The sequence below is a fragment of the Pongo pygmaeus genome, chromosome 4 (assembly GCF_028885625.2).
Source record: "Pongo pygmaeus isolate AG05252 chromosome 4, NHGRI_mPonPyg2-v2.0_pri, whole genome shotgun sequence".
Classification (NCBI taxonomy): domain Eukaryota; kingdom Metazoa; phylum Chordata; class Mammalia; order Primates; family Hominidae; genus Pongo; species Pongo pygmaeus.
This window is the reverse complement of record NC_072377.2, coordinates 55,785,680-55,853,302: the sequence shown is the minus strand read 5'-3', so window position 1 is coordinate 55,853,302 and position 67,623 is coordinate 55,785,680. Positions and strand designations below refer to the sequence as shown.

At 37.2% G+C, this 67,623-nt stretch overlaps 1 protein-coding gene across 1 annotated transcript; it reads right to left on the bottom strand.

The window, feature by feature from the left end:
• Nucleotides 1–26,125: 26,125 nt before the first annotated feature.
• LOC129036904 (peptidyl-prolyl cis-trans isomerase A-like 4C) lies at nt 26,126–26,659 on the bottom strand. Its single transcript, XM_054488598.1, has one exon. The coding sequence runs from the start codon at nt 26,618–26,620 to the stop codon at nt 26,126–26,128; it is 495 nt and encodes a 164-aa protein (XP_054344573.1). The 5' UTR covers nt 26,621–26,659.
• Nucleotides 26,660–67,623: the final 40,964 nt, after the last annotated feature.

Sequence of the window (67,623 nt, the reverse complement as noted above, 5' to 3'; positions counted from 1 at the left end):
GCCCAATCTAAGCTTGATTCCATCAGGGCCATGTGTGACCACAACAGCAGCACCACTTTAAATCTGTGCCAGTAGCTCATATATTTTATATAGTACAAGTCTATTTCCTCATACCACCTGGCACACCAGCCTCTGTAATGTTGACATTAGCAAGCTTCCAACAAAAAGGTTGGCAGCCCTAGCCATATTTTTTCTTTTCTGTCTGGGTTATTTTAGGTGTGGTCCTGCTTAATACCAGAGGCATGAACTAAATAGGTTTTCACATTGCTTCCAAATCTATGAATATATATAGAGAAAAGTTTATTCGTGAAAGAGAGAAGGGAGGAAGGAGAGAAGGAAGGGAGGGAGGGAAGGAAGGAAGGGAAAGAAAGGAAAGAAAAAGAAAAAGGAAGGAACGAAGGAGAAAGAAAGTAAAGTAAGTCCAGGGAGGGAGGGAGGGAAGGAAGGAAAAGAAAGAGAAAGACAGAAAGAAAAAAAGAAAGAGAGAGAAAGAAAGGAAGGAAAGAGAAAGAAAGAAAAAAAAGAAACAGAAAAGAAAGAGAGAAAGAAAGAAAGTCAAGTCAGTCCAGGGAGGGAGGGAGGGAAGAAGGAGGGAGGGAGGGAAGGAGAAAGAGAGAGAGAAAGAAAGAAATGAAGGGAAGGGAAGGGAGGGGAGGGGAGGAGAGGGAAGGGAAAGGGAAGGGAAGGGAAAAGGAAAGAAAAGAAGCAAGGAGAGAGAGAGAAAGAAAGAAAGAAAGTTATAATGCTTTTGAATAGGATGTGCCTCACCTGTTCGCAAAAGGAGCAGTGTTCTTCCCAGGATTGTTGAGACGGTAACTCATAAAATAGTAAAAGCAACAGCAGCACATGCAAGTTGGATGAATTGAGGAACTGCATTGGAGCACTCTTTTCAAAGTCACTTTGTTGTTTTCCATTTAGAGTTTTGCTTTTATGAAAGCCTGAAGTGTTATCAGTATACGGGCTCTTGAAAACTTCTTACTTGACATTACAGCAGTTAAAATGCCTTCTCTTTCCCCAGTTGCTAATCTCAGTTGCCTTGAATCTGGCTCTCTTCTCTTGGGGTCTTTGGCCTTTTGACTGCCCCACATAGGGAATCTGTGTTTAAAATGATTTCTCTATCTGTTTAAACTTCTTATAGATTACTAACAAAAAAAATGTAATAGAACCAGGAGTTAGAATGAATATTTCTATCGCTAGTTACTACCATGGAAAAACATTTGCAGGAAAACCTGGTGAATTTAAACCCATTAAAAATGTATTTTTCTTCTTCCTTCTTATGAAAGTGAGTGATCCATGAAAGAAACTGTCATAGGCAAATTTGTGCAAATCAAAATACTTCAAGAATTTACAAAACAGGCTGGGTGCGGTGGCTCACACCTGTAATCCCAGCACTTTGGGAGGCCGAGGCAGGCGGATCACATGAGGTCAGGAATTCAAGACCAGCCTGGCCAACATGGTGAAACCCCATCTCTACAAAAATACAAAAATTAGCCGGGCATGGTGGCGTGTGCCTGTAATCCCAGCTACTTGGGAGCCTGAGGTGGGAGAATCGCTTGAACCCAGGAGGCAGAGGTTGCAGTCAGCCGAGATCGCATCATTGCACCCCAACCTAAGCAACAAAGTGAAACTCTGCTTCAAAAAAAGAAAAAAAATTTATAAAACAACAAAACAAACTTACGATAATGTTTGTATTGAAATAGAATAGATTGTATTATTCTTTAAAAATCCTCTTTCCCACTAATCTGCATAGGAGAGGTGTACTTCTTATTGTTGTTGGATGTGAGACCATCTTTGACTTTGTGCCGGGTGGAGTGTGCATTGCTGCCCCTTACCTTTGAACTTACTCATTGACTTATTTTGATAAATAAGCTGTTTGCAGGTATGAAACAAGCAAAAGGTTGAAATGTGCTCATATGGTTGGACTTGCTTTCTTGTACTTCTGCTATCACTATGAAAAAAACAAACAAACAAACAAAATTTAGGTTATCTGGTTGTTTCCAGAAAAATGACAGACATGCAAGGCAGACCTGGATTCAACTTGCAACTTGGAGACAAGTCCATCTTATTCCAGCCTGGATCAGGCACTGACACATGAATGAGAAGAAATGATTGTTGATTTTAAGTCACCAAGTTTAGAGTAGATTTGTTACTCAGCATTATTGTGGTAATTGCTAACCAAAAGAAATCAATAAAAATGATGCAAAGAGTTCACTGAAAACTTGCTACTATAATTAGACAACTTTTTCTGGAAAAGAAGACCCTTGTACAAAAATTGCCAACTTTATGCCTGCGAAGATGCCTTCATGCTTTCATGGTGGTGCCTTTTGTCATGCTCAGCTCGTGCCTTGTAAGCTGAAGGTGGAATCTGCAAACGTTTGTAAAGTCAAATTCTTGAAATCTGAATGTATAGTTTGTCTAGAAATTATACCAAAATGTTAAGAGTGATTATCTCAGAATAATAGTATTAGAAATATTTTTATTTCCTTTTTTCTTATTTGTAATATTTCAATAATAACATAGATTACTGGCATAATTTTTAACATTTTAGTTTATTTTAAAAAGAACAAATTTAGCCTGATTTCCAAATTACAGATTTTAAAATTATCACCTATTTTTCCATGCTGGAAATTTCAAAACTCAAAACAATGACCAAGAAAGAGAGAGTTAATATTGTTATACTTTGGCCTGGTGTTGTGGCTCATGCCTGTAATCTCAGCACTTTGGGAGGCCAAGACAGGTGGATCACTTGAGGTCAGGAGTTCAGGAGAAGTCCAGCCAATGTGGTGAAACCCCGTCTCTACTAAAAATACAAAAAGTAGCCAGGCGTGGTGGCACATGCCTGTAGTCCCAGCTACTTGGGAGGCTGAGGTGGGAGAATTGCTTCAACCCGGGAGGCGGCGGTTGCAGTGAGCCGAGATTGCGCCATTGCACTCCAGCATGGGTGACACAGTGAGACTCCATCTCAAAAAAAAAAAAAAAAAATTGTTATACTTCAAGAAATACAGTATTTATTCTACTTTTACTCTATTTTTAATAAAATAAAATAAAATATATTTAAAAATAAACTTCTGTAAAATTCTATTTTGAGGGGCATATTTAGATATTACTTATCTGACGTTGGAGAAAAAGTATGTAAATCATAGGGTATGTTTTACCAGGGTTCGAGAGCAGGATTTTCTCTTCTTTAAAAACCTGCCCCCACCTCCTCGCTCACCACATACACACCCTTTTATCCAGTATCATTTTAGGGATGTCATTTTCCACCCCTATGGGCACAGACAGGGATCACTTGTGATCCTCAGGCACAATGCTGCCTGTGGTTCTGCACAGGGTAAATCTGCACAGGTCACAGAGGGGAAGTTTAGTGAGCACCACCCCTGGGGTTAGGCAACATACTCTGCTTATGCAAGAAAACAATGAGAGCGCTGATCAGGCTCAGCTCCCTTGGGCCCCCAGCAATACCTCTTGCTGCGGGTCTTTGATGCAACGCTCCTCCTTCCTATCAGAGTGACTCTTTAAAAGTGGCTCTCTCTTTCTAGGTCTTAAATTTCTTCCCACTTTGAATATCTTCCCTCTCTGTTCTTCATTTTGATCCCAGAGGATTTTGGATTTGGGTTTGTTTTGTTAATTTTTTTTAATAATAAGAAGATGAGGTGAAAGTCTACTCTGCTTCTAAATACCTTAAGTCTAGAATCCTCTTTATTTCCTCAGGACTTAGAACTTTAGAAACTACAACCAGAAAACATTTTTTCTCTGCTTTATCTTGTCACACCCCTCCCCAGAGGCAATGAGCACAGAGTGGTCTAGAAAGTACATGAAAGCATTGGATGAGAAAAAGAGAGAATAAAAAGTAAAATAAATTAGTAGCAATATACAGAGGTAAACAGAGATATATGTTTAATAAATTAATGGGCATATTATCCCCTCATAATTACTTTTCTGTACTAGTTTTTAGAAGACAGTATTTAGCTTTCCTCTTCTAGAAAGGATAACCTTCCATCCACTAGCCTGCTGTTTCCCTGGCTAAAGACTATGGGACTACTGGTATTAACTATTTTAGAAAATGTGCAGTCAATATTAAAGAAACTATTATCAAATGATACTTGTTAAAGCATGGTAAGTGCAGGCTGGGCACGGTGCTCAGACCCATAATCCCAACACTTTGGGAGGCCAAGGCAGGCAGATTGCCTGAGGTCAGGAGTTTGAGACCAGCCTGGCCAACATGGTGAAACCCCGTCTCTACTAAAAATGCAAAAATTGGCTGGGCATGGTGGCAGGTGCTTGTAATCCCAGCTACTCAGGAGGCCGAGGCAGGGGAATTGCTTGAACCCAAGAGACAGAGGTTGCAGTGAGCCAAGACCACGCCACTCCACTCCAGCCTGGGCAACAAAGCAAGACTGTTTCAAAAAAAAAAAAAAAAAAGTATGGTAAGTGCTGTAGTTTGGATGTTTGTCCCCTCCAAACCTCATGTTGAAATTTTATCCCTAATGTTGGAGGTGGGCCCCAGTGAGAGATGTTTGAGTCATGGGGGTGGATCCCTCATGAGTAGAGTAATGTACTCTCTGGACAGAGATGGAGAGTGAGTTCTCACTCTATTAGTTCCCACAATAGCAGGTTGTTAAAAGGAACCTGGCCCGTCCCCCTCTTTCTCTTTCTTGTTTCCTCTTTCACCATGTGATATCTGCACACTGCAGCTCCCCTTCACCTTCCACCATGAATGCAGCAGCACGTGAGGCTTTCACCAGAAGCAGATGCTTGGGCCATGCTTCCTGTGCAGCCTGCAGAAGTGTAAGCAAAATAAACCTCTTTTATTTATAAGTTACTCAGCATCATGTATTTATTTCTTTATAGCAACATGTAACAGACTAAGACAGTAAGGAAAACTTTATTCAGGACCATTGCCATAGGTATAGGGACCATGGCAATGGCGTCTTGCATTGAAGAGAGATATTGGGCTCAACTCCAAATATGGCATGGGCAAGTGGGAATTTATAATCAAGGAGCAGTGTAGGGGTCAATGGATAGAAAATTACCAAGAGAATCAGGAGCAAGAGGGAGATTCTGGCTAAACCAACCTAATAGGATTCTTGCTGAAGATAGGCCTGGGTCATCAGACATCACCTGGGGTATGATAAAGGATGAGAAGCCTGATCAGATATGGAGGATGATCAGATATTGGAAATGGGGGGTTCTTGCTAAACTGACTCAGAAAGGTTCTTTGTTAAAGTTGGATTTTGCAAGGAAGATAGACACCTGACTAAAGTCTGGCCAAGCAGGGAATCTTTGTTAGTACTACTTCTTGTTTAAGGACAGAAGAGACATTCATCTTTCCTTCAAACAATATAAGTCTCTTTTCTTGTTTGATCACCTTTTATTCACTAAGGACGAGTTGAACCATCTGTTGGGACTTGGTAGCAGAGGATATTTCCTGGATAGTGTGAGCTATCAGGCCTTTAATGTGGGAAGTTTAGTTTCCATAAAAATAAAATTTAAAAAAGATTAATAGTTGGAACGAACTATAAAGACAGTTTCTGAGTCCAGAGGGCAGCTGATCAATAAGATTTCTGGATGCTGGGCTTGTAGTATCTTCAGTTGGAGTGAGAAGAGGCATTGGATTAGTTTGCAGTTTGAATGCCATAAAGATGGGCCACACACAAGCTGTTGTGGTAATTTTTCTGAAGCTTATGTCAAGTCATCCAGTTTCAGTTTGAAGGACTTTAAGAAAAGAAAAATTTATAATTTTAGTGATTCCAAGCCAGAATAGCAGGAAAAAAATGAAATATTAATTTGAAGTGTTGTAGCTATTTACAATAGCTATTTAGCTATTGTAGTAAGCTAGAAATTGAGGATCTATTGCAGATTGCAGGTAGATAATAAAACCTCAGAAAAAAAAAAAACAGAGCTAGAATCTAATATTGGGTGCACTGCAGTTTTCTTCTGAAACGTAACTTTTCTCTATATTCACTGTCATTTCTGTCAAAGATAATCAAAGTCAGATTGATTTGTTTGCTAAATAAGTTTAATCTCGTTAAACTTGTACTGGTTATGTACACAAGTGCAGTAAGAGTAGTGATTGACCATTTAGGCTCTTTTAAAGGTTGGGTTTGTCAGATAAGAAATCTCAGATTAAACTCTTTGTTTTTGTTTTTTAGACAGAGTCTCCCTCTGTCTCTCAGGCTGGAGTGCAGTGGTGCGATCTTGACTCACTGCAACCTCCGCCTCCTGGGTTCAAGCGATTCTTCTGCTCAGCCTCCCGAGTAGCTGGGATTATAGGCGCGTGCCACTACGCCTGGCTCATTTTTTGTATTTTTAGTAGAGACAGGGTTTTCACCATATTGGTCAGGCTGGTCTTGAACTCCTGACCTCCTCATCCACCTGACTTGGCCTCCCAAAGTGCTGGGATTACAGGCGTGAGCCACTGTCTCCAGTCAGATTAAACTTTTAAAAGCCACTTGAGGCTGGGATACAAGCCCAAAACTTGTCATTAGTCTGCACCTGTTACATTTACAGATTTAGATAAATTTCTCTCTTCTTGAGGTCCCTAAAATATCCCAAGGTTTCCAGACCTGCCAAGAAGTGACATTCTTTACTTACCTGTAAGTCTGGGAACCCTAGAGCCAGTTTTTCCAAGATGGTACTTAACTGGTTCCATAAAGTCAACCTTAGTCCCATAAAGCCTTCTGGTCATATCTGAAAACATGATGTTTCAGTCAAAGCCTTGGTAATATAACCTGTGTTTCTAGTTTGTCATTTCACAAAGACAACAGATTCTTATTAAACTTGTGCAAATAAATACATTGCCATAAAAATAAGAATATTCACAAATAGTTTCCAGATTCTGGAGAGATAAGTTAGGGAGAAAAAGTAAATGTTTCCATTTTGTACAAAAGTATTCTTTACTGAATTGGTGTAAGCTAGAGAGAGCTTAAAAAAAGGTTTTCTCAAATCTGAAAAACAAAACATTTAAAGAACAGCAATGTTACAAACAAAAAGTCATTTTAAAAATTATTCTCATCAGTTCATTCAGTATCATGTAATTAAATCTTGTTTTGCTTGATGTTGGGTTAGTAGTTACATGAACCCATCAGTTTTATTAGAGTTCTGGAAATTCTTACCAGTCCAATGGTATGATGTTAAAGTTGTTCAGAAACCTGTATTCCAGAATACTCATAAGAGTATTTTCCATAAATCTCCTTGAAGAAGAAGACATTTTGGACTGTAGCTAATTTCAAATGCTTTTAGAGAACAATTAAATTAAAACAATAACTGTCTACAGATGACAAGGACTTAAAATGTCCATGGTTAAAAAAGCTAATGAGGGTTCATTACAATGATGCAATTTATAAGAAAATTTGTTTAGCATGGCATACAGCATTTTAACAGAATAACCAAAATTATGACTGATAACATACTAGATTTCTAGGAATCTCATACAATTTTTGTACACTTATCTCAATAATATATCCATAAATATACTTAAAGATGGCTTAGCATCACTTATTATTTGAATGCTACACATATAATTTAACATATTAAATAAATCTAATTAGTTTAATGTCTCTTTTATTTTTATATTTATTTATTTTTTATTATTATTAATGTCTCTTTCATAGAAAAAAATATTCTTTGTGGGTTTCTGAGGGTCCAATATGGAGAATCTTAAGTTAATTTGAGGTCAAAAAGACTTAATTTGGAATGTGATTTTGGGAAGATTGTCAAAAATGCCAAAAAGTTTAAAACATTTAAAACAATTAAATATAACCATAGTTATCTATTTAATAAAAGCTCCATTAAAAGATTTTAAAGGCAAATTCAGATTACATAGTTGTGAACAAGGACTTAGCTCCTTTAATATTGAGAAAAGTCACTTTTCTTAAGTAACTAAATACCTAATAAAACAACATGAAACTCAAGAAATTATCTTGATGAAACAGAGTCTGTGTTTCTGAGGCCAATTACTTAAAAGGAAAAAAATACCCTTTACATTCTCAGACCAACATTCCAAGAAAACTACCATTTTAATAGAGGAGATCAAATTCTACTTTTGAATCAATGTATTACTAAAACTAAGTTTTAATAAAACCTTATAAATAAATCTATCCAATCTCAGTCAGCTTAGACCATACAGGATAAGATTTTCACAATCCTTCTAGACATCTTTTCTTATTTACTTTTGCAACAGACATACACCAGGCAATTAAGCAATTTACTTTTACTATATATTCTGTTCTTAGGTTGAATTTATGGTTTTATGGCCTTAAACATCTAACAGTAACAACACAAACTTGTCTAATCAGCAAAGCCAGGTAAAATAAGTGTATGCTGACAATTCTGAAAATGTTTCTATTTTTATTTTACCAATATTTTTTAAACTAGCTTTTATTTACTAAGGAATATACCAGATTATGTGAACTTAAAAAAAATTGGGTCAGTTTCTACTTTTCTGAAAATTTTACACATTGTTATTTGTTTGAGTGCTTATTTATCTCTAGCCAATTTGGGTATTTTAGTTTGGTCATAACATTGGAGGTAGAAAAGTATCACATATACATAACATAATAACATAGATACACACATGTACACATACACAAACATATAGACTGATGTAACCAGATCTTATGACTTTTCATTTAAAAAATTTTAACCAGGCCAAGTGCAGTGGCTCATGCCTGTAATCCCAGCACTTTTGGAGGCTGAGGTGGGTGGATCACCTGAGGTCAGGAGTTCGAGACCAGCCTGGCCAACATGGCATAACCCCATCTCTACTAAAAATACAAAAATTAGCTGGGCGTGGGGCGTGGTGGCGCCCAGCTGAGGCACAAGAAACACTTGAACCCAGGAGGTGGAGGTTGCAGTGAGCCGAGATTGCCCCACTGCACTCCAGCCTGAGCAACAAAGTGAGACTCTGTCTCAAAAAAAAAAATTTTTAACCATGAGGCAGTAAAACAGAGTAATACAAAAATACAAACTCACTGGTTTATCTGCAGTTTATATTGTTATCCAAATTGTGCTTCTGATGAAAAAGGGATAAGTTGAGTTGACCTACATAACAAAGGCTAAAGCTTTTTATCAATATTTGTGGAGGAGGTTTTTTAAGATTTTTTTTTTTGCTTTCTCAGTTTCCAAATTGTTTCTTTTTTTCTCCTATTATCAGCCCCAGGTGCTTGTTTTTGAGGGGCCTCTGAGTCCCTTGAAAGCCCCCTCAAAGGAGGGTAGGATAGGAGTCCTGAAGTTCAGCAGAAAAGAAACGGGTCTGGCAAGAGTGGACAGAGAAATAGTCAGCAGAGACTTGAGAAGAGGGGTTTCAGGTGACAGAGTTCCCATGGGAGAAGCAGGATCCAATACAGAGAAGAGAAAGAGCAGAGAGGTTTTATAGAGAGCCAGGAAGAACAATTTGTAGGCCAGGGAATCAGGGAATAACCCCTCATTCAGAAAAAGAGAGCCAGAAAGAAGAGACTTCTAGTCTAGGGACTCAGAGAATAGCCCACTCAGAACAAGAAGCCCACACAAAGACCTTCCTGCCCAGAGGATTCCTTTCAAAAGAAGCCTGGGGCTCTACCCCAGCTTCAGAGAGAATACTCATCCCTTAAGATTCAAAATCTGTCCTTAGCCATCAAAGGGCTTTTGTCTGGAGCAATGGCTCAGGAATCTGATTCACCAATGGATCCCTAATCAGTCAGAAATGACAACAAAGGCTTCAAAGGCATGCATTTAGGGTCCTGAGTGAGAGGCCCAGGATCCAGTGATGAATCTGTCCTATTTGAGTTTCAACACCATAATTGTTAAAGAAAAAATTATTCAGTGATACTTTAAATGCACAGTAAAGAAGACTTTATTCAGGACCATCACCATAGATACAGGAACCACTGCAACACAGTCTTGGAGCTGGGGAGAGAGATGGGCTTAACTCTGAATACAGCATGGGCAAGTGGGAATTTTATAGCCCAGGAGCAACGCAGGGGTCAGTGAATGGAAAATCACTGAGAGGAAACATCAGGAGTAAGGGAGATTCTGTCTACACTGACCTAAAAGAATTCTTGCTGAAGACTGCCCAGGGTGATCAGACATCACCTGCAGAATGGTGAAGAATGAAGAACCTGATCAGATATTGAGAATGAGGGGTTCTTTGGTAAACTTGGCAGTGTTCTTTGCTAAAGCTGGATTTTGCGAGGAAGTGCACAGTTTAGCCTAGCTGAAGATTTAGAAGCCTGACTAAAGTTAGCCAAGCAAAGAATCTTTGTTATCAACATATTCCATCAAACCTCACATCCCTGCCTTAAATGATCAAACCATCCACATTCCTGTATGCTACTGTTCTCCATGAAAAATTACTTCTTCTTTGTCTTAACCAAAATCCAGCCATTCTAGAAAGACACCAGAAGGCTTTCTGCAGCATCTAAAATTTCCCCACATTCTAGGCCCAAATCCTTTTCCTTTCCCTGCTGCTTTTAGATCCACATTGTGTAACCCTCATCTAGAAACCTCAGTTTCTTGGAGTCATTCTGTCTTTTTTTTTTTTTTTTTTTTTTTTTGAGATGAAGTTTCCACTCTTGTTGCCTAGGCTGGAGTGCAGTGGCACGATCTCAGTTCACTGCAACCTCTGTCTCCCAGGTTCAATTGATTCTCCTGCCTCTGCCTCTTGAGTAGGTGGGATTACAGGTGCCTGCCACCACACCTGGCTAATTTTTTGTATTTTTAGTAGAGACAGGGTTTCATCATTTTGTCCAGGCTGGTCCCAAACTCCTGATCTCAGATGATCACCTGCCTCGGCCTCCCAAAGTGCTGGGATTATAGGCGTGAGCCACCAAGCCAGGCCATTCTGTCTTTTTATATAATGTAACTTGTACTTTTATGTAGTAAGTTATCACAATGGTGTGAGACACTCTGAGGAAGAGTATTTTACTGTATCATACCCATTACCCAATCAGGAAGTCTTAACAGGCAGATTTTAACAAAAATATAAGACAAAACTGTGCCCTAGCTTTTCTCACATACTTCCTTCCTCACACTTCACACATTTCTTTTTCTCAGCACCCACTCTTAAGTAATAATTTGTTTCCCCTGAATATTATTTACCTTCTTTGGGCTACCTTACATAACATCTGAAAGCATGATCAAAACAGTTATATTTGTGAATAATTTTATTTTGGTTTATTTCTTAGCAGAAGGAGGAGTTAATAGTAACATTTGTAGGCCGGGCATGGTGGCTCACGCCTGTAATCTTAGCACTTTGGGAGGCCGAGGCAGGCGGATCATGAGGTCAGGAGATCGAGACCATCCTGACTAACACGGTGAAACCCTGTCTCTACTAAAATACAAAAAAATTAGCCGGGCATGGTGGATGGTGCCTGTAGTCCCAGCTACTCGGGAGGCTGAGGCAGGAGAATGGCGTGAACCCAGAAGGCAGAGCTTGCAGTGAGCCGAGATCATGCCACTGGACTCCAGCCTGGGCGACAGAGAGAGACTCCATCCACCCCCCCAAAAAAAGTAACATTTGTAATCTCCCAGAGATTGCCAAGGAAAACATTCTCCTGGCTGAATTTATGTGGAGTTCATCATCTAAGCATAAAATATTTTATAAACGAATGGGCCAATCAAATAACTGCTATGCAGTTGACACCATAAACCAAGTTAACTTAGTACCACTCTAAATAGTTGCTGGGAATATAATGATTTTCAAAGACATGATCTCTAGAAATAAATAACTAAAAGAGAAGCATGGTGTCATGCATTTATGCATACACGTAAGCAGGGACTAGAGACCAGGAATAGAAATAAAGGAGGTTTTTACACTTGGGGTGGTAAGTTCGCAATGATTTATTTGGAGAGAAAGCAGAAGCCCTTCTTTAGTAAATGCAAAGCACCATGTGTTTAATGAAGATACATGACCTAAGCTTTGAAGATCGTTTAACTAATTCGATAACCTTACCAAGTGTCCATTACTACATCTCAAAAATCAAATTTACAGTGACATCTTTGAGTTAAATCTCTCCATAGATGTCCGGAAACAGCTTAATTCTGCTAACTGCTGCCCATTGAATTATGCTTTATTTGGTTGTAGAATTTCATGTCATCTGTTATTCTCCCTCAAAACTTGGGAGATGTTATTCCTGTATTGTCTGTTCTCATTGTTGATGAAGAGAAGTCTGTGATAATGTAATTCTCCTTCCTTTGCAGGTAATCTGCCTTCCATCTCTGGTTGATTCGAAAATATTGTATTAGTCTTTAGTGTCTTGCATTTTACTGCGGTATGTCTACATATGGATTTATACTTATTGAGTTTGCTCAGAGCTTGGAGTATTTCCTCAGTCTTAAAGGCCCTAGTTGTGAAAATGTTACTACAGAAAAACTTTATTTTTTAACTTCAAATCCTTTTTATTGGGAAATAAATTTAAGATTATAGATGTTTGAAAATAAAAGAATTGTTAGAACAAAAAATACTCATATGCCCATTACCCTAATTTGTCTATTATTATTTTATTAAATTTAGGTTACCATTTGTTCTCTCTCTCTCTCAATATATATCCCAATTTTCAGTCTTTAGATCTAAATCCTTCAGCAACCTGGACTATCATGGCCCCAGTGTAATGCTTGGCTTTGTACCTCATGAGGGAAGAAATTTTTTTTTTTTTTTTTTAATCTTAAGTTCCAGAGTACATGTGCACCACGTGCGGGTTTGTTACATAGGTGTACATGTGCCATGTTGGTTTGCTGCACCCATCAACTTGTCATTTACATTAGGTATTTCTCCTAATGCTATCTGTCCCCAAGCCCCCCACCCCCTGACAGGCCCCAGTGTGTGATGTTCCCCACCATGTGTCCATGCATTCTCATTGTTCAACTCCTACCTGTGAGTGAGAACATGTGGTGTTTGGTTTTCTGTCCTTGTGATAGTTTGCTGAGAATGATGGTTTCCAGCTTCATCCATGTCCCTGCAAAGGACATGAACTTATCCTTTTCTATGGCTTCATAGTATTCCATGGTATATATGTGCCACATTTTTTTAATCCAGTCTATCATTGATGGACATTTGGGTTGGTTCCAAGTCTTTGCTATTGTGAATAGCACCACAAGTAACATAAGTGTGCATGTGTACATCTTTATAGTAGCATGATTTATAATCCTTCAGGTATATACCCAGTAATGGGATGGCTGGGTCAAATGGTATTTCTAGCTCTAGATCCTTGAGGAATCACCACACTGTCTTCCACAATGGTTGAACTAATTTACGCTCCCACCAACAGTGTAAAAGCATTCCTATTTCTCCACATCCTCCCCAGTATCTGTTGTTTCCTGACTTTTTAATGATCATCATTCTAACTGGCATGCAATGGTATCTCATTGTGGTTTTGATTTGCATTTCTCTGATGACCAGCGATGATGAGCATTTTTTATGTGTCTATTGGCTACATAAATGTCTTCTTTTGAGGAATTGTCTGTTCATATTCTTTGCCCACTTTTTGATGGGGTTATTTGTTATTTTCTTGTAAATTTGTTTAAGTTCTTTGTAGGTTCTGGATATTAGCCCTTTGTCAGACGGGTATATTGCAAAAATTTTCTCCTATTCTGTAGGTTGCCTGTTCACTCTGATGAGAGTTTCTTTTGCTGTGCAGAAGCTCTTTAGTTTAATTAGATCCCATTTGTCTATTTTAGCTTTTGTTGCCATTGCTTTTGGTGTTCTAGTCATGAAGTCTTTGCCCATGCCTATGTCTTGAATGGTATTGCCTAGGTTTTCTTCTAGGGTTTTTATGGTTTTATGTCTTACATTTAAGTCTTTAATCCATCTTGAGTTAATTTTTGTGTATGGTGTAAGGAAGGGATCCAGTTTCAGCTTCCTACATATGGCTAGCCAGTTTTCCCAGCACCATTTATTAAATAGGGGATCCTTTGAGGGAAGAAAATTATTTCTAATATTTTAATCTAGCTATGTATGTAAAAAGAAGTATTTTTCATATTTTATCTACTATTTCTGTATGATTGGAGTATGAGTCAAACATCTCAATATAAATAAAAAGTTACATTTCAGTAATTTTTTTTCTAAAATTACAAAACACTAGTGGTCAAAAACACTACTATTTACAATTCTTTTCACTTTGTTAACATTACTTTTTGTACTTAAGAGAGAAGAGTTTGCAATCCAAAATAGCAGGAAGGAAGAAAGATTTGAGATTTTTTCTCCTGCTTGCTCTATACATATGAGATATTTATGTATCTATATATCAACAGTTGACCTTTGAATAACACAGGTTTAAACTATGTGAGTCCACTTATAGGTGGATTTTTTCAGCCAAATACAGATTGAAAATATTGTTATTTGTGGGATGTGAAACCCACATATGTGGAGGGCCAACTTTTCATATGCGAACTCTGCAAGCTTGACTGTGGGACCTGAGTACGCGCAGACTTTGGTATATGCAGGGCTCCTGAATCCAATACCCCACTAATACCGAGGGATGACTGTATAAGTCTCTATCTATCTACTCTATCATATATATTTATATATATATACACACACACAAATATGTGTATTATGTATATTTATATATATACTTCCTATATTACTTTGCTAGGGTTGTTATAACAATTACTGCAGACTGGGTGAGTTAAACAACAGAAATATATATATATATAATATATATATTATACATATATTATATACATTACATATATTATGTATAATATATATATTATATATATACTTCCTATATTACTTTGCTAGGGTTGTTATAACAATTACTGCAGACTGGATGAGTTAAACAACAGAAATTTATTTTCTGGAGGCTAGAAGTGTGAGGTCAAGGCATCAGATGTGTTAATTTTATTCTGAAATTTCTCTCCTTGGCTTTTAGATAGTCATTTTCTCATCTTGTCTTCTCGTGGTCTTTTTTCTGTGCACATGTATGTCTGTACCTAAACTTCCTCTTCAAATAAGGACACCAGTGATATTGGATTAGGACCCACACATGTGACCTCGTTTTACATTAGTTACCTCTTAAAAGTCTCTGTCTCCAAATATAGCCACCTTCTGATATACTGGGGTGGCAGGGGGCAGGGTACAGCATATGAATTTGGGGGAAAGGACACAATTCAGCCTATAACATATGCAATATATTCTTCCCTGATCTATATTATATAACTTTTACACATAATACATATATCATTTAATATACATTTTAACCCCTTGATTAATTTTCTCACTGCAGAGAAAACAAGACTTAAAGAAAAGCTTCAGGTGATATCGTTTTTGAATGAGTGAGAATTGAGCCTGCCCTTAACACAAGAATGAAGTAGAAATAATTGACTTAGGGAACAGTATAAAAAAGTTCTCTTATGAGTCAAGATTTCAGTGTGACGTCATCATTTTTTCCAGGGATTAAATGTTAGACTATATTGCATGCCCATATTGAAGTGGAATCATAAGCTTATTTCAGACTTATTATAATGGCTCATTTTCTCATGCCTTCACCACTGAACTTGTACTTAGCTGGGGATTGAGCTGAAAATTTGTCTTTTCTGTATCTGGCATAGTTGCACCAAATCTGACCTTAATCCTAAATTTTCGTCTCTGTAATATCTTGTTTCCAAATCTGAGGCTCGCATTGAATTTTCTCTTGTTAGAAATATAACTGGCAAGGCCAATCAAAACCATTCATTCCATTCAGTTGCCTGTGAACAAGCTTGATTTGCTTTGTTATTAATACAGCTTCTTGGGGGTTAAGTAGAAAGTTCTTTTGTAAATATCCCTCAGTTTAAGTATACATAGTTTACATTTCCAAGTAAACTATAAATTCTCTGAGAAAGGCCCGGCGCGGTGGCTCAAACCTGTAATCCCAGCACTTTGGGAGGCTGAGATGGGTGGATCACTGGAGGTCAGGAGTTTGAGACCAGCCTGGCCAATGTGGTGAAACCCCATCTCTACCAAAAATACAAAAATTAGCCAGGCATGGTGATCCATGCCTGTAATCTCAGCTACTCAGGAGGCCAAGGCAAGTGATTAAACCCAGGAGATGGAGGTTGCAGTGAGCTGAGATCGCACCACTGCACTCCAGCCTGGGTGACAGAGCTAGACTCTGTCTCAAAAAAAAAAAATTCTTTGAAAAGATCTGTGATTTCCATTCTCCTTTATAGTAATTGTTAAGCACTCACAATTAGATGGTTATAACAACTATCAAAGAAAAACAATTATTTTAGTAAACATTTTTCATCATTTTCTCCTTTCTAAGCCCTAGGATATGCACTACAAACTGCAGAGGAAATCAACACATTCTCTACCTCACAGCAGATTTCTTGGAAAGAGATGGGGTTGGGGAGGGGAATAAGGGTTGCTAAATGTTGTCAACATTGTAATACAACTCTCAAAGGGAGATAGTTATTAGGGAGGCAAAGTGCTCAGGCTCAGATTTCAGGTTGCCTAGATTTGAATTCTGTCTTCACTGCTTCTTTTATGATTTTCCCAAATTACTTAAGCTCTTTAAACCACAGTTTCCTCATCCTTAAGATAAGGATGATAAATAGAACTTATAAAATTGCTATGAGGATTGTAAGTGATTACGAAGTTGATTAAATTTCCCCAGTGCTTCATACAAAGAAAGGACTCAAAGGATATGCTAGTTCATAGTAGGGGCGTAGCAGAAGATACCCCTTCTCTCCTGGGATATAGGGTATACATAACTGTCTGCTACAAAATTGAAGATAGGCTAGAGAAAAGTTAAAAATGAAGAATCTAATAACTCTTTAGCCAAGAGAAAATGAAACATAAGGGAAAGGGAGAAGTTCCAAATGAGGTCCACATTTGTCGTGGATCACTGAATGGTGGTGCCGTTCAGGCAGAGGAAACCCAGAAGGAGGAGTCATTCTGTAGGTAGAGGGCACTGAATGAGATAATATTAGAAATAACTGAGGTTGAGTTGTTGGTACATATCTGCGTGCAAAGTCTCCATAGGTCCGGAATTTTGCATAGTTTTCTGGAGTCATCTGGTTATTGTTAAAGCCAAGAGAATTGGTGACATCACAGAATACAATAATGATCAGTGAGAGGGAAGGGAAGAGAGCCAAGAATGGGACACTGGGAAGCACACACATTTAATTAAGGTTTGGTAAGGTGAAAGGTGTCAGCAGAGAATGTAAAGGTGAAATAATGAGAGAAATAGGAGGGCATCAAGGAGAAAGTCATGTTTTGAAAAAAAAAGGACACATTTTCAAGAAAGACATTGTCAATAGTTTAAATGTCACAAAATATTAGAGTATAATGACAATTTAAAAAAACAAAATCTATTGCTTTTGTTAATTAAATAACTAGTAACCTCGGCTGCAGCAGTTTCAGTAAAGTGATAAGAGTTGACACCAAACTGCAGCAGTGGAGTGAAAATAAGTGGGAAGAAAGAGTGAGGAAGTGGAGGACTGTCTTTTTTTTTTTTTTTAATAAAAATATTTTCCCAAACTGTCTTTTTTGGAACTTCCAACATGTCTGCTTAAGTAAGAGCTTGTCTAAGTTGAATTCATTCAAACTTCTTGAACCTAATTAGTTTCTTTTCGCTGTTTTTTTTTTTTCTTTTTGAGATGGAGCCTTGCTCTGTCACCCAGGCTGGAGTTCAATGGCGCAATTTCGGCTCACTGCAACCTCCTCCTCCTGGGTTCAAGCAGTTCTCCTGCCTCAGCCTGATTAGTTTTAAAGAGGCTGCATATATTGGCAGGGAAAACCTAGAACACAAAGTCAAACTTCCAATTATCTCCCTTCAGTGCTCAAATCAAGAGTTCATTAGTTGCAAGGAATGGGGATCTGGACTCCAGGGAGAATAGAGTTTTAGGAGGAGAGTTCTCCTAAAACTAAATGGAAGGAGGGTTCTTTGAGATACCAAGGATTTGCAGGACTTTATTTACAATTAAATGTTAGTTTCAGACAGCCCAGGAGGAATAGGTCTATTAAGGGAAAGCAAGAGTAGTTGGCCTAAGGAAACAACTTGCATTGGAGCCTGAGAGTGAGTATAGTTGAGTATAGTAATGACCACGTGAGAGACCCATTTGACTCAAGTACTTCAAAGCATTGCCAGTGTTAGTCTTTGCTCCATAATCAAATGGGGAAAATGTGAAATGTCTTTGAAGAGCATTTCCTGTAGGTGGCTTTTGAGGAGATCCTGAAAATTCCAAAGCTACAAGTATTAATGGCAAAGAATAAAATTTGTTTATGTAAAATACTTTTAAAAATCTTACTAAATAGCAAGACATTATATATTATCATTGTTAAAAGATAAACGAATTGAGAAATATCATTAGAATTATACGCAGCAGATAAAATGGTCACTTTTTTTTTTGAGACGGAGTCTCGCTCTGTCGCCAGGCTGGAGCACAGTGGCGTGATCTCGGCTCATTACAACCTCCAACTCCCTGGTTCAAGTGATTCTTCTGCCTCAGCCTCCCGAGTAGCTGGGATTACAGGCATGTGCCACCACCCCAGCCAATTTTTGTATTTTTAGTAGAGACGGGGTTTCACCATGTTGGGCAGGATGGTCTCGATCTCCTGACCTTGTGATCCACCTGCCTCGGCCTCCCAAAGTGTTGGGATTACAGGCGTGAGCCACTGCGCCCTGCCAAAAGGTCACTTTTTAAACTTAAAAATTATTAAGAAAACAGTGAAAACTATTTAAAAGAGTGGAAGATAGGGAAAATTATTACACAGAAAAAGATAAACAACAGAGAAAGATAAATAAATTGCCAGTGAATATGTAAAAAGATGCTCAGCACCAGTGGTAGTTCAAATCCAAGTAGCATTGAGTTAGCATTTTTTAACTAATAAATTGGCAAAACTTATATTTTGATAAAACCCAGTATTGTTGACATCCCAAGAAAAAGGGCTATGCTCACACAGCCTTGGAGCATGTGCACATTGATGATTTTTTTGGCGTAAAAATTAGTGGTTTCTATTAAAATCAGCAGTGTAATTCACAATCGCTAAGACATGGAATCAACCTAGGTGTCCATCAACGGTGGATTCGATAAAGAAAATGTGGTACATATATGCCATGGAATACTTTGCAGCCATAAAAAAGAATAAAATCATGTCCTTTACAGCAACATGGATGCAACTCGACGCCATTATGCTAAGCGAATTAACACAGGAATAGAAAACCAAATACCACATATTCTCACTTATAAGCGGGAGCTAAACATTGAGTACACATGGACACAAAGATGGGAACAATAGAAACTGGGGACTACTCGAGGGTAGAAGGAGGGAGGGGGTAAAGGTTGAAAAACAACTACTATGCCTAGTACCTGGGTGATCGGATCAATCATGCAGCAACCCTCAGCATTACACAACATATCCGTGTAACAAACCTGCACATGTACCCACTGTATCTAAAATCAAAAGTTGAAATTATAAAAAATAAAAAAAAATCAACAATGTATATTTCTCTCAGACAGCAATCACTATGATGTATTTGGAATAATATATGCATAAGGATGTTCATTGCAGTGTTGTCTGCAAGGGCAAAGTGAAAACAATCTGAATAACCATCAATATGACACAGAGTAAGTAGTTATTGGTACGTCCGTACAATGCCTCATGCAGTCACCACTGACAGCATGGGAAAGAGAGACATCTGTTATGAAATGACCACTAAGACGTATGATTACATGATAAATGCAAGGTTCATGGATAAATAGTATGTATACTAGTATAGCATACTTCTTTCTAAGAAAGAAACTGCAACACATACAAGAATGGACAAGAAATTATTAACAATAGCTAACTTTGGTGGTAAAACTGTAGGTACTAAAAAGCCAGACTTTCATTTCTCATTTTAAATCCAATGAGTTATTTAAATCTAACCCTACTGCATTCATTATCTTTATAATAAAATAAATATGTATAACAATGAAACATAGTTTTTAAGTATTTGGGATATAAATTAAACACACCTCTTAAACTTTGTACTTTAGTATCCCAATTCTCTGTGAGAACTCTGAAAGCTTCATCTTTCACAGTTTAGGTAATTTTTTGGTGTCTTATTTTGTTATTTTCTTGCCCTGATTAGCACTGATCTGATGAGCACTGTCAGATCTCCAAACTGCTAAGTCTTCTCTTTGGCAGATCAAATGCTTCTTCTTAAAAAAAATTAATTTTTTTAAATGTATTTCATAGGATTTTTGTGCTCTGTCTCCCTCTTTTTGTGCATATGCGTGTGTGTCTGATTAGTCTTTATTCTCTTAAAATGGTCAGTCCTGATAGACCCCTTTCTTCAAAATTTGTCTCAGTTCTTTGGCAGTTTGCTCTTAGCTTATGATTAAAGATCAATTTCTGACTTGTCTTGTTCTAGAAAACCTCAATGGAAATTACAGCAAGCTGAATAGGATATTAATTAAAAACATAAACCTGGTGAAACCTGAACACAGAGGCTCCAATTCAAAGATGCTTCCAATAGTTGACATGGCCATTCATTCCTTAAAACCAGCTATTTTTCTTTCGAATTACATTACCTTTAATTCTGTAAATTGGATGTTATATAGTACCATGAAAACTGCTGTGAATAATTATAATACTCATTGCTGAGTGATGTGACTTCTTCCTCAAGGCTATTTCTGAGGGAAATTGTACAATGAGATCTTTAGGTATTGTGACTTGTTTTGGAAATCATGGTGGCCCTCCAGGGAGCTAATGAATCTTTAATTATTTAGAGGTTCACATGAGACCCCTGACAGATACAAGCACATTAGCTCTGTAGTTAAGGGAACATTTAAAAACAGTAACATGAAATGCGTCAGACATAGAGGAAAGATGAAGAAGCAAGTAGAAGCTAATGCAAACAGAAGAGCTGCCAGCTCTCTATGGCACTCTATAGCTCTCTCTGTCAGTATTTGGTTGGCAATGTAGACATAGTGGATGAGTGCAATTACATATGTTAGGATTATTCTGAAATGCAGGAGCCTTTTAAATTTTCATGTAGAAGCCTGACAAGCAAACTACATCTAGGATATACTTTGATAACTTTGAGTTGAGAGCCAAATTTTTTGAAGGTAAACCATCTTCCTGTTTTAAAGTAGTGTTTAAAATTATAAAAATATTAATACATCTGTAATATAAAATATTTAGATACAAATACTACAAATGCAAATGATTTTTTTTTTTTTTTTACTTCTGCATTCAACTTTTCTCTTCTCCCTTTAGGGAAAACACTTTTGCGTAAAGGCCTCCAAAATATATGTAGAGGTGTGTGTATGTTAAAAACATATATACATATAATGCATAACCAAACAAATGAAATATCCTAAACATATGGACCTGAAAATTGCTTATAATAAATTTGGACCGAACATATGGGCATAAATGTGGTTCGGAAGTGTCCAGTTGAAGCAACTTCACTTTGTTAGGTCAGCAAAAGTTGGGGACACCAAGATCTACTCCTCTGATTTTGTTCTTGCATTATCTTAATGGAAATGTTTACTGAAATGGAAATACATGTAGTGGACATCGTGGTGGTATCTCAAGCATTCAGTGTTCCCTGCTCTCACACACTCCTAACCAAATAATGAATTTCTCAGCTTCACAATGTTTAAGTGACATGAGTCCCATGCCCAATTCTTGGTCATTGTAATTGGTGCATGAAGGAGTATATGCCTTCTGCTAATCAAATCAGAATGAAGTAGAACTTTTTCATTCCATGATTGAAGGGGGAAATGCCTTCTTTCCAAATGCAGCAGAGGAAGCATGAGGTACTAGGATTGGAAGTTGTCTACTCATGACATGATATTTTAAACCATAGAATAAAACTGAGACCTAATGTCTTAGTCCTTTCAGGTTGCTATACCAGAATATCACAGCCTGGATGGTTTATGAACAACATAAATTTATTTCTTACAGTTCTAGAGGCCAGGAAGTCTGAGATCAAGGTGTCAACAGATTCAGGGTCTAGTGAGGACTTGTTTCCTGGTTCATAGACAGCTGTCTTTTTGCTGTGTCCTCACATGGTGGAAGGGGCAAGGAAGTTCTCTAAGGTCTCTTTTATAAGGGCACTAATCCCATTCATGAGGGCTCTGTCCTCATGACCTAATCACCCCCTGAAGACCCACTGCCAAATATCATCACACTAGGGATTAGATTTAAATATACAAATTTTGGGGTGATACATTCAATCTATACCACCTAAGGTGGAGTGAAGAAACAGGGAGGACAAGAAGCATTTATTTTGTGTCATTATTAAACTTCTGCATTAAACTATCTTGAACCTATACTATTGTTCAAAATCTATTATACGAGCCAGTTTGAATTTTGCTTTTTATTGTTTGCAACCAAAATTAACCTAATAAATTAAAATGTACTATAATGTTAGATAATAATTCATCTGTACTAGTAGTATTTGCTAGAGTGTTTAGGGGAATACTTGTTTGTTAACTTTTTAGTAAATATAACAGTCCATGTTCAAATACATTTGGAAAATACTGAGCATTTCACACTTTTAGAGACTCAAAACAGGCAGCACATTTTAAAAAAATAAAAATAAAACCAAATAGCATTGCATTTGGAGAATGGTATAAAAAAAGATAATTTGATAAACTGGAGTTATCAGAACTCAGTGGATACTATGTGTTAGACATGATTATAAGTCATTAAACGTTTTACAAGCTTGATACCTGAGTTAAAAATTAATAACCCAAAGACTCATTGGAAGAGAAAAGTTGACCTATTTTTTATTATATTAATGACATAAAAATATCATAGCAATTAACCTCACTATATACAACAAATGAATGAACATAAATAATATTAAATAACTATTAGAAAGTCTCTCTGATTAAGCGTAGAAGTAAATAGGCAGTGCTTTTGACCAATAAATGGAGGACATACATTATTTTCAAATACCAAACAGAAAGATTCTAAATGTAAAGGTTTTAGGCCCAAAATATGTTAGTCAATTCATGACAGCAGAAATTCAGCAGGTCATATTTTTGGGGTAATGTCAGTGACAATAGAAATCATGGACTAAAGTGTAACAAACAAGAAATATCTAGGCAGGTGGAAATTTTATTAAGATGTTTTAAATTAACTTCTGGACTACAGCAAAAATTCAAACTAAAATTCATCAGGGAGTCAGGGAGTGTCAAATGAAGAAGCATGGGGATTGAGGCAAAAACCTCGAATTATACCATTATTATTATTATTATTATTATTATTATTATTATTATTATTGAGACAGGATCTTGCTCTGTTACCCAGGCTGGAGTGCAGTGGTGCGATCATAGTTCACTGCAACCGCGACCTCCTAGGCTCAAGGGATCCTCCCACCCCAGCCTCTTGAGTATCTGGGACTACAGACCCTCATCACCACCACACCCGTCTAATTTATTTTTTTTTATAGAGTTGAGGTCTCACTTTGTTGCTCAGGCCAACCAGTATTATCTTAATGTTACAGAAAAAAAGTAATTCTGGCCATATACAGGTATTATTCTTTGCAGTGGAATATCATTTCAGAAATTTGTGCCAAACATAAAATTAGTTTTCTAGTAGTAAAAAGTAATTAAACTCTGTAAATTATTATTACCCCTAGTATACTGGGGAATGGGCGTGTGTTCCAAATGAAAAAACTTGGGATGTCTAATGAGAGGCTGTTTTCTGTAGCAGAAAATCTATGTAAAATGTTTTTTCTCACGTGTACACTGTTGATATTTGAGACAGCACGTGTTAACACTTCAAGAAGTAAAATAAATGTGTTGATTATATCCACAGTTTTCATATTTATCAACTATATATTTCATTTTTAATGTAATGCCTATTGAAAAACCTGTAAATAGTTGTTTCTTAAAATTGAAAAATACTGCCTAAGATTTTTCTATATATTTTCATATTTCACTTTTCCTGTGAGGTTAGAATGAACACTTTTAGCTAAGACATTTGGGCCTCCAAATCCTAAACCTTTTAGAATGTTAGTTTATTATTTGGTTTTTACCTAAATTATTTTCTGCTTATTCAAGAACCTGAGGTCTATCCAGTTACATTTTTATTTTTTTATTTGTATTTTTTTATTTTGAAACAAATTCTCCCTCTGTTGCCAAGGCTGGAGTGCATTGGCATGATCTCGGCTCACTGCAACATCTGCCTCCCAGGTTCAAGTGATTCTCCTGCCTCAGCCTCCCGAGTAGCTGGGATTACAGGGGCATACCACCACGCCCAGCTAATTTTTGTATTTTTAGTAGAGATGGGGTTTCACCATGCTGGCCAGGCTGGTCTCAAACTCCTGACTTAGGTGATCTGCCCCCCTCAGGATCCCAAAGTGCTGGGATTATAGGCGTGAACCACCATGCCTGGCTGTATCCAGTTACATTTTTAAGACTAGCCAGGCTTAATATATCTTTGGTCTTTAGCTCAATTCAACTTGTTGAATTTTGTCCATTGTACTTCATGTGACACAGAATATATCTTAATTTAAAAAGACATATGTTTGTTGAGCTATCTGTTACATTTGTATATCTTGGAATTTTAAAAAATATAAATTATGCTGATTTATGCCAATTATGGCTGACATTAACAATAAATAGGTTTATCACAAAAATAGTGGGGAACTTGTAGAACTGTTGAGAGGGCTAGAAAGCCAGATCAAAGCTAGGCAGCCAGGAAATGTACCCCAAACCATGCTGTAGAACTCATCCAGGGAGGAAACCACTGTCACCACCAGTAAGAAGTAATGCTGAAGCTGCAGAGAGCAACAATTGCAGCAATTGCTCAATCCTAGGCTAACTGCAAAGCCACCAGCACCACTCCCACTTGTTCGCTATGCAACAGATATTCTAGCAGCTGCTACATGGCCTCCACCAGAAACAAGAGAAAGCATAACTGAATCTGCTTCTTTTTTTATTAATTCCAAAGCCGAAATTCAGTACTGGCAAACAGATTGGCAAAACCGAAATCATATGCTTGTACCCTAGCTGCAAAGGAGGCTGAGAAAGCAAGCATTTGGCATTTTAGCTTCTAAAGCAGGAGGTGGTTTCTTGTTTTCGTCGAAACTGATAGGCTGAGGAATTCCTCAAACACAGAAACAAACATCATATAATAAATATTCATGCTTTAACTTGCTCAATATCAATATAAACTTTCCCTTTTGAAAGTAAACACAAAAGATCCAAGCTTCCTTGTAACAGAGTGCAACTATTTCTCTAATAATTGAACATGTACCTACAATCTCTTGAACAATGAAACAATAAAAAATTCTCAATCATAGCATGTACTCTGAGTCTAAGAATTCTGGGTTATGTCCATTCCTCCATGAAGTTCTCCACTATACTCTCTTGACATTCTGCCATATATCATTTAAAAATTAAGTTAATCATCCTCAATAAGCCCTGTTTTAAAAAGAGGGATAAATGGAGAGGAAAGAAGGAAATTTGTTAAGATACATAAGTATGCACAAGACAATACAAGAGAAACAATGTGTTTGGATGTCAAGGCTCTCCTTTCTGCAAGTGGCCACAAGGTCACTGTTGGCATCGATGGCCATGTGCCCTCAGCTAACACCTCTGCTAGTCAGGGTTTTACCTTGTGAGATGACCCAATATTCATTCCTGACAGAGAAATGTCCTCGATCATCTATTTGTGTGAGCGTGCTATGGTCATTGTTAATTTCTTTCATTTTTAAAAAAATAGACTTTATTTTTTTGAGCAATTTTAGCTTTATGGAAAGATCGAGCAGAAAGTACAGAGTTCTCACATACTCTCACCTTTATCCCACCCCCAGTTTACATTAGGGTTCACTCTTTGTGTGGTACAGGTCTATGAGTTTTGCAAAACGCATAATGTCATGTACCCATCATTACATTATTACCAAAGTATTTTCAGTCCCCTAAAAATCGCCTGTTTCAGAACTATTTATCTCCCTACCCAACCCCAAACCCCTGGCAACCACTGATCTTTTTTTGTTGTTGCTGTTAGTTAGTTTTTATTTCATAATCATAAACTTAACTCAACTCTGCAATCCAGCTAGCATGGAAGGGAACAAGGAAAACATGGAACTCAAAGGAAACTGCAGCAAGACCACAAAGATTCTAGGATATTGCAAGCAAATGTGGTGGAGGGGTGCTATCCTGAGCTACAGAAGGAATGGGTCTGGTGGTTAAAATAAAATGCAAGTCAAACTCATTAGAATTGTCCACAGTCAGCAATGGTGATCTTCTTGCTGGTCTTGCCACTCCTGTACCCAAAGTGCTCCATGGCTTCCACAATATTCATGTGTTCTTTCACCTTGCCAAAGGCCACATGCTTGCCATCCAACCACTCAGTCTTGGCAGTGCAGATGAAAAACTGGGAACAATTTGCATTGGGTCCAGCATTTGCCATGGACAAGATGCCAGAACCTGTGTGCTTTAGGATGAGGTTCTCATCATGAAATTTCTCCCCATAGATGGACTTGCCACCAGTGCCATTATGGCGTGTGAAGTCACCACCCTGAAACATAAACCCTGGAATAATTCTGTGAAAACAGGAACCCTTATAACAAAATCCTTTCTCTCCAGTGCTCAGAGCACGAAACTTTTCTGCTGTCTTTGGAATCTTGTCTGCAAACGGTTCGATGGAGATGCGGCCCGAGGGCTTGCCGTCGACGGTGATATCAAAAAACACGATGGGTTTGACCATGGCTGATAGTACAGGGCTCCCAGCGACAGCGGCGTCTGCAAAGATAACCACTGATCTTTTTACTGTCTTTATAGTTTGGCCTTTTCCAGAATGTCGTATAGTTGAAATCACAGTATGTACCCTTTTCAGACTGGCTTCTTTCACTTAGCAAAATGTATTTGTTTTTTCTGTATCTTTTTGTGGCTTGATAGTTTTTTCCTTTTAGCACTGAATAATATTCCACTGTATGAATACACCACAGTTTGCTTATGTAGTCACCTATTAAAGGACATCTTGGTTGCTTCCAAGTTTTGGCAATTAATCTTCGTTAATTTCTTTGTTTCTTTTTTTTTGAGACAGAGTCTTGCTCTGTCACCCAGGCTGGAGTGAAGTGGCACGATCTCAGCTCACTGCAAACTCCGCCTCCCGGGTTCAAGTTATTCTCTTCCTCAGCCTCTGGAGTAGCTGGGATTACAGGTGTGCACCACCACGCCTGGCTAGTCTTCATGAATATTTATAGGACTGTATAGAATTAGGAGCCATCAAAGGGGATCCCTGAATTCTTTCTGTTTTTCTTACAAATACCAGTTTTAAGGTCAAGATTTACTACCCCATGCAACAGTGTAGCCACATTTTAAATTTTAAATTTTAAATTTTTGACTATTTGTCTAAAGGTCTCAGGCAACCTAAAAGGCCAGTTAGAAGTCTCTCATCCTCTAATGAAGGATGGATCATAAAATGGAATACTGCTGAGACTATCCCCTTGGGTACTAATTCTGCAAAAACCTAGAATCTCAGAGACAAGAGACAAGTATTTGGAGTGGATCATTAGATGCAATGACAAAAGGAGTCACTTCAACATTCATAACAAAGATCAAAGATTGTTGTTTTTTTATATGGGAGACACCAGACAAGCTTATACTTAGTTACTAGTTCAGAGGATACACCATCACATCCTCTAGCATGAGTACAACCTTATAAGCCATTGTCTCCAGCTAGCACTGTGATTGAGTCTTTAATAAAATATTTGCCATTCTATAATAATAATAATTTTCGTTAGTGATAGGATAAATGGTGGACCAGGTGAGTCCAGTGAATATCTACTCATTTGTTATACAACAAGTTCTTTGAATAGAAGGATGTAGAACAGGATATTATGGCAGCATGTATAAGGCATTCAATGTACCCATGGAGAGTGGTGATCAGAGAAACATGATGTCAGGTCAAGCAAATGTAATTCAAGGATAAAGGTAGATTCCATTTACAACATTCCTTGTTGCCTTTATCATAGAGGAGCTCCAGTAAAATCAACGAGTCTGACAAAAGGTGACTGGTTTATTCACCCAGGATATGTTATTGTGTGCTTAGCCTTGGTCCTTGTTGCTTGTGTGTTGGACACCTAATAGTCTTGACAGCTAAATAGGCTTTCGTAAGGGACAGTGGTAAACTCCAACATGTTGCTAAACCTATGTGTATTCTCTACTGCTACCACCAATGTTGCTGTTTATTAGCCTTCTGAGCAAGCAATGTAGTGCCTGGTGAAAGAGGTTGTTTCATACCTTCATATCTATTTGATAACCTTCCTGATGATAGTTTGGTGAGTATTCATATTAAGCACAAATATTCTTACACTCTGGCTCATTTTCTGTGGTTCATCTACATATTTTTTCCCCAAAAACTCATTGTCACCAATCCTTCAATCTTTGTCCTTCCAAGTCCCTAATTATCTTTTTTTTTTTTTTTTGAGACGGAGTTTCGCTTTGTTGCCCAGGCTGGAGTGCAGTGGTGCAGTCCTGGCTCACTGCAACTTCTGCCTCCTGGATTCAAGAGATTCTCCCACCTCAGTCTCCCGAGTAGCTGGGACTACAGGCACACACCGCCACACCTGGCTAATTTTTGTATTTTTAGTAAAGATGGAGTTTCACCATGTTAGCCAGGCTGGTTTCAAACTCCTGACCTCAGACAATCCACCTGTCTTGTCCTCCCAAAGTTCTGGGATTACAGGTGTGAGCTACCAGGCCTGGCCCCAAGTTCCTAATTATCTAGACAAATTATTAGCTGCCACATATAAATCAATAATATCTCTCCTTCTAGACATCGTGGACGACCAATTACATAGGCTGAATTTCTTTTAAAATTGCATTCAAGTAGGTTATAATGCCTAAGCAATCTACTTTTGGCTGTTGCTGTGATGTTGTACAGCGACTTCTGTAAATCAGGCTCAATTTTTCCCTCACTAATCAACTGGCCATAGAGAACTTCCCATGAAGACATAGGTATAGATTCTACTATTCCTACCTGCTGATGAAGCAGGATAGTTAACTGGAAAACACTTATTTCATGATAAGCAGCTCATGTTGTCATATTTTTTTGTATTGGTAAGACTTCAGTTTCTACAATGGTCCAGGATCAATCAAGAGTTCTTTAAAGAAAACATTTACTTTGTCAAAGAAAGAAGCATTTTGTTCCAAATCCTAAGAACCATAGTAGTGGTGTGTCAGGGGCTCTATTGCATCTGGATATAAAAACAAAGGGGCACAATATTCCTGACCAGTTGGGAATTATTATCTTGACCTCAATCCCATGAAAAGGTGGCAGCATGGCAAGTCATAAAGTAAAAGGACCAGGTGATAAAATGAGGTCTCCAAAATCCAAAGCATCAAAGTTCTCAGTTAGTGGTCAGGGCTGCAACGTGCCATAATTTTTCACTTTGGAAGGTATATCTTGAGTATACTGAGTGTATGAGACAAGTTAAAAGGTCATGCAGCCGGGCGCAGTGGCTCACGCTTGTAATCCCAGCACTTAGGGAAGCTGAGGTGGGTGGATCATGAGGTCAGAAGTTCAAGACCAGCCTGGCCAATGTGGTGAAACCCCATCTCTACTAAAAATACAAAAATTAGTGGGGCATGGTGGCACCCTCCTGTAGTCCCAGCTACTTGGGAGGCTGAGGCAGCAGAATCGCTTGAACCTTGAAGGCGGAGGTTGCAGTGGGCTAAGTTGGCACCACTGCATCCAGCCTGGGTGACACAGTGAGACTCTGTCTCTTAAAAAAAATTAAAAAATAAAAATAAAAATTTTAAAAGTTTGTGATAAACACCTCTGTTAGCCTCTGATCTTTATAATAATTATCACACACACACAAACCAAACACCACACATAGAGGAAACAGTAAAAGATTAAAGGACACAGCTAAAAATACATTTGTATTATTACTTCCCAAAGTTCTAAAATTATGAGAAGGGACTAGTGAATCTTTAAAAAATATTGATTATCTAACACTTTGTAATAACCAGTGTAATTGCATCGAAGGCTACTGAACATGCACATATTCCTAAAATTTTTGTGTTATGGTGTCTGGTTTGCGAAAGGAACAAAATTAAACATAGTTCCTTGACAATTTTTCCCTCTTCCACTCTACTTATTGGCATATGTGCCATGTGTGTTTATTGTAAAATAGGAATAAGATTCAGAGGTCAAGAATCAAAGAGAGTCAGAGTAGGAAAAGCCAGGCTCAAGCGGAACAGAAGGGCAGAGCCTGTCAAACCCCAAAATTAAAGGGTAAATTTAAACACAAGTAGAAGTGGTTCAAAAGCTAATGGGATCCTCATAGTTCATGGAAAGCAAGTATTCAAGCAGGTAGCAGACTCTAATCTGCTGCAAGCCAATGTGTTATTCTCTTCATGTTATTTATATCCCTCAGAATACCTCAGAGTTCCCAAGAGCAGTCAGTGTTTAACTCTAAACTATATCATATATATGATATATTTATTATATATAATATATATTTATTATTATTTTTTTGAGACAGAGTTTTGCTCTTGTTGCCCAGGCGGGAGTGCAATGGCGCTATCTCAGCTCACCACAACCTCTGCCTCAGCGTCCTGAGTAGCTGGGATTACAGGCATGCACCACCACGCCTGGTTAATTTTGTATTTTTAATAGAGACGGGGTTTCTCCATGTTGGTCAGGCTGGTCTTGAACTCCCATCCTCAGGTGATCCGCCTGCCTCGGCCTCCCAAAGTGCTGGGATTATAGGTGTGAGCCAACTTGCCCAGCCAACTATATCATATTTTAATTGTGTAGTGATAACCCTTATCAAAAGAAGTATTCATTATGGTCAGTGTTCTCTGCTTATTTACCACCGAAGCTTAACACAAAATTGTTGAAATAAACATGCATATTGAAGTACTCAGCTAGCTATTGAGGCAATACAGGTTTCTAGATTTACTCATTTTTTTCACTGTACACACATGTCATGTGTGTCATGAAAAACCCATGTGTGTGCATATATTGATTAAATATTATATTTCTTTTTACTTTTATTATTATTATTGAGAAAGGATCTCACTCTGTCACCCAGGCTGGAGTGCAGTGGCACGATCTCGGCTGACTGCAGCCTTGTCCTCCCAAAGCCCTAGACCCTGTAACATAACAGAATATGTATGTTTCTAATTTGTGCAATATTGAAGCAGGAATACTAGATATAACTGTCATCTTTTCCTATTGCATTTATTTTGGTATGGAAAAATATAATAATTGGCTTCAGTCACTAAGTCTATTTCATTCAAGAATATTTAAATATAATCCAAACCATCTTAAGTACATTTTGTGATACAAGAGGATGGTATCTTCTATTTGGAAATATAAAATCCCAGGGTCTCACAGTTTAAGTATACTTTCCAGGGATATGTGTAAAACAAGAATCCCACTTTACAAAGTTAATAGAAAAAAAATATGCTAATTGGAAGGAGAGGCCACTGATTGAGGATAAAGTGGAAATTTTCACATACTGCTAATTACACTTCAATGGAGTAAGAAAAAAAGAATTGGAAATAGTACCTTATAAAACTTCTGAAATGAAATTACAGTTTGTCTCTCTCTGTCTCTTTTTTTTTTTTCTTGAGACGGAGTTTCGCTCTTGTTGCCCAGGCAGGAGTGCAATGGCGCTATCTGAGCACACCGCAATCTTCACCTCCCAGGTTTAAGCGATTCTTTTGCCTCAGCCTCCCAAGTAGCTGGGATTACAGGCATGCACCACCATGCCCAGCTAATTTTTTTGTGTTTTTAGTGACCCACCACACCTGGCTGTCTCCTCTTTTTAGAATTAGGAGAACTGATTTTTTCAATGCTAAACTGGCACTGTACTATGTTTTCAAGAAAGCAATATGGTGAAATGAAAGAGGCTGGATAGCATGTTTTGTTAGCTGGTGTCTAGTTCTTTAAGTTCCATGAGCCTATTGTGTCCTCTCTACATCTCAAAAAGAAGAGAGAAGAAACCTGCATCTAATTACTGAAGCAGTTTCATTCAGCAAATGTAATTGCAGCGCAGGCACATCTCAAATTAAAAATCTTGATCTTGGTCTCTGTCATTTCCATTTTAAACTGGGACTGAATAACCTGTTTTGCCACTCAAAATAATGGCCAGTGTCTCTTTCTTATTAAAAAATGTGATCTTTTGCTTGATTACCTAATTATGTCACCTGCACCTTACGTGAGGCAGATAGAAGAGTCTTCCAGTCTGCCAGAGCAGATCTACCAAACTAGACTGCACATACAAATTACCTGGGGATCCTGATAAATTGCAGATTCTGAGTCTGCTTTCAAACAAGCCCTCAAGTCAAGCTGATGGTATTGGTCCCAGGATCCTTCATTGAGTAGCAAGGTCTTAGAATTAAAAAGTGGGCAAGTATAAGGCCAGGCGCAATGGCTCCCGCCTGTAATCCCAGCACTTTGGGAGGCCAAGTCGGGTGGATCACCTAAGGTCAGGAGTTCGAGACCAGCCTGCCCAACATGGTGAAACCCCGTCTCCACTAAAAATACAAAAAATTAGCCAGGTGTGGTGGCACGTACCTATAATCCCAGCTACTCAGAAGGCTGAGGCAGAAGAATTGCTTGAACCTGGGAGGTGGAGGTTGCAGTGAGCCAAGATCACGCCATTGCCATCCAGCCTGGGCTCCAGCCTGGGCAACAACAGCAAAACTCCATTAAAAAAAAAAAAAGGCAAGTTTATAAACATGGAAACGTGGACAATTGTAAGCAATATTAGAGAACTGTAGAAAACAATTTTTTAAGTGATATGTTTAACCTATTTACAATAAAACCCATTAGGGTCCTAGGAATTTCTGGAACTGCTTTGCTTGTGAGAAACATGATCCTAAGATGCACATTTGTTTATCAGTACATCAATTTTCTCCTTCTTAAATTGGTATAATTATTTTCTTCCAAGAAGCCTAGCACACTTTTGTTGTTGTCATTGAAAGAGGGCATATAAGGGTTATGGCTGCTATTTGGAGAAATGCATTAGAAAATAAAAAGCTTGAAAAAGTCATATTACTGAGAAAAAAGCTGAATGAAAATAAGAAAGATTAAATTGAAATAAATAATGAGTCAGTAAGGTATGCACTGTTAAACACTTGATGAGATTTCCCAAGTACTGATATGCTGATAACTTGAAATAAGAATGGGAGAAAAGGTCAATCTGAGTTCTTAAAATGTTGAAGGCTGGGAATAAGAAGTAATATATCACAGAATCTGATAGTAAAATTTTTATTTATTTTATGGGAGAAAATGAGAGACTAACAGACAATAGGAATAGGAAAGAATTAATAGAAATAGCAAAAAGAAGTGTATCTGCAATTATTAATATAATACAAGAAGAAATTGTGTAGAGATATTTAAAGAAGGATTGATGAAATTTAGATTTATGGAGAAATATCCTAATAAAGATATTATTTATAATCAACTGTTCATAATTATTATATAATTCTGACAGTTTTTAGCATATAAATGTAAGGCAGAATGATCTAATATAAAATGTATAAATGGGACACATATAATTTTGCTTAGGAAATTGAATAAATAAAGTAGTGATTTAGGATTTGTATTAATATAAAAAAATTTAAAAAATGGTTTACATTTTGTTTGAAATGGATGATAAATAGGAAAAGAGTAATTTGGTACATTGGTCACCAAAGAAATACAAATTGAAAGAATAAGATGCCTTCTCACATCTTTGCCAGATTTGTAGGTACAAAAACAGTGGTAGTTGTATTGGTTGGAGAACAGAAAGATGACACTTTCATATGCGGCTGATTAGAGCACAAATTGGTATCATTATTTCTGAGATGCAATTTGAAAATATGTACCATCAGCCTCAAAGGTGATTATGACCATGTTTCACTACTTTCTTGGAAATCATTATTAATGCATGTATAGATTGATGTTTACTGTAGTATTACTTAATATAGTGAGTTGAGTACAACCTTCACTCCCAAAAAACATGAGGTAGGGGTGAATTAGTTAAATATACAATCACAACGAGCTATAACAAAATGCAGTTACTTAAAAGCACACTTATACGACTATTAATGGCAATAAACATGATTTGATATAATGTTTTCAAAAATTAGGGGAATTCTATTCCTAGCATTGTGGTAGACTAGATTTGCTGAATCACTATCCTGCTATATAAAATCTACAAATACCAGATAAAATGTACATGTCATTTTTCAAAAGTATATTACTGACTTGGATAGAAATTAAGGTGAACCACATAGGCCAAGCATAAGGAGAATACATAAATCCAGAGAGGTATGCAGACCACCAAACCAGAGGCTTCCATAAGGACAGTCCTGGCCCTAGTACCCTGAGCTTCAATTTTTATGACCACCTGGGATATGGGAGAGTGTGAGACAAAACCTAGTGCCTGCCCAGTATAACAGTCTTACAGGAGAAAACTGCTGAAAGCCAGAGATATGAAGGACTATAATTTCAGTGAAAGGATAAACTAGATAAAAACCTGTTCCTCAGGGGGAGACAGCCAGGAAATTTTCCTGCCTCAAACTCGGTGCTATTTAGAGGAAAAATGACAAGGCCATCTTCACATGAATTTGTAGTTTAAATTTTCACTGTAAGTATAATTAAAAAAAAAACCCACTCATCAAACTGATAATTTATTTTACAGTTATCCCATGTTGGTATTACCTCCAAACACAAGACGAAGGCAAAGTGTCTTTGGAGAAACCCACATTCACCCCATGTCTCAAAGAAGGGCCACAGGTGAAATTTCATCCAAAATGAGAAAAAAGTAAGACTCTTACAAAACTCATGAGGAAATAAACATCATGAGCAGAAGCAGAGTTATGCCCATAAAGATTTCAGATATTAGAATGATTATATAACTATAAAAGCTATGTTTAATATGTTTAAAAAATCAATGAGGTGTGCCAGGAATATAAATTGAGACAGTGTGTGTATTTTATATTAAGCAGATTGAAACTGAATTTAAGAGATCTTTTAGAAATAAAAAATATAATGAAAATTAAAAACTAAATGGACAGATTAAACACAATATTGGATAGAACCAAAAAGAAAATAAGTGAGTTGGAAGTTAGACTAAAAAAATTATGCTGAAGACAGTACAGAGGAGGAAAGGAAAATGGATATGTGAAATAGAGGTTGAAAAATTAGAGTATCTAATCAGATCTGCAAAAGAAAAATTGAATTGGGGAAAGGTTATATTTAAGGTTATATTTAATATCTGAGGGGTTTTCATCATTGGAATTTATTAATGTTCAAGGAAACCTGGAAAGTTTTCTAACACATTAAAGGAGCTTTAATTATAAGTTCCAAATTCTTCTTAGAAGAAGAGAACCAGCAGGCCCAGACATTTTTACTGGTGAGTTCTATCAAATATTTTCAAGAAATGGATTATTTCCATTTTATAAAAACAACTCCAGAATAAAAAAAGGTCCATTTGTTAGTTCATTTTATGAGGCCAATACAACCTTGATACCAATGTTATATGAGAAATGTGTAAGACAGGAAAATTAGACGCCAACTTTCTTCGTGAACCTAATGGCAAATATTTTAAATTAAAAGTTAGCAAATTAAGTTTAGAAATCTATAAAAAAGATAATATAGTATGAAAATTGTGTTTATTCCATAAATGCAAGGATTTCTAACAACAGAAAAAAATCTATGTATAATTCATCACATTAACAAGTTAAAGGAGGAAAAGCAAATCATCACTGTAGGAGAGGCAAAAAGTGAATTCAATAAAATAAAATATTTAACTTTGACAATTCTTGTTTAGCAAACAAGAAATAGAAGAGCTTTCAGTGTTTGCTTATAAATCAGAAACTATTCTTGGTCTTTCAAGCAGAGGTGATTTAATACAGGTGATTGATTACACAAGTGATGGAAGCCAAACCAGGCTTGGTGAGTCAGCAGCTCAAGAGCAAGAAACCAGTACTGCCCCTAGGACTAGAAGGATAATGGGAGAAGGTGTTGTTATCAGAGCCAAGAGGCCAGGACTTCAGGCAGGTTGCTAGAGATAATGGGAATTGGGTCCATGGCGGGAGGGGCTATCTGGTGGGAAGTAGCCCTACAGAGAAGAGGCAGGCTTTTATGGCATCTCTCACTGGACAGCTTACTGGGAAAATGGAGGGCAAAGGAGACTGGGAAATAAATGTTATTTTCCTGAAACACAGAACAGAGTTGGAGAGTAATTTGGGAGGGATCTGGGGGCAAATTTGTCAGGACCCAAGACATGATTAAAGCAGGCAGGGAAAAGAGATGCTGGTCAAAGCAGGTGGCCTTTGCTGGTATTTCAAAGTCCTAGTTTTAAAACTAGGAGGTAGATACATTATTATCTTATTACTAATCAGATATTTTATACATATTTAATATATTTATATATTAAATATTTAATTATACTTCAAAACTTCTACATACACTATAATCTCATTATTGTTTTCTATACTATTATATACAATATACAAATACAGAAATACAGAAATGTACCTCAGTTTGAAAGACAATTTGAATATGAGGCAAAAAGATACCCCCAAATTATAGTTACATTACAAGAATTGAATTTAAGAAGGAAGAAGAAAATTGCAAGAGATAAGACCAAGCCTCTTTAGTAATGATCATTCTAAATCCAACTGTTGTAAATTTAGGGACGCACAACTGGATTGCAATGTAACTAAGAAAGCTTGTGTGTCAATAACCATATTTATCCTATGTGAAGAAATTATAGTTTCATAGGAGAAGGTTAATTGGCATGGAGTCTGTAAAAGAGAAGTTTGGATAGATGATTGAGCTATATATTTGTCAAATAATATCTAAAGGTAAAAAGAGATCTAGTTCACCGAGGCAAATCTCTGATTTTTTAATTTGCATTAACAGAAATAACATTGGAAGGGAGTATATTAAGATTTTAATAGTGGCTGTTTCTGCCAATGGTTTCTGTTTTATTGTTTACTATTTTTGGTATATTTCCAGTGCTTCTTAAGAAGTGTTTATTATTTAAAAAATGAGAAAACAGCAATGACTAATTCAGTAAAATAAAATATTTCAAAATTGTGACTGCTATGATTATGAGCCAATTATGAAAGAAAGAGACACAGATAGAAATAGGGTGACCAATCTTTCAACTTACTCAGGAATGAAGGATTTTCTGGATGGGGAATTTTTATTGCTAAAATCAGGACAGTAGGGGACATATTGGGACTGTGGAAAAACCCTACAGGGATTTATTTCCTGACTATGAATTTCTATCTTGGTCTAGAGACATGACTGTTCTCATAAATAGGTAGAGTAGATGTGGTATTTCTGGAATGAGATTTAAAATCTTTACATAGCTTTCCCTATTAAAAGTAGACACTTGCTTGTGAGAGAATATCATATAATTTTGAAAGCTAATGTCTTCACTAATTTGCTGCGAGCAAAGCTCTTGAAGACTGTGATGTAACAGAGATTCCTAGGTATCAGTGAAGATACGGAGATGAAAAAAGGGAAGTTGAAAAAAGAAGCTGAGAGATAATCATGGAAATCATTTTCCAACCTCATTTTTCCAATCTCCATTTTCCTGTATTGAGAAGTGAAAATATGTTTTCTAGAGATAAAGTTCTAGAAATGAACTCTGACATAGATATTTTAAAACCAATTTCAGAAACAAAATAATATGTGCACCTAGAGTAGTTGTAATTTATGTCCTTTTGTCTGTCTTTATCCTGTAGTTAAGTTTCCCTTGGGATCCCTTTGGGAAAATGGAGTACTGCATTTGACGAGGCAGGACTTCAATTTTCTCTTTCCTTTTCCTTCTTTTCCTTCTTTCCTTCTTTCTTTCTTTCTTTCTTTCTTTCTTTCTTTCTTCCTTCTCTTTATTTTCTTCTTTCTTCTTTTTCTTTCTTTTTTTCTTTCTTGCTTTCCTTCCTTCCTTTTTCTTTTCTTTCTTTCTTTCTTCCTCTCTCTTATTTTCTCTTTCTCTTTCTTTCTCTTCTTTCTTTCTTTCTCTCTCTCTCTCTCTCTCTCCCTCTCTCTCTCTCTCTCCCTCCCTTCCTCCCTTCCTCCCTTCCTTCCTTCCTTCCTCTTCTTCCTTTCTTTCTCCCTTTTTTTTTTTTTGACATGATCTCACTTTGTCACCCAGGCTAGAGTGCAGTGATGTGATCATAGCTTAATGCAGCCTCTCTCTCCTGGGCTCAAGCAATCCTCCCACCTCAGCTTCCAGAGTACGTGGGGCTACAGGTGTGTGCCACCATGCCCAGCTAAAGGACTTGAATTTTCTTACATATCTTGGCCCTATAGAGTGGTTCTCAACCTTGGCTGCACATGTTTATTACCTGAGAAAAGTTTTAAATAACCTAATGCTCAGGTCACACCCTAGACTTTAGGGGTGGGACAAGCATTAATATTTTTTAACTCTCTTAGAATTAAGAGCCACTAATGTTGTAACACTGCAATTCCTATACAGAGTACAGATGTGAGCAGATTTGTTACAGTATTGTTGTATTCATCTGTTTTCATACTGCTGATAAAGACATACCTGACACTGGGCAATTTACAAAAGAAAGAGGTTTAATGGACTTACAGTTCCACATGGTTGGGGAGGCCTTACAATCATGGTGGAGGACAAAGAGCAGCAAGTCACATCTTACATAGATGGCAGCAGGCAAAGAGAGAGCTTGTGTAGGGAAACTCCCATTTCAAAAATGATCAGATCTCATGAGACTTACTCACTAACACAAGAACAGCACAGGAAAGACCCATCCTCATGATTCAATTATCTCCCACTGGGCCCCTCTCACAACATGTGGGAATTATGGGAGCTACAAGATGAGATTGAGTGTGGACACAGAGCCAAACCATATCAATTGTCATCACTCAAGGCAGATGAGTATATAGAAATCTATCAGTTGTAAGGAATTGGACTAAGTTTAAGAGAATAATAATTAAGATGGAAGAAATGTTTGGTCCTGCTTAAGGGCTGGGATAGTTGAGGCACAACAGAATCATGTGGGGAGCTTTAAAAATGCCCAGGCCCTACTCTTTGTCAATTAAATCAGAATCCAGAATCTCTGCTTGAGTGTGTCTAGAGTATTGGTAAAAGGAAACAGTGATTTTGATGTGCAGCCAGTTAAGAGCTGGTATCCTCAAGGATCATGATATGACACAGCTGTTTCGGAAGGGTCAATCTCCATACTCCCACTTTAGAAGAGAAGAAAAGGCAAAATGACAAAACAATCAAGCAAAAGGGCTGGAAGAGCTGGTAGATAACAGGGTGTCAACTTGAATCAATTCAGCTATTTGGTAAAGATTAGCTGGAGTAAAATTTTACTTAAGGAAATTCCAGTTAGTCAAATGGGATGAATGTCCTTTTATGGAAACCATATCATGCTTTTTGAATGATCTGAGAAAGACTGGAAGCATTAGAGGTGAAGTGTATCCATTTGCTCAATGGGAAAAGATTTTGTTTTATTTAATTTACATAATGTGATATGCTTGGCCACCTGGAGTAGTGCCTGAAAGGGGATGTAAAATGGAAAATGTAGTCAGTGAGACTGATTAATAACCATGGGCAGAAAAATAGGCCAAGTGGAAAAACTTATTCATATAATTGCTTCATTTTGCTGACTGCAAAAGGATTTGTTTTGGAAGTGATTTCTGCTATTTAACCTAGTGGATTGATAGATCACAGAAAGGTCTTAGAAATGACATTATGTAATTTTGTTCATAACATGAAATTAGCTTGAATAAAAAAATGTATACCATTTTTTGTATCTACCTTCTGAGACATTTGTCTTGAGAAATTAATGATTCTACAACACAAACAGTCATTCAGAAAGGAAGTAAAAAGGTAACAGAGGGCTTTCATAATAATCATGGACTCAAGATTATCAAATTTGAAAAAGATATACCTCATTTTCCTTTATTTAAACATAAAAAAAATGAGAGGAAACAGAAATAGCTCATAATTTTATTTGTCTGATAAAACACGCTGACATAAAAATATAATTCATGCACTTAGTAAGAAAATCAAAAAATTAAATAAAGGTAAAAATGAAATATAAAATTCTCCTTCCTCTAGTCTCTTACCCCCAGACATCTAGAATCTCTCCTTAAGATAATCACTGTTGACAATTTCTTGAGTATCTTTTAAAAAATGACCTTAATACACATCTCCCATATAGAATATAGATCTTAAACAAGTTAGAAAATAAAATTTTATCTTTCAGTATTACACAAAAGGATGTTCAGAACTACGCTTTGTATTTTTTTTTTTTTTTTTTTCTAGAGACGAGGTCTCACTGTGTTGTCCAGGTTGGTCTCAAACTCCTGGGCTCAAGCAATCCTCCCGCCTCAGTCTCCAAAAGTGTTGGGATTACAAGCATGAGATAAAGTCTCGCCCCGCCTAGGCTTTCTATTTTTGTTTAATAATTTACCTTCAAGATATTCCTACTTTTAAAAACTGTATTGTGTAAATATATTTTTTATTTAAACAATAGGCTACCAATAACATTAATAACATATCTTGGTTTATGTATTTTACAAGATTCTCCATGTGATAAATTCCAACCTGAGAAGTTGCTATAGAGCATATGAATTTAACATTTTTTAATTGCTGTGACCTAATATGATCCTGAAACATGGCCCTAGTTTATATTCCTATGAGAATGCCTAATACCTACAATCTTGCTAACATTGACTGCTATTGCATTTTAAAGACTCATTAATTTGATTGGATTGATGTTGAACATCTTCTGTTACTCCTGGCCATTTGCATTTCTTTTTCTACCTATTACTCTCCCTATGTATAGTATTGCATTATTTGTCTTTTTTGTCTCATTGATCAACAAAGTTTAAAGTTATTGGCAGTAGTGAAAATGGAGAAAAAAATCAAAATTCGAATACCGTACAGTACGACATTTTGGAGAATAATTTGATTTGATATATTGAAGTTTAAATTGTTTTTAATCTTTGACCCAGTTATTCTATTTCTAGTAATTTTTCTACCCAAGTAATAATACAGGAAAAAAACCTTTACAGATATATTCTTATGTTTGTGATACAATATTTACAGGCAACATAAATTCTCATCCAGAGATCAGAGTAAATATTATATAGTATATCTGTAGAATGAAATGTACATTGCTGTTTAAATGAATAAATTAAATATTATCATAAAATAAATGTCATGTAAAGACATTTATTTTATGATGTATACAATTAGAAAAACAAGTTATTAAAAATAACATGATTTTTTGTAAAATGTTTTTATTTTGTTTTTAATTGACATAATAATTGCACATGTTTATGGGGTGCAGTGTGATGTTTTAGTGCATGTGTACATTGCATAATGGTCAAATTTAAAAATTAATTGTATTGATAGGAAAAGTGTTTGGATATTTGTATACCTAAATGCTAACAGTGATGATCTCTGGAATGTGGAACTGCTAGTAGTTTTCCCCTTTTTCTTTTAGAGATTTTTGTACTTATTTTTAATAATAAACATATACTAATTTTATAATAAAAATAACAATGAAGTCCTTTCCATTTTGAAAAATTAATTCCAATAGAAAAATATTGTACTTGAGCCACTTTCCAGGGTTTTCTTATTCTTAGTGCTGGTATAAGGTACCAGTGATATTATATTTTCAGATTTGTTTGGCTTTTCTGCCTTATGGTTGAAGATGAGCTTAGGAAGTATTGCTGCCTAATTTTTGGGCTTTTGAGCCAATGCTTGGTGCACAAAAAGCACCACATCAACTTTAAAGATAATATTCTGCTTCTTTAGACTGTATTCCCTACTTTTTATAGTATTTATTAGCACCAGAACTCTGCGACTGTTTCCCAAAGAACAAGAGAGAAAGATCAAGGAAAGTGAGAAGCAATGAAACTAGATTTAATTAATACTCTGGCTTGTCAGCAGCTTTCATGAAAGATTTATTTGTTGAAGAAGTTGAACCTATTAGCTTAAACAGGGATTAACTCTGCCAACTCTGACAGGGCATAGACAATTAAGAGTTTATTGGAAATTAGTTGAAAATAATACAGTGTTGTGAGATGGGAGGAAGATGACTTAAAGGAAATTATGCCAAGTGTTTTGAATCAGCCAAGGATAAACAAATGCAGACTATCATTTGATGGAGGTATTATAAACTGATAACATGTTTCGAAGTATAAGAATGGCAAATTGTGAAGAATGAATAAAACTACAGAGATAAATAGCAAAAATGTGAAACTAAAATAAAGAGGAACAGTGAGTAAATGGGGTTAGCTGAGAATATGGTTTCACAGGGCATACTGTATTCATTTATGAAGAAATTTCAATCCTCAAAATGCTACTCGTCTTAGTCTGTGTAGCCTGCTGTAACAAAATACCATAAGCTGAGTAACTTATAAACAACAGAAATTTATTACAGTTGTGCAGGCTGGGAAACCCAATATCAAGGCAGATTCATCGTCTGGGGTGAGGTCCACCCTTCTGGCTCATAGATGGCAACTTCCTGCTATATCCCCATACTTTGGAAGGGGCCAATGAGCTCTCTGGGATCTCTTTTATAAGGGCACAAATCCCATTCATGAGAATCTTGTCCTCATGACCTAATCACCTCCCCAAGGCTCTACGTCCTAACATGAGTACCCTGGGGGTTAGGATTTCCATATACAGATTTGGGGGAACATAAACATTCAGTCTGTGACATTGCCATTTCGTCAGTAAGAATATTCATGAACTCACTATTAAGATTTATGTTTATGTTTTTTATGCTGATGTTCTCACTTTATAATATTGTTTGTCTGCATAGTTTAAAGAAAAGGACAATGCCCAATTAGAACAGGAGTTGTCTTTTGTTGGCCAGCAAAATGTTTTAAGACACCTTGAGTGTAAATACATAGAGACCATTAAGGTAACATCATTTGTTCTTGTTCTAGATCCATGTTTCACTCAAGATCCCAGAGAGAAAATGTATGAAAACACATTAGAAGACAATAAACATCCTTACAATGCTAGCCAATGTTTATTATTGCTTTCTATGTGTGAGGAATTCTGTTAAGCACTTAAAAAGATGTTATCCCTCATAATTATCATAACACCTGAAGAAGTAGGTGGGGTGATTTTCTCCAATTTAGATATTATAGGAACTGAAACAACTTGCCCACTAAACAGGCAATTGAAAGAGATAGGATTTCTATAGAAAATTCCCAGATCCACAGCTAGTGTTCTTATTCACATCATCAGTGTTCCCTTAGTGGGTTTGATATTACAGCTAATACTATTTAATACACAATTAAAGTATCCACCCTATCCTGGGATTTACTGTCAAGAATAGAGCACGGAGCCTGATAAACAGTATCCACTTTGGAATGCATGTTTCTATCCAGCTACTTAATATGACATAAGTTCATTGGACATTAAGGCCAGATTTCTTGACATGCTTTACCCTCAAATTAACAAGTTTGGCTTATTCAATTGTGGACCTTTAACCCTTAGGCCAGATAGTATATGAGGCCTAGAGTAGTGGAAAAAGGTAACTGAATATACAAAATTTGACTCATCAAATTCTGTAATAATTCAATATATTGAGGAAAGTTTAGGTGCATGGTAAAATTATAATTTCATATTGTTACACAGACTCAGGCAGATGAAAGAGACTCCAATAGTGCTCAGGTAGCACCCAGACAGTCAGTTGATCATCTCTGTGCTGAAAGGATTTAAGAGTGAAGAAGAGTTTGCTCCAATGTATGTTTCAATATCTCATTGTTTTACAATAATATTTGAAATAATACCTAGGAATCCAACTTACAAGGGATTTGAAGGACTTCTTCAAGGAGAACTACAAACCACTGCTCAAGGAAATGAAAGAGGACACAAACAAATGGAAGAACATTCCATGCTCATGGATAGGAAGAATCAATATCGTGAAAATGGCCATACTGCCCAAGGTAATTTATAGATTCAATGCCATCCCCATCAAGCTACCAATGACTTTCTTCACAGAATTGGAAAAAACTACTTTAAAGTTCATATGGAACCAAAAAAGAGCCCGCATCACCAAGTCAATCCTAAGCCAAAAGAACAAAGCTGGAGGCATCATGCTACCTGACTTCAAACTATACTACAAGGCTACAGTAACCAAAACAGCATGGTGTTGGTACCAAAACAGAGATATAGACCAATGGAACAGAACAGAGCCCTCAGAAATAATACCACACATCTACAACCATCTGATCTTTGACAAACCTGACAAAAACAAGCAATGGGGAAAGGATTCCCTATTTAATAAATGGTGCTGGGAAAACTGGCTAGCCATACTTAGAAAGCTGAAACTGGATCCCTTTCTTACACCTTATACAAAAATTAATTCAAGATGGATTAAAGACTTAAATTTTAGACCTAAAACCATAAAAACCCTAGAAGAAAACCCAGGCAATACCATTCAGGACATAGGCATGGGCAAGGACTTCATATCTAAAACACCAAAAGCAATGGTAGCAAAAGCCAAAATTGACAAACGGGATTTAATTAAACTAAAGAGCTTCTTCACAGCAAAAGAAACTACCATCAGAGTGAACAGGCAGGCTATAGAATGGGAGAAAGTGTTTGCAATCTACTCATATGACAAAGGGCTAATATCCAGAATCTACAAAGAACTCCAACAAATTTACAAGAAAAAAGCAAACAACCCCATCAAGTGGGTGAACGATATGAACAGACACTTCTTAAAAGAAGACATTTATGCAGCCAACAGACACATGAAAAAATGCTCATCATCACTGGCCATCAGAGAAATACAAATCAAAACCACAATGAGATACCATCTCACACCACTTAGAATGGTGATCATTAAAAAGTCAGTAAACAACAGGTGCTGGAGAAGATGTGGAGAAACAGGAACACTTTTACACTGTTGGTGAGACTGTAAACTGGTTCAACCATTGTGGAAGACAGTGTGGCGATTCCTCAAGGATCTAGAACTAGAAATACCATTTGACCTAGCCATCCCATTACTGGGTATATACCCAAAGGATTATAAATCATGCTTCTATAAAGACACATGCACATGTATGTTTATTGTGGCACTATTCACAATAGCAAAGACTTGGAACCAACCCAAATGTCCAACAACGATAGACTGGTTTAAGAAAATGTGACCCATATATACCATGGAATACTATGCAGCCATAAAAAATGATGAGTTCACGTCCTTTGTAGGGACGTAGATGAAACTGGAAACCATCCTTCTCAGCAAACTATCGCAAGGACAAAAAACCAAGCACCACATGTTCTCACTCATAGGTGGGAATTGAACAATGAGAACACATAGGCACAGGAAGGGGAACATCACACACTGGGGCCTGTTGTGGAGTGGGAGGCTGGGGGAGGGATAGCATTAGGAGATATACCTAATGTCAATGATGAGTTACTGGGTGCAGCACACCAACATGGCACATGTATATATATGTAACAAACCTGCACGTTGTGCACATGTACCCTAGAACTTAAAGTATACTAAAAAAAAATTTTAAATATTCTGCAGGCACAGTGACTGTCTTGGCTTCTCTTAATTTACAAGGACCTTTGTCTTATAGACTCTCTTTTTTTTAAGAGATGGGGATCTTGCTATGTTGTCCACGCTGGAGTGCAGTGGCTATTCAGAGGCTTGATCATTGCGTACTACAGTCTTGAACCCCTGGACTCAAGTCTCCCAGTGGCTGGGACTACAGGTAAGTGCCTACCACACCTGGCCCGATTTACAGATTTTTGACATCTATTTTAGTTAAATGTATTTTCAGCATTTGCATATTAAAGGAATAATATTGATGCTTAACTTCAATTAGTGATCAGGGAATTTCAAATTTAAACAAATATTTTTTCATCACTTATAGTATATTAAAATTCATTGCTGATAAGGATTCAGGGACGCCAACATTGTACATTGGTAGTGAGAATGTAAATTGGAAACTTTCTGTAATCTGGAAGTAATTATTTTTTTAAAAATCCTTTTGAACTTGCAGTTCTACTTTTGGGACTTGAATTTATGGAAAGTAAAGTGCCAGCAAGAAAGAATATTGTTGCCCCTTGAACAACATCGGGTTAGGGGAGCTGGCCTCCCACACAGTGAAAAATCCACATACAACTTTTGACTCCCCCCAAACTACGAATAACCTATTGTTGACCAGAAGGCTTACTGATAACATGTGTTACGTTTAAGACATATTTTGCATGTTATGTGTATTATATACTGTATTCTTACACTAAACTAAGCTACAGAAAAGAAATTATAATCAAGAAAATTGTAAAGAAGAGAAAAATATATGACCCATTCATTAAGTGGAAGTGGATCATCCTAAAGGTCTTCATTATTGTTGTCTTCATGATGAGTAGGCAGAGGAGGAGGAGGAGCTGGTCTTTCTGTCTTAGGGTAGCAGAAGTGGAAGAGGGGGAAGGGATGGAAGGGGAAGCAGAAAAGGCAAACACACTTTGTGAAACTTTACAAAAATACATCATTATTTCTGTCTATTTTGCTTTTTCATTTCTCTAAAAACATTTCGGTGTAGTACCTATCCGTCTTCCACCATTTGCCTTAGTTTCAGTTCCTGTATCATGGAAGGGTCTATGTCATAAAAGAAGTCAAAAGTAGTCTTGAATAATCAAAGCCCTTTTGCCAGATTGTTGAATGCCAATTTGTTTTCTGGCACTGCTTTTCCTATGTCTTCCCTCATTATCTGGCACTGGTTAGGAAGTACTCACCTCCATCAAGTCATCTTTTGTTAATTCCTCTGGTGTGGTGTCTATTAGCTCTTAAATTCCTCCAAGATCCATATCTTGCAACCCTTCACTCCACACCTGTTTTTCCCTTCATATCCATACTTCTTTCCAGGGTTTTTTCTTAATTGGGTTTGTCGTAATTCTGTAGTTATGCACAACATCTGGACACAAATTGTACTTTTGTCCAGCAGGAATTTATTGTTTTGAGTTTCATGGTTTTCACGACTTTTTCTATATCAGCTGATGACATCTTCAAAGGTGTACGCCTTCCAGACTTCTGCGATGTTCTCTCTATTGGGGTTCTCTTTTGTAGTGTTGACAAACTGCCATAGAGTGCCATGTGTAGAGCCTTAAAGGTCCTTATGACTCCCTTATCTAGAGGCTGAATTAGAGATGTGTTTGGGGGAAAAGGAGACCACTTCAGTGCCTTTGGTGTTGAACTCACGGGGTTCTGGGTGGCCAGGGGACATTTTCCAATTAAACAATAACAACAAAAAAACTTTAAAAAGCAGTCCCTTACTGGCAAGGTACTTCTGACTTCAGGAACAAAGCATTGATGGAACCAATCCAGAAAAAGCATTCTCATAGTCCAGGCCTTCTTGTTGTACAACCAAAAGACTGGCAACTAGTGTTTCTCTTTTCCCTTTCAAGACTCAGGGGATAGCAGCTTTATAGTTAAGGGCAGCCCTGATCATAAACTCGACTACATTTGCACAAAGCAGTAGAGTTAGCCTATCCCTTCCTGCCTTAAATCTTGGTGCTTGCTTCTCCTCCTTACTAATAAATGTCCTTTGGGGCTTCCCCACCACCCAGAATAGGGCACTTTCAGCTACATTAATACCTGTTCAGGCAGATATCCTTTCTCCTCAATGTTTTTCTTAATTTCATTTGAGAATTCACTTTCTGGCTCTTGGTTGGCAGAAGTTGCTACTCCCATTTTCCTGACAATTTTAAAACCAAACCACTTTCTAAAATTATCAAATCATCCTTTGCTGGCATTAAATTCTCCAGGTTTAGATCTTTCACCTTCCATTTACTTTAAGTTATCAAATAATGACTTTGCTATTTCTTGAATCAAATAAGAGTCTATAGGTATGTCTTTCTTATAGCAATTCTGTACCCACATAAAAGCTGCATTTTGAATATGAGATAAGAAAAGACAAGGTTTTCATGCCTGTTGGCATGAAATGAGGGCCTTATGAATTTCCCCCTTTTTTTAAGGGACCTTACACTGTATTCATTTATTTTGAAATGGCAAGCAGCTGCAGACCTCAATCTATAGGAAGCAATCTAACTTTTTCTCATAATGTCACAACTTTTCTCTGCTTCTTGGGAGCACTTCCAGCATCACTTGTGGCACTTTGTATTGGTCTCATGGTGTTATTCAAGATTTATAGTATTACACTAAGCACAATGAAAAGAGAACTGTGAGAGAACACACTATTTACTTAGATACAGAATTTACTGAAGAGACCAAGTGCTCATGGCAGATACTGGCAACAGGAGCTCACCACAGTAGCAACAGGGGGTGGCTACAAAATTATTATAATAGTACATACACTGGAAAGTAGACATTGGAGAATATTCCAAAAGATGCCAGGGTTGGAGGGGAGTGAGGGTTGAAAAATTATTATTGGGTACAATGTTCACTATTGGGGTGGTGAGTACAGTAGAATCTCAGACTTCACCACTAGCAATATATCCAAATAACAAAACAATCACATAATAAAAGTACGCTTGTACCTAGCACATTTGTAAAAATAAAATAAAAATAAATATTCAGGTAGTACAGTATGTGCTATAGTTAATTGTATGCAGTTATAGTTTAATACAGCATCTTTATGTTTGTTTATGTTTCTCTTGACTGCAAATGGTGACTTGTACGGTTTGTGTGCATACATTTTGATAAGTTTTAACTTTTTATAATAGATTTGTGTATATTTTATAGTAGTAAATTATAAAATAGATTAATATATACATATACTTTATGCATTCATGATGTACATAGCTTTTTCTTAATTTTTTTTATATTTCTAGACTATGCAGTTAGTCTGCTATTTTTTTCAATTGCAATTCTCCGAAACTTTTTCTGATATATTTATTTTTAAAAAAAATACGAGAGTAAGCGGACCTGCACAGTTCAAACCCATGTTATTCCAAGGTCAACTAAAAAATCTGAAATCTGAAATGCTTCACAATTGGAAACATTTTGAGCACTGATATGATGACACAGGTGAAAAATTTCACATGTGACCTTATATGACTGGTCACAGCCAAAAGACAGTCAACATTTTGTTTCTTGCACAAAATTTTACAAATACATAAAATTACCTTCAGGCTACATGTACACTCTATGTAAGGAATGTAAATAAATTTAGACTTGGGTCTCATTCCTAACATATCACATTATGATTTGAAAATATTTCAAAATCTGAAAAAATCCAAAATCTACAATATTTTTGGTCCCAAACATTTCATATAAGGGATACCGTACTCCAGAATGTTAGAATGTTTATGGTTACTTTGTTTATAGTACAGGAGGAAAAAAACCATGATGAGTCTCCATCAGTAAAAAGATATTTTAAAAACTTGTAGAATTTAGTCTTATACATATATTTACACATGCATATATGCACACATATTATTTTTCTCTATATAGAGAAATTGTGCATTCATTTAAAGTGATATTTCCTCTTTTTGTTAATTGACTTGGAGAAATATTCATACTGTATTGATAAGTTGGAAAATCAGTTTGTTTACATGAGGTGAAGTGGAAAAGTTAAACTACATTATAAAGTACATTATAGGCTTTTCAAAGGGCAAAGAAGTGTCACCTGAGATGAGGCAATGAAGTGCTCATGGCCATTCATCCCTGCTTTACACCAATAGAAAGAAAAGTTTGGAAAATGATGGACTTCTCAATAAAATTTCAAGGAAGTAGAAATAAATATGTTACTGTACTAATGTATTCATGTCTTCCTAAGAGAAATGGAACTCCAAATTTTTAGAATTTTTGAATAGGAATGGCAGAGGAAAGAAAACAGAATACTAGTGACTCCGGCATTGTCTGAAGCTGAGGACTGGGCTGTGGGTAACCCACAGGTGATATTACTTTAGCCTGAATAATCCAGACGTTATGATGTTTTGGCCTCTGTGTCCAAGACTCTTGTAGATTTCTTGTCAGGCCACAATTCTTTGAGTGAGAGTAATATTTTTTTAGCAGGCAAAAATCCCTTGAAAGATCAATCCAGGGACATTTATAATAAGATAAGATTAGAAGGTAGACTTTAGGCTAGGGTTAGGGTTGGGAAAATCAAAACACATTGTTCTCTTTAGAGGGAGAAATTGGTTTATCCCAGACTTTGAAGGATAATACAACCTATAACCCTCTGGTTACGGGAAAGAAGAGACCTACATGTGGCCATCTTGGGAGCAAGGCAGAGAGCAGGCTGGAAGACCTTCTAGGATGGATATGGACTTGTAAAATGCAGTAGTTATAACATTTTCTCAGGGTTACATTTGGCTTCCATCATTCCTGAACACTCACGTCATCATGAAATTAGAAGAGCTGAGCCAATACTATTGATAAGGAAAGAGAATCTCCTTTCCCCAAAGTGAGAGAGGTGGTAGCAGCAATAATCAGATAATGGCCCAGAAGATGGGTGATCATACACATGGCTTGTGTGAGGCTTATGGAAGATAAAACAACCAAAATATTTCAGAAATGTTTATATGTTGTTTACAGTTCTACCACTACAAAGCCTTCTAGAATGTGAGACAGAATGGTGTGATGATTATTCTTAGTATAACCAGATCAAGTAAGATTTCACAGGTGGAGTTAAGAATTAAGAATTTTTGATTCAAGAGTCTCATTCACCCTCTTCCTTCTTTGTTAACAGTTCTGTTAGGATCTGCCTTTAATTTGTCTTTTCCTTTAGGGTACTCGAAACAATACAAGGATTAAATGCCTTTCTATTGCCAAAGTTCTCTCCTTATTTGCCAGTTCTTTTTTTCATGTCCCAATCATAACCTTAATATCATTGATCACTCAAGCAACTAACCCTGAAGACTGCCCAGTCACAGGAGCCAATACATCTTTTTATGTTTAAACTCAATCACTTCAAATGTTGATCTTACCTTGTATAATAGAAATTAGTCTTAGAGACTGTGGTGGGATGAGATAGCATTGCAGGTAATCTGGCTTAGCTATGGCTGAGTGGAAGAAACTTGCATCAATTATTTATGATTAATACAGAGTATCCTAGATGGTAGTTGTAGACTGAATACAGACATTCAGCTCCTTCCCCCACTGAGCTCTCATAACAATGCAGGGACTGGAAAGAATGTCAGCATATGGGATGGGAGAATGAGAAGACGGGAGCTTCTTGGGCAGATATTACATAGTGAGGAAGCAGTGGATGAGAACACTCAGTGAGAGACCACAATGGAAGCAGAGAGTCTATCTGACCAGTGGAAGCAGAGACTCCAGGCTCAGAACCTTTGATACAAAGAGTAACTACAGCAAACGGGCAAAGAAGAGATAGTGAATTTGGAGGTTACGTGCTTCCTTCTGACACATGAAAAAACTTCTGAAGCTTTTTGTGGGGGCAAAATGAAATAAAAATCTTTCCCCATTGGTATGAAAATAAGTTAATTAGCCTTTACAATGGTTTGTTTTTGTGTTACTAGTTTCCAGTTGTGGCTGTTTCTCTCAGTTTCTCTCTGTTTTGGTTTGTTTGTTTGTTTGTTGTTGTTGTTTTCCTTCTCTTAGGAAACTTTGGCAGATAATTGGGCACAGAAATTGGTCATTTTTTAAACACTCTAAGTCAGTGATTCTCAAAGTCCCTAGACATCGGTATCAGTATTACCCGGCAACTTGTTAGATAAACAAATTCTCAAATTTTACCTACTGAGTCATATACTGCCAAGTGAGCCAAGAAATCTGTTTAATTAGGCTTTGCGGGTGGTTCTGGTGCACACTTAAGTTGAAACACTGCTGAAGCCATAACTATTGGAGACAGTCTTGCATAGCTTGAAAAATGGAGAGCTCTAACTTTTGATAGGGCTTTGTTTTGTTTGTCTTAAGAAAGCATCAATGAGAATACCTTTGTGTTTGTTGGAAGTTCTGTGTACTTCTGAAAACTCTGAAGGTTTTCAAGCATTTAAATTTCTCTAGCCCTTTTCTCAAACAGACCAAAAACTCCAAAAGAGGAAAATCTCATAGAAATATAAAAATGAGTTGAAATAAGTTGTGAGGAATATTCTATATATAAACAGTAAAGTATTACTCAACCTCAAAAATTACGTCTCTACCATAATCTATAATCTGACTGGATAAGGACTATAAATAAATAGAATATGAAAGTCTATAGTAAAGCAGGGAGAAAATCATCACTGGCTCCGAATTTGATAATGACTTCTTGTTGTATGTATGTAAATATCTTCTGAACAAATTATTATACATTTTCTTATCTCTGAAGAAAATTAATGAATTAGGTTAAACAATTTCTTAAGTTTAATGGAGCTTCTGTTTTCCTTGGCTTATCTATATAAGCACAGGTAACTTGCTGAACTGCAGGTCAGAAGAAAAAAATTATAGAGAGGTTTAGTTCGGAGGTGAATTAATGGACTTTGTTGCTATGTCAGAAGGCGAGGAGCAAGGGAAGGCAGGCGGGTAAGAGAATTGCATAACGCAAAGGACTTCAGTGCTTCGGAACAAAATTGAAGGGTTTTAAAAATTTGATTGAAATAAAGTTCAGTAATATTTTTAATCATGGGAAATCCTTGGATAAATGTATATGGCTTGGTAATTTAGGTTTAAATTAATTATGTTTTTTCTCTGATTTTATCACAATCTTAGAATTAATGTTAGCATATTTTTCTGGTTTATAAAATATTTTAACTTATCAGAGCTTTCTAGATGTCCCCTACTGGATTTATGGCTCAACTGAATTGAATTATTAAACCAGTATTTTTTAAAACATGTGTTCATGTAACTTGAGATAGGGCTACAAATAATTATACTGTATAGGTAAAACCACACATACTCTACCTGGAAAAACATTCAAATTTCATATCTAATACAATTTTAATGTAAATTTTTATATTTTAGTATAAATTCTCTGCAGTGTGTCAGTTTAAAATGAATTTTACTATGCTAGTTAGCTTTATGAACTTGGCTAATATTTCATTGAGATAATTAGTGAAAAATCTTTGGATAGTCTCGCAAAATTTTTAACATATCTTTGCCACATATTTTTACACATTATAGAGTGGCTATCAAGTAGGACAATGAACAGTATGTAAAAGTACACTTAGTTCTGATTAATGCACATGTTCTTTTATACTACTTTAAGAAATTAAGTCAGTTTGAATATTTAGAAAAGTGCATGCAATATAATTAATGTGTTTTTGCTTATCAAGGCAAAGAGAGTAATTTTGTCTAAAAGGCAAATTGTACAGTTTTGCTAGAATATAAAACTGAATTTTAAAATACAAATTTAAGGGCATATAATAATTGTAGAATATCTGAGGGCAGTAAACTTCATTTGCTGTAGTTTATAATACCTGCAAATAATGAGCTTAAATGAGCAATAAAATGTTTATATTTTTTGGACTAACTTTACTCAATATTAATTAGTTTGGGCACATAACATAAAAGAACTTTTGAGTCTTTTAGTGCAATTTGTTAAATGGATGGTCTAAAAAAAGTCGTATTAATATTTGGGTTACCTTTTGATAAAATGATAAATCAATCTCCATATATTAGTCTTTTTTTTTTTTTCTGAGATGAAGTCTCGCTCTTGTCCCTCAGGCTGGAGTGCAATGGAGCCATCTTGGCTCACTGCAACCTCTGCCTCCTGGGTTCCAGTGATTCTCCTGCCTCAGCCTCCTGAGTAGCTGGGATTACAGGCATCTGCCACCATGCCTGGCTAATTTTTGTATTTTTAGTAGAAATGGGATTTCACCATGTTGGCCAGGCTGGTCTCAAACTCCTGACCTCAGGTGATCCACCTGCCTTGGCCTCCCAAAGTGTTGGGATTACAGGCATGAGCCACCACTCCCAGCCATATATTAGTTTTTTAGCAAAAATTTAACACTTGTATTCTCCACAGTGTCCTACCGGATTAGATATAGCTCTCCCGGACTAAACTGTTTCTCACCCACAACAATATTGCCATCTCAGAGAAAAGAGATTTATAGTAGTTTACTTTGAACTCCTGGAAATCCTTTCAAGAAGTATAAAAATGAATAAATACATATTTAAATGATAAACATTTATCTTTGTGATAAAATAGTTAAGCTTCCATGTGACTCAGGTTTACCCCATGAGTGATGAACCAGCTTAAATTAACAATATAACCATTCTCCTCTGTCACTGTAGGCTGTTCTAAAAAAAGAAAAGTTTACAAAAGCCTTAATTACCTCATGCTATCTGGGGAGAATTAAGCAATGAATGGAATGTTGCATTTAACAGGTTATAGAAAATTTTTCTGTGTCCAGCATATGATTAACTACTGATTTTCAGACTGGTTTGGCACGATATAGATTTTCTGCCATTGAATAGAAACTAAAAAATTTGAAAGTCAGAAAATTATTTCCCAGGTTCTGAAAGATATCAACAAAGATATTTTTAATTGACTATGTATGATTATTGATTTGAGATTTAATATAACATGTCTATGAGAATTCTTTGTAACACTTCTGCAGTATAATTTGCTACATAATGAAAATTCATTTTTCATAATAAAGAGTTAGCAGAAGTCATCTTGTCTTTCTTGCTCCCAGCAAGTAGCTCTATTTCTTGGCCACATTGAGGAATCAAAATCTAATGTAATCCTTCTAAATAGAATACAGAACACCTAGAGTCACTGCTCCTATGAGAAATCTTTGGATAACAACTCTCATGTGCATAAGACATTTTCTGATCTCTTCTGTACTTCAACTTGTAAAGAACTTTGGACATTATAGTCAGAAAGTCTGCTATTCCTACAAAGACAAAAGGGGAAGCCTCTAAATTCCCTGAGTAGTGGGGATAATTAGCTTTCACACTCATCTGCTGACCCCTGATTATCAGAAGACATTTTTGTCTCTTTGGCATGCCCCATCACCTGCTGTCTGTCTCCAAGAGACCTGTAGATCAGAGCGGGCATTCTAAGGCAGGGACAGTTCCTAAAATTTCCAATTAACTGGTGATGGGAAAGCTCAGAAACGCAAACTCTGGAGAGTGGCTGCCTGGTACTGCTAATACCTCTGCTGGAAACAGGGGCACCTGGGCTACAAACAAACTTAAGACTTCGGAAGAAGGTGCATTAACTTAATTCTGCCTTTCACATGTGAACTCCCAATTTCCCTTGTGGCTATGAGCCACAAGGGCCCAAATTCAATGCAAGGGTGGTTCAGGTCTACCATGACAAGCTAGGATGGAGGAGACAGAGGTCAGTTATCGGGAGCCCAGATTCTGGCCCTTTAGAAACATGTGCTGTTGCAGAGAGGAACCCACTACAGCTGGGATCCTGGACTGACACAGGGAGTAGGTAGTCCATCCAGGGTCACCTGATTGATAGCAGGCCCTTCACATCTGCAGCCCCCACCTGTAACACTGTTTTTGATACCATATTCCCCAAATTTAACCCTCAAATCCAAAATAGTAAAACTACTGAGATGTTATTTATGAATACAATATCTCTGGGTTTCTCAGATGGCTACTGGGAAACTCCAAAGATCCTCCTCCTAGCTCTTAACAAGAAGATATATTAGAAATAAAGATAATAATTTGCATTCTCCAGATATTTAATTTGCTCAAAACTATGCCCAATACAGTGGAAGCTGCTGTGTTTTTCAAGGCCGTATTCTGAGAAAATAGCAATAAAATCATCTTAAATTAATTAAATGCAATAATTATGTATGATTACTGTGGCTATGTTACAATAATTGTGCACTTCTCAGGTTGGATTGAGGCATATTTATGTTCATGTACAAAGACTGGTGCAATAAATGTCAACTAATTGATTAAAAAAAGTAAACTTGATAAATGCGAGCCAAGATGGCTGAATAGGAACAGCTCCTGTCTACAGCTCCCAAGGTGAGCGACACAGAAGATGGGTGATTTCTGCATTTGCAACTGAGGTACTGGGTTCATCTCACTAGGGAGTGCTGGACAGTGGGTGCAGGACAGTGAATGCAGCGCACCGTGCGTGAGGCAAAGCAGGGTGAGGCATCGCCTCACCCGGGAAATGCAAGAGGTCAGGGAATTCCCTTTCCTAGCCAAAGAAAGGGGTGACAGATGGCACCTGGAAAATTGGGTCACTCCCACCCTAATACTGAGCTTTTCCAACGGGGTTAACAAACGGCACACCAGGAGATTATATCCCACACCTGGCTCAGAGGGTCCTATGCCCATGGAGCCTCACTCATTGCTAGCACAGCTGTCCGAGATCAAACTGCAAGGTGGCAGCGAGGCTGGGGGAGGGGCACCCACCATTGCTCAGGCTTCAGTAGGTAAACAAAGCGGCCAGGAAGCTCGAACTGGGTGGATCCCAACACAACTCAAGGAGGCTTGCCTGCCTCTGTAGGCTCCACCTCTTTAGGCTCCACCTCTGGGGGCAGGGAACAGACAAACAAAAGACAGCAATAACCTCTGCAGACTTAAATGTCCCTGTCTGACAGCTTTCAAGAGAGTAGTGGTTCTCCAAGCACGCAGCTTGAGATCTGAGAATGGGCAGACTGCCTCCTCAGGTGGGTCCCTGACCCCCGAGTAGCCTAACTGGGAGGCATCCCCCAGTAGGGGCGGACTGACACCTCACACGGCCGGGTACTCCTCTGAGACAAAACTTCCAGAGGAACAATCAGGCAGCAGCATTTGCGGTTCACCAATATGCGCTGTTCTGCAGCCACCGCTGCTGATACCCAGGCAAACAGGGTCTGGAGTGGACCTCCAGTAAACTCCAACAGACCTGCAGCTGAGGGTCCTGACTGTAGAAGGAAAACTAACAAACAGAAAAGGCATCCATACCAAAAACCCATCTGTACATCAACATCATCAAAGACCAAAGGTAGATAAAACCACAAAGATGGGGAAAAAACAGAGCAGAAAAATTGGAAACTCTAAAAATCAGAGCACCTCTCCTCCTCCAAAGGAACGCAGCTCCTCACCAGCAAGGGAACAAAGCTGGACGGAGAATGATTTTGACGAGTTCAGAGAGGAAAGCTTCAGAAGATCAAACTACTCGAAGCTAAAGGAGGAAGTTTGAACCGATGGCAAAGAAGTTAAAAACTTTGAAAAAAATTAGACGAATGGCTAACCAGAATAACCAATGCAGAGAAGTCCTTAAAGGACCTGATGTTGCTGAAAACCACGGCACGAGAACTACGTGACAAATGCACAAGCCTCAGTAACCAATGCGCTCAACGGGAAGAAAGGGTATCAGCGATGGAAGATCAAATGAATGAAATGAAGCATTCAGAGAAGTTTAGAGAAAAAAGAATAAAAAGAAATGAACAAAGCATCCAAGAAATATGGGACTATGTGAAAAGACCAAATCAACGTCTAATTGTGTACCTGGAAGTGATGGGGAGAATGGAACCAAGTTGGAAAACACTCTGCAGGATATTATCCAGGAGAACATCCCCCCCACCAATCTAGCAAGGCAGGCCAACATTCAAATTCAGGAAATACAGAGAACGCCACAAAGATACTCCCCTAGAAGAGCAACTCCAAGATACAAAATTGTCAGATTCACCAAAGTTGAAATGAAGGAAAAAATGTTAAGGGCAGCCAGAGAGAAAGGTCGGGTTACCCACAAAGGGAAGCCCAGCAGACTGACAGCGGATCTCTCGGCAGAAACTCTACAAGCCAGAAGAGAGTGGGGGCCAAAGTTCAACATTCTTAAAGAAAAGAATTTTCAACCCAGAATTTCATATCCAGCCAAACTAAGATTCATAAGTGAAGGAGAAATAAAATACTTTACAGACAAGCAAATGCTGAGAGATTTTGTACCACCAGGCCTGCCCTAAAAGAGCTCCTGAAGGAAGCACTAAACATGGAAAGGAACATCTGGTACCAGCCACTGCAAAATCATGCCAAATTGTAAAGACCGTCAAGGCTAGGAAGAAACTGCATCAACTAATGAGCAAAATAACCAGCTAACATCATAATGACAAGATCAAATTCACACATAACAATACTAATCTTAAATGTAAATGGGCTAAATGCTCCAATTAAAAGGCACAGACTGGCAAATTGGATAAAGAGTCAAGACCCATCAGTGTGCTGTATTCAGGAAACCCATCTCACATTCAGCGACACACATAGGCTCAAAATAAAGGGATGGAGGAAGATATATCAAGCAAATGGAAAACAAAAAAAAGGCAGGAGTTGCAATCCTAGTCTCGGATAAAACAGACTTTAAACCAACAAAGATCAAAAGAGACAAAGAAGGCCATTACATCATGGTAAAGGGATCAATTCAACAAGAAGAGCTAACTATCCTAAATATATATGCACCCAATAGAGGAGCACCCAGATTCATAAAGCAAGTCCTGAGTGACCTACAAAGAGACTTAGACTCCCACACAATAATAATGGGAGACTTTAACACCCCACTGTCAACATTAGACAGATCAACGAGACAGAAAGTTAACAAGGATATCCAGGAATTGAACTCAGCTCTGCACCAAGTGGTCTTAATAGACATCCACAGAACTCTCCACCCCAAATCAACAGAATATACATTCTTTTCAGCACCACACCACACCTATTCCAAAACTGACCACATAGTTGGAAGTAAAGCACTCCTTAGCAAATGTAAAAGAACAGAAATTATAACAAACTGTCTCTCAGACCACAGTGCAATCAAACTAGAACTCAGGATTAAGAAACTTACTCAAAACTGCTCAACTACATGGAAACTGAACAACCTGCTCCTGAATGACTACTGGGTACATAACGAAATGAAGGCAGAAATAAAGATGTTCTTTGAAACCAACGAGAACAAAGACACAACATACCAGAATCTCTGGGACACATTCAAAGCAGTGTGTACAGGGAAATTGATAGCACTAAATGCCCACAAGAGAAAGCAGGAAAAATCTAAAATGAACACCCTAACATTACAATTAAAAGAACTAGAGAAGCAAGAGCAAACACATTCAAAAGCTAGAAGAAGGCAAGAAATAACTAAGATCAGTGAAGAACTGAAGGAAATAGAGACACAAAAAACCCTTCAAAAAATCAATGAATCTAGGAGTTGGTTTTGGTTTTAGGAAAAGATCAACAAAGTCGATAGACCACTAGAAAGTCTAATAAAAAAGAAAAGAGAGAAGAATCAAATAGATGCAATAAAAGTTGACAAAGGGGATAACACCACCGATCCCACAGAAATACAAACTACCATCAGAGAATACTATAAACACCTCTATGCAAATAAACTAGAAAATCTAGAAGAAATGGATAAATTCCTCGATATATACACCCTCCCAAGACTAAATGAGGAAGAAGTTGAATCTCTGAGTAGACCAATAACGGGCTCTGAAATTGAGGCAATAATTAATAGCTTACCAACGAAATAAAGTCCCGGACCAGATGGATTCACAGCCGAATTCTACCAGAGGTACAAGGAGGAGCTGGTACCATTCCTTCTGAAACTATTCCGATCAATAGAAAAAGAGGGAATCCTCCCTAAACCATTTTATGAGGCCAGCATCATCCTGATACTAAAGCCTGGCAGAGACACAACAAAAAAAGAGAATTTTAGACCAATATCCTTGATGAACATTGATGCAAAAATCCTCAATAAAAAACTGGCAAACCGAATCCAGCAACACATCAAAAAGCTTATCCACCATGATCAAGTGGGCTTCATCCCTGGGATGCAAGGCTCGTTCAACATACGAAAATCAATAAACGTAATCCAGCATATAAACAGAACCAAAGACAAAAACCATATGATTATCTCAATAGATGCAGAAAAGGCCTTTGACAAAATTCAACAACCTTCATGCTAAAAACTCTGAATTAATTATGTATTGATGAGACATATCTCAAAATAATAAGAGCTATCTATGAGAAACCCACAGCCAATATCATACTGAATGGACAAAAACTGGAAGCATTCCCTTTGAAAACTGGCACAAGACAGGGATGCCCTCTCTCACCACTCCTATTCAACATAGTGTTGGAAGTTCTGGCCAGGGCAATCAGGCAGAAGGAAATAAAGGACATTCTATTAGGAAAAGAGGAAGTCAAAATGTCCCTGTTTGCAGATGACATGATTGTATATCTAGAAAACCCCATTGTTTCAGCCCCAAATCTCCTTAAGCTGATAAGCAACTTCAGCAAAGTCTCAGGATACAAAATCAATGTACAAAAATCACAAGCATTCTTATACACCAATAACAGACAAACAGAGAGCCAAATCATGAGTGAACTCCCATTCACAATTGCTTCAAAGAGAATAAAATACCTAGGAATCCAACTTACAAGGGATGTGAAGGACCTCTTCAAGGAGAACTACAAACCACTGCTCGATGAAATGAAAGAGGATACAAACAAATGGAAGAACATTCCATGCTCATGGATAGGAAGAATCAATATCATGAAAATGGCCTTACTGCCCAAGGTAATTTACAGATTCAATGCCATCCCCATCAAACTACCAATGACTTTCTTTGCAGAATTGGAAAAAACTACTTTAAAGTTCATATGGAACCAAAAAAGAGCCTGCATTGCCAAGTCAGTCCTAAGCCAAAAGAACAAAGCTGGAGGCATCATGCTACCTGACTTCAAACTATACTACAAGGCTACAGTAACCAAAACAGCATGGTACTGGTACCAAAACAGAGATATAGACCAATGGAACAGAAGAGAGACCTCAGAAATAATGCAGCATATCTGCAACTATCTGATCTTTGACAAACCTAATAAAAACAAGCAATGGGGAAAGGACTCCCTATTTAATAAATGGTGCTGGGAAAACTGGCTAGCCATATGTAGAAAGTTGAAACTGGATCCCTTCCTTACACCTTATACAAAAATTCATTCAAGATGGATTAAAGACTTACATGTTAGACCTAAAACCATAAACACCCTAGAGGAAAACCCAGGCAATACCATTCAGGACATAGGCATGGGCAAGGACTTCATGTCTAAAACACCAAAAGCAATGGCAACAAAAGCCAAAATTGACAAATGGGATCTAATTAAACTAAAGCGCTTCTGCACAGCAAAAGAAACTACCATCAGAGTGAACAGGCAACCTACAGAATGGGAGAAAATTTTTTCAACCTACTCATCTGACAAAGGGCTAATATCCAGAATCTACAATGAACTCAAACAAATTTACAAGAAAAAAACAAACAACCCCATTAAAAAGTGGGTGAAGGATATGAACAGACACTTCTCAAAAGAAGATATTTGTGCAGCCAAAAAACATATGAAAAAATGCTCATCATCACTGGCCATCAGAGAAATGCAAATCAAAACCACAATGAGATACCATCTCATACCAGTTAGAATGGCAATCATTAACAAGTCAGGAAACAACAGGTGCTGGAGAGAATGTGGAGAAATAGGAACACTTTTACACTGTTGGTGGGACTGTAAACTAGTTCAGCCATTGTGGAAGTCAGTGTGGCGATTCCTCAGGGATCTAGAACTAGAAATACCATTTGACCCAGCCATCCCATTACTGGGTATATACCCAAAGGATTATAAATCATGCTGCTATAAAGACACATGCACATGTATGTTTATTGTGGCACTATTCACATTAGCAAAGACTTGGAACCAACCCAAATGTCCAACAATGATAGACTGGATTAAGAAAATGTGGCACATATACACCATGGAATACTATGCAGCCATAAAAATTGATGAGTTCATGTCCTTTGCAGGGACATGGATGAAGCTGGAAACCATCATTCTCAGGAAACTATCGCAAGGACAAAAAAACCAAACATTGCATGTTCTCACTCATAGGTGGGAATTGAGCAATGAGAACACATGGGCATAGGAAGGGGAACATCACACACCGGGAACTGTTGTGGGGTGGGGGGAGGGGGGAGGGATAGCATTAAGAGATATACCTAATGTAAATGACGAGTTACTGGGTGCAGCACAGCAACATGGCACATGTATACATATGTAACAAACCTGTACATTGTGCACATGTACCCTAAAAGTTAAAATACAATAATTAAAAAAAAAGTAAACTTATCAGTTGGTGACAAATAATAATATCTACTTTATGAGGAAAATTAAAGGCCCTGGAGAGGTATCAGGATGCACTAATTGTTCTTAATGTGTTCTGTCTTTTATGGTAATCACTGATTAAAATTTCACTAGATGAGTATGTGTTACGCCTCAACAGAGAATGTCACTATCTCCCATTGTGAGGTTGTTTGCTATGACAAAAAATTAACCAAACTTTACAGTTTTATTATCCACAACATCTCCTCCCCCTATCCCCGCTGTTTTTTTTTTTTTTAGATGGAATCTCGCTCTGTTGCCCAGACTGGAGTGCAGTGGTGTGATCTCAGCTCCCCGCAAACTCTGCCTCTCGGGTTCAAGCTGTCCTCCTACCTCAGCCTCCTGAGTAGCTATATTCAGGTGCCCGCCACCACACATGGCTAATTTTTCTATTTTCAGTAGAGACGGGGTTTCACCATATTGGCCAGGCTGGTCTCAAACTCCGGACCTCAAGTGAACCGCCTGCCTCAGCCTCCTAAATTGTTGGGATTACAGACATGAGCCACTGTGCCCAGCCCTTCTTTCCCTTTAAGCATACCTAAAAGCCTCTCTACAAAGCGCCAATCAGAATTTGAGTCATCTGGAAGAAATATCAAAAGAGCTCCAGTAAAAACTGTAGCAGACACTGTTGATACTATTGATACCACAGGAAATTGACTCATGGATATAGGCCTCCAAGAATAGGCTGACCTTGTCCCCACAAACAATATTCCAACTATACCAAGTAAATGAGTCAGGATTTCCAAGTCACTCACAATGTAAAAGCAGATGAATTCATGAAAGTAGACTGCTTAACTCAAGACCAGCATGAAAAGAGGTTGTTATTTAGGATTAAAGGGCCTCAATAAAGCGATTTAATTGAGGTTAGTTTAATTTTTTACTTTAACGAACGTGAGAGAAACCCATTTTCTTTCTTCTTAATCTATCTTTAACCTCCAATTAAATTTACAAATTATTAAATTTGTAAAAACTAAATAAAACACTCTGAATTCTTAGTGTTGAGGGAAAAAATACCATGCAGAAATTCTTAATATAAAAACAAAGCTAATAAATTGCCAAGGAAAACATACAAATAATTATTTTGTAAAGAATTGTGACATACAATATTTGGTTTTGTCTATTAACGTACTCTTAATTAGCAATATTGGTTAAATCTTACACAAAGTTTCTTTAATAAAAACATTTACTTTTTGTGACTATGTAGTTATTTGTGCTGGTTCAATAAGAATTTGTCCTCTCTTCTACCTGAATATATAACTAATTAGAAAAATCTTTTTTTTTTTTTTTTTTTAAATGGAGTCTTGCTCTGTTGCCCGGGCTGGAGTGCAATGGCGTGATCTCAGCTCACTGCACCCTCCCAATCTTGGGCTCAAGCACTTCTCCCACCTCAGCCTCCCGGGTAGCTGGGATTACAAGTACCCACCATCATGCTAGGCTAATTTTTGTATTTTTATAGAGACGGGGTTTCACCATGTTGGCCAGGCTGGTCTTAAACTCCTGACCTCAGGTGATCTGCCCACCTCAGCCTTTCAAAGTACTGGGATTACAGGCGTGAGCCACCTTGCCTGGCCAGGAAGAATCAATTTTTTAATAAAAAATTTATAGCTGTGCTACAAATTCAATTTAATTAGACAAGACACATCCAGTAATAAGAATAATTTCTATGTTTTTCACGCAGAAGTGATGCCTATAACATCCTTCTAGGAAACCAATCTGGTATGTGCTCTATGGACTATGCAATCTCAGGCTTGGAGGTAAAAAAGAACGTCCTTTCTTGGCAGAGCAGGGACTCCGAGACATTTGGATATCTTTTATTAAAAAGGATACATTTGCATTATAAATACTGCAGACGAAATCAGGTAGAGGTGAACTGACTGGTTTGGTCTGCTCTAAACTGAGCTGTTAAACATGTTAAAGTAAATTTAAATCGCAAGGGCTTTATAAATCTATAGATAGACGTAAACTTGTAAGCCTTAGTTTATTGTTTCATCAAAAAAATACTAGGAGGTCCTTAAATATTAATCAACACTTCTTAGATCTGTGCAAATAAAATGGCTCGAAGTAAAATGTAAAATCAATAGTACTGATTAGGAACATTGTTCAGCAAATGTAGGTAGACAAACATATCCTGTAGAGGAGGAAACATGACCACAAGATGAAGTGTAAAAACCAAAGTGACATCTGGGCCTGACACCATTGTCAGCCCGTACGTCATGTCCCACTGCTGAAGAGACAGAGAAAAAAACCTCTGCACTCTGACATAAAGAAACAATAAAAGGGTCTCTCTGTCTACTTGCAGTCCTCCAAGTGAATAAAACCTTGAGCATTTCCTGAGAGTTGCTAACTCCTTAATGAAAATCACTTTATCCTTGACTTTACAATGCTATTTATTGTCTGAAGATATGTCATGAACTTTTTGAATACAATAACCATGATAAAATTGCTGTTTTCTGCTATGAAGAGACTAATATAAACCCTATAGTCTTCATAAACTGTTTGTTTTAAAAAGTTCTATTTTTTAATTTTTTTGGGCCAGTTCTTTTGAAGACTGACTTCCTCACATTTCTTTGCAAGTAAATGCCTCCTTCTGCTTATTTTTCCTACATGCTTTTTTTTCTGAGCCTTTCTTTCATGCTCTATACACACAAATCAGCAGGAGATGGTACCTGCAGCTATATTTGGAGTTTACTGCCTCAATGTTCACTTTCAATGAAAGAGAGTATTTCTGTTCTAGCTTTCTTAATAAAAGACCAGAAATTCATGCTGAACCAACAAATTGTCCTCTATATTTTTCATCTGCAAGGAGGATTTAAATATTTCTAGCTCAGTGTTTCAGCCCTGAAGATTATTTCACCCCCACTGCTAATCATGACCTAATCTGTTTTTGTGTTGTTAATGCTCCTGTATACTAGCCTGGTCAGTAATTCAGTAACAGGCTTAATTTCTTAATATTTTAGGCCATGAGTTAATTTTGCTATTTCTTAGCTATTTTTCCTCAATAGTTTTAAAGTGCATCCCTGCTTACCCTCCCTTTTACTGGACAGGCTTCCTCTGTTTACTAATACAATTCCCCAAATTGATTCATCCACTTGTTGAAATACCTAATTTTAGGCCCTGCACTAACAGCTTGCCTAGGCTTATACTTGTGTTTGGTGTTGCAGTCTTCAGATTCTAAAAACACCATCTAGACCTTACATTACCTCCAGCCAGGCCTATTCCCCCAGGGCCTGCCTTAAGGAGCAGATTTCTTTTCAAGTTTCATCTTCTTCCCATTTATTTCAGTTCATGACAGTTAGAGAAGCTGTATACTAACATATGACAAATGGTAAGTTAGCAGAGAAAAATGTTATTTCAGGATAAGTTTAGGGAAAGCTTTTTGGAGGAAAATCAGCTCACATTAGTCCTGATGATGGATAGTGGACTACAGGTGATGGAATGATGAAGTGGAAACTCGAGTGGGTACATATGGACATTCCACATAGAAGCAGTGTGAGCAAAACCACCAAGAGAGGAAATGAGATGGAATTGATAAGGCAATGCAAATAATTCAGGTTATTTAGATCATCAGTGTTGGGGGACGCTGGATTTATGGGAATCAATGGTTAATCAGAATGTGAACACCATTGGTTTGGTAATTCATGGAAGAGGTTATCATTCAACAGGGAGAGTGGCTTCTTGATTATAAACATGTCTGAAGGTCACTGAACATCAAGGTTGTCCTTCAGTTAAAATCTTATTAAAATTATACTGACCTCTGATGACCTTCAGAGAGCTCCAGCTAGATGGATTGATGATAAGAGAAATTCCAGAAGGCAATGGGGCAAATCTTTGTGCAAATCTCTGTTATGTCATATATCTAAGGCTTATGCTGGATCCAGTGATTTGTTTGTTCTGACTGTAGTACAAACCTATTGGAACAATAAATCTAGTTATAATAAATGACAGAGGGCATTCAAGCAGATGCAAGAAGCAAAATATACAGGTGTAAAGACAAACTATATTAGGCCTCCCATCCAGCTTCTCTAATATTTTCACACCACAGCCCTGCCTGACTTCTCTGTATCTGGGTAGGCCCGTTCTGTTTGCTAAACCAGTTCTCTGATGGTGACTACCTGATTCTCTAGTCCTCAAGTTGAATCATCCTGTTTATTGAGAATGACATTTTTAGACTACTAATAATGTTTATATATAAGAAAGAAACTGAGTTTTTATATAAATATATAATCTTTTCAAATAAAAGATTATAATCAAGGAACTGTAAATAATAGAAAAATTACATAACATTTCCCTATTTGGGGATTGGTTAAATGCAATATTATAGAAGCCTGAAAAAATCATGACTGTATTACAAAAGAATATAAAATAATTGAAGGCTAGGAATTAGGTCTACCAACTAATTCAGTCATTTGGCTGTTTATTCTCATTTGAACAGTAGTGGATTAAAAAAAAAAAAAAGACTTTCGACTTCCATCACAGGGAGAAAAGGATCAAGTGCACATTAGAGAAAGCTAATGGCAATGATTTCTAGTTTCAGTTTCTATTTTCTGTCAATTAACCATCATTTTGGTAAACAACCTTTTTAAATGTCTTTTCTTTTAATTTTTAAATTTTTGCTTTAAAGACAGGGTCTCGCTATGTTGCGAAGGCATTGGCCTCAAACTCCTGGACTCAAGTGATCTTCCTGCCATAGCGTCCCTAGGTGCACACCACCATACCCAGCTATTAATGTCTTTATAAAAGCATTTTTAACCCTACTGGTCTAGCTATTGCATCAAATAAATAACTAATTCCATTGGGGAAAGATTAGGGACTCACGGGTGAAAATAAATATTTTATTTGGATAATGGCTACAAAATTTCAACAGTCAAAATAAAGAAGATATTAAAGCCATGATGATGACTTAAAAGATAAAGTTAGGTAGAAATGTGAACTAAGGGAAATGACTCAACACATTCAGCAACACAAAACTGTGGCCTAAATTCACTCTGACAGTTGTTATGCTATCTCCTGCTGCCCGAGTAAAGTAAGTTATGAACAAAACATATGAAGGGGACCAGGCAGACATATGGTCAAATGCTTTCTGTGCAATATGTCTGTCTCCATATTATCTTCTCTGTCTCATTGCACTTTGGACATTTTTATTCTTCCTGCGGATCTATTTTTGTGAAGCAATGTGATTTAAATGAAAAGAGCACTGAATTCTCAGCCAGATATTTAAGTTCTAGTTGAAGATTTATCACCTAGTGGTTATGAGATTTGGGGCAAATTGCTTAATCTCTCTTTTTCTTTACCACTTCATTTGTAAGTTTTCTTGCCTCCCTACAGGACTGTATTGAGGATCAATCAATGTTGAGTTGAAGGCAACATGGTTTAAGTTGGCTTAATGCAGAAGTGGTGAATCACTTAAACGGGTAGAACAACACACTGTAGAGGATGTTGGGCTGCATGAGGAAGTGTGGAAAAAAAGCATGCCATGAAAATATCATCACAATCTCACATTTCTTCGTTTATTTGCACACTCTGAACACCTGCATGTGGTAAGGACTGTGCAAGGTTCTCAGGATACCCAGGTAAAAATCACCACTTCTGCCAGTCTTGACTTTGCAAGCTTGAGGAGCAGACCTGGAGAAGTTTGGCTATTACCACACTAAAGTTGTTCCTCGCCTTCCCTTTGACATATGGTCTCAGGAAAAAATGAAAAGAGTAAAAAAAAAAGTGCTT

Coding starts and splice junctions, on each gene's coding strand:
- LOC129036904 (XM_054488598.1), bottom strand. CDS start 26,620: ATGGTCAAACCCATCGTGTTTTTTGATATCACCGTCGACGGCAAGCCC.